Consider the following 72,089-nt stretch of genomic DNA (forward strand, 5'->3'; position numbering starts at 1 on the left):
ACATACATATCAAAGTAGTCTACTGTGCTGGTGGTGGTGGTGGGATATGTATATCCAGGCCGAGTAACTTGTGTCCACATCACACTAGTGGATGGCGTCCCACATACGGTACCTTGGGATGAACCCCCAGAGTGAGGTTGTACATTGGACCTGTCAGTGTTTGCTGACCGATGGGGCATGCTACTATGTTGTGTGGAATGTGGCAGGTATTGTTGCACAGGTGTTGGCTGAGCACTGATATCTGGCCATGTACCTGTGTATCCACCACGACACACACACATGCAACATATGGGAGTAGTAGTATATCACTACACATGAGTATCATGTATATTATGTGTGCCATATATTGCTGACATAGTCTGCTGATATCCTGTTTGTGTTCTCTTCCAGGGAGATGGCGCGTCAGCGTAATCCCGCCTACTCTGCAGCGGAAGATGAGGAGATCCACCAGAGCCTGGTGTGGGAGTATGACATCCTGTTTTCCTGCACCAGTCAGAATCAGCAGGAGAGGGCTGCACTGTGGCAAGACCTTGTCCGTAGGGTAAATGATATTGGCACGCATAATAGGACATATGAGCAGGTACGACATCACTGCAGTGATTTAATCCGAAGTGTCCATCAGCGTGCATCAGATATCCACAGGCAACAGGTTGCCACAGGAGGTGGGGTGGCCACTCATCCCCCCCCTCACCAGACTGGAGGGGCTACTCCTAAGTGTTGTAGCTCCAGCCCCAGAACAGCAACAGCAGTACACCTGCATCATGATGGAGGCTGGATCCACACAGCAGCACGACATGGAGCGTGCAGGTAATACGCCATATGTACACTTGACTGTTCTGTACACTGTTAGTTTATGCATGTGTAAGGTGTGTCCGTGGTATGTATCTGTCATCATAGTATGTAATTGTGCATGTGTGATACTGGCAATATCAGCAGCTGACGTGTGAAAGGCAACTGGTGTACTACTGCACTGTATCATATGCAATATCAATGGCACAGTTGTGCCCACTGACATTAATCTCATCATTTCTGCAGGTCCCTCCGGGTTACAGCAAGGCAGGCCATCCATGCTGGTGAGTGTGTTTAACATAACCTATAATAGTCCTGATAATGCTAGTAACAGTAGTGTAACTCAGTAGTGCTCTGTGTGTATACTGCGGGGTGTGCATGTGTGCATGTGTGCAGGTGTGCCTGTGCCCATGTGTGCATGTGTGCATGTGTGCAGGTGTGCCTGTGTCCACGTGTGCATGTGTGCATGTGTGCTTGTGTCCACGTGTGCATGTGTGCATGTGTGCATGTGTGCCTGTGTCCACGTGTGCATGTGTGCATGTGTGCATGTGTACACGTGACCACGTGTGCATGTGTGCATGTGTGCATGTGTCCATGTGTGCATGTGACCACGCAGTGTGCATGTGTCCATGTGCATGTGTCCATGTGTGCATGTGTGCATGTGTGCATGTGTCCACGTGTGCATGTGTCCACGTGTGCATGTCTGCATGTGTGCATGTGTGCATGTGTGCCTGTGTGCATGTGTGCATGTGTGCATGTGTGCAGAAGTGCATCACTGGTAACAATGTCTGGAGACTGTAAACTGTGTTTCCTGTCTTCCTCCCACAGGCTCTGGTGCTGCTCTGGTGACCTGCAGCAGGGAACCTGAATCTTGTGCCACGCGTACTGGTAATGATGATATTTGTGTAATGGTACAGGAAGGTGTGTCAGGGTCCGCCATTGGTCAGCCAATTGACAGTACACAGCTGTCAACCCCATCATTGTGCACAGTCATCCTGCCAGTACATCCTTTGTCATCATTGTCCCTAGGTGATGGACAGGATACAGTGGGCATAGACCAGGGTAATGTGGTACCTGTGGCACATGCATCCCCACACAGCAGCCATGGGCAGGGTCCTCTGATGGTACCACACAGACAGTTGCCCATGGGTTCTCGTGGGAGCATCCGTGGGCGTACTGCCTCTGGCCGATGTGCCCAAAGAGGTCTGTCAACCACAGCTATGTTTCGGACTGTCATGCAGGCACAGTTGCGTATGGAAAGGTACACCAGACAGGGTCTGAGGGAGCTGAGAGCATGTTGCACAGCCATGACAGACAGTATGCGTGACATTGCGGATGCTATCCGTAATTTCACCGATGTCATAGACAGACGTTGTGGGGACATATTACAGCAGTTCCACAACCAAATGTCCATGAGCCAGGGCAATGGTGGGCGTTTGCGGCGTCGACGTGGCCGTATGCCTGCAACAGCAGCAGCTGGCAGTTGGCGTGGACGACAACAGGCTCGCGCATGCCCCCATAGTGCCAGCAGCAGCCCCAGCAATGCTGGGTCTGTGCTGTCATCGGAACGCCCCAGGAGACCACATGCACGTGGCTCTGGACAGTCCCAACAGGGACCTGTGTCCAGTCAACACACTCCCGCTTCTGATGACAGTACCCAGTCTGGCTTAGTACTGGCTATGGTCCGTAGCACCCCTGCCAGGCATAGGCACCGTGTCCGTGCCCACAGACACTGATCTGTATGACCTGCCAGGTGCAGTCTGTGGCTGTCCACAAACCCCTGTATATGGCAGCCATGAGGTGGAACTGTGTGCGTGCATACATGCACACACTGCACCAACACTGCCCCACCCTGTACTGTTGCCCCTCACCAACACACATACACACACATGTCAGTTGGTGGTATCAGTGGCTGACTCAGGCATACCTAATTCACACCCTGTGCATATGATGACACTGTGCCACCTCCTGCAATCTCCAACATCATTGCGGGAACAGGTAAACACGTTGCTGATGCACAGGGTGACTACATAAAAGTGTATTAGTAGTATCATGCTGGTAACAGTACAGTGTGCTGCTATGACTGTGTGTATATCCTAGCATGCCTGCTGCAGTAACTGTATAAATGTCCTGAATTGTTATCTGCACCCATAGTACATACCAAAGTGTAACAGCTGCACATAATTGCATGCCGGTGGTAAGGTTGTCAACAGATAGCCGCATACATGGGTAGCACAGGGGGGAAGCTAATGCAAGTGGTGATATGCAATGGTGGACATGTACAGTAATGGTGTCAAGTTGCCCACAACGACTATGCAATGTGGATGTTTGTGCATGTAGATATGTGTGCAGTACCAATGTAATCCAAATCACAAATAACTATGACATAATATCAGTTCTACCATGGGCATCTGCGCTGTGTATTCCTGGGTACATGTTGATAGTGCCTACATATTTGCATTGTTACTTACTGTTATTGTTACCCCTTCTTTGTTGTACAATGCACTACTTCCAGCCCTGCTTACTGTAGCTTTGTTTGCATGCATGTTCACTTGGGGTTCCCTGGAACACTGCTTACACCTGCAATGCAGAGTTACAGTGCTTCTGTAGACTCCTAGTGACATCTGCATAGTGTACAATACGTATGTCAACTTTACACATGACAGAACGTCACTGTCTGTCCTGTACGCATGTACATTGCCTGTGACACATTGCACATGTCTTGACTGGCATTTACCCACATGTGCAGTCATATATGCCAGTGCTATGAAACAGTTGCGGTACACCCACACATACACACCTTCAGTATGTTGTTCCCCATTGGCCCTATGTGTTGGTACTCACCATGGCAATCACACTACTAGGGTAGCATGTGCAAAGGTAACCTGTGAATCACATCTATGGTCCAGTTGTGGTTTATGTGAGTCATGTGGCAATGTCACAGCTGCCACATGTATGCAGTCAGCCATCACCCTTGGCCAGGAACGTAGAACACATGTGTGGGATGCCACCACACAGCCAATCTGGGGACTGAGCTCTCTGAACCCAGTAATGCCATACCCTGTCAGGTGGCATGTCATATATACTACATCCTGGACAAACTTCAACCCCAATCCCTGCTGCTACTATTGATAAAACCCCTGAAGATGTTTCTGATAGTTTTGACCAATTCTTTACTGAGACATTTCAAGCCCTAGCTAGCCATCTACCTCCTAGCTCCCCTGGTCCTGAAAGTAGCACCTCTTGAAACCTACTTGCGTTCAGCTGCCAACCAGTCACCACTTCACTTCTCCGTACCTTGATTGAAAAAGTAAAACCCACTACACTTTCTGCTGATCAACTCCCTGCCGAGTACCTACAAAAATCAGCTGATGCTATTGCTTACCCCGTCTCAAAACTAATCAAACGAACCATGGTAGAATCTAAATTTCCCACCATCTGGAAAATATCCTATGTAATCCCACTTCACAAAGGAGGCAGCTCTACTGAATTCTCCAATTATAGGCCAATAGCTATACTCTCTCCACTTGCAAAGATTATGGAAACTTTATTCATAGACAATTCATGCACCACCTAATCCAAAATCGCCTTATGGCAGACACTCAGCATGGCTTCCGTCCTCATCACAGCACTACTTCAGGCCTCCTAGCCTTTACTAACACCATAAACCATACTTGCAACACTAATTATATATCCTCAGCCCTCTTTTGGATCTTTCCAAGGCATACGATATGGTTGATCACCAACTTGTAATCCACACCCTGCAAACATTCTGTCTAGATACTGGAGCCTTCCAATGGTTTCAATCCTACCTGCATGGTCGACAGCAGGCTGGCCTCTGGCAGAACAAACTCTCTAACCTTCTACCTAACACCCTCAGAGTACCACAAAGCTCTATACTAGGGCCCTTGCTGTTCTCCATCTTCATTAACGACCTTTATACTGTCATCCCAAAAGTCAGCTGTATCCAATATGCTGATGACTCTACTCTGATCTGCTCAGCCACATCTCCAGTAGAGTTATGGTCAGCTACCCAGACCACCTTTAATACAATAGAAAACTGGCTTTCTGAACATCATCTGATCCTAAATCCCAAATAAACTAAACTGCTGTTATTTCACCAACACGTAGGTCTACCGCTTTCACCTTTACCATAACATCAACTGATGGCACAATAATCTCCTCTGACCCATCTACTAAACTATTAGGTGTCATCATAGACAATAATCTCAAATGTGACCTACATGTTAACCAAATTATCAAAGCCATCAATAAAAAACTAGGGTCACTTTACAGAATAAAAGCCTTCCTAACCCCTCCAGCTAAAAGTGCCATAGCTCGCTCACACCTTCTTTCAACCCTTCTGTATGCATCCCCTCTACTCTCGAATATGAACAAGACTGTCCTTAACAAACACTCAATTTGCTACAACCACATTGCCAGGTTTGCCACTGGGCTGCCTTTTAGGACACATCATTGCATCAATCTAAATCAGCTTGGTTGGCTTGAACTACCCAGCCTAATACAGTATAACCAACTGATTATGGCCTATAATATCCTCTATAACCCGGACAATACTCCTGCACTTCAAATATTATCACCCCCTATAACAATCCTAGATCGCTTCGATCCTCTAACAAACTACTAATTCAGACTAGCAAATTTAATAACACAGCCAGTGATTCTCTCTTTGCAAACTCTGTAAGTAGATCCTGGAACTCACCTCCAGCTGATATTACCTTACTTTCCACCTTAGGTCAATTTAACACTAGACTCAAACAACATTTGTCACTTAACTGGCTATGTCAATGTATCAAGCCTGGCTAACTAGAATGTGTAAAATCTGTTAACCAGTTTATTGTGTAATTTAATTTAATCCTGACTTGTGCTCAGGACTAACTTTAACCTGTGGAACATGTTTAACTTGCTTACTTATGTAATCCCTGTAAATAATCTGTTTGTAATATGTAATGCTGGTATTATATAATGCTGTATCTGCTTACCCTTGTAGATTTTCTCCCCGGGCCTCCGCTGGAAATGGACATGCATCCAGTCGGACTATCCCGGTCAACAAATGTAGGATAGATAAATAAATAAATAAAATATATTACAATGACTACAATACAAGTCAGACATTGACACGCACTGACAGCATGCTGAACACACTGGGGCATATGTGGGGACTCAGAATAGCATCCTGCCTGAGCATCACACACCTCCGCAGCTGGCACACAGGCATATGTTCCGTCGGAACAGAGCACATGCCACACATGGCACACACATCGCCTGTGCCACACACTCACAGCCTGTAGGGCTACACAACACAACTGCTACAGACGTGTCAGGTACCTGTCTTGGGTGCTGCACTGGGGTCCCGCTCAACAGGCTGTATCTGGTGAAGGTCACAGTGATATGCCTCATTGGCACTATGGTCCACCACAGAACACATGCATACAGGTCAGTCAGAGGCATGGCCACATATGACTCACTCATTGACCATGCCAGTATGGCTGACCTGAGACATACCTCCCTGGACTACATGATAGGGAACATAGAATGGATCTCTCAGCATGTGGCACAGGCCAGTATGAGCCTGATCTTGGTTGCCAACATACCCTCACCAGGTATGTTACCACTATATGTGGGAAGGGTGTTGTATGTCTACATTATGCTCAGTCTCCAATGTCATTCATAGGGTATCTGCTGGCTGTCAACGTGTGCTTACATGCTAGGGAAGCCACAATGATGTGCAAGGGTCATCTTGCACGTGACACCCATGGCCCGATGTATAATGGCAAAGCTCCTTGGTACACACATACTGCCTTATGCTGCAGGACATGGTTTACATAGCCACCTCCGCGGGTATCACACAGGTTAGGACACTAACAGTGCTGCTACACAACAACAGCAGTGTACACCAGAAGATGCATGCAACGGACACTGCCCTCAGCACGGTGAACCGCAATGTCTGTGCAGTACCAGATTCCTGATTCATGGCTCACAGGTGTTACCCATCACTGACAGGTTATGCCCCATACCATGCATGTCGTCCCCTACACATGTAACACACATGGACAGGGGGGTGGTATCCCAAGGTACCACAGATACACACACCTCCAGGTTGTTGGCACAGCACAAAGCATCAGGGCCTAATCATGTGCAGCTAACAGTGTGTCGGACTGCCATCTGGTTCATAGCCTGGCACACACAACCCTCCCATACACAGGAAGACCACCTATCCTCCATAACAACACTGGCAATATGACAGTCTCAAGAACTGTGTTTATATGGCTGGACTGCATCCATCCAAACATTGTGCGTGAGCATTACTGTTGCTACAAAACACTAGTTGAAGGGTTCACAGCATGTGGTCACTGAATTGCAGTGGAATGACATGTTACCACTACCACAACAGGTGGGAACATGCAGCACCTGTACATCGATTACATGTACACTATATGGCCCAGACCAGATGTGTATACCCTGCTGTAGGTATTTTACCATATACAGCCACACTGTATAGACACATACTGCATGCGGACCCTGCACAGTAAGACACAGTCATATTGGTATACATTGCAAATACCATTTATCCACTCGAGGCATGTGTCAGACATGGTAACTACTGCAGGTCACAGGTATTTATGTGTATGTGTCACACACATACATCATGTGTGCAATGCCATTGCTGGTTTAGGCAATGGCATGCATTGTTATGTACAAAGACCCACACAAGGTCATGCTGTGTGACACAACCACACGTGGCAGTTGTGGGTTACCAAAACATACCTATCTGTACTCTGACAATGGTAATAGACACAGGAGCAGAGCGCACTATTGGCATTACTAGCCAACTAGCCCTGTTTGTCTGTGCTGATAGTGTGGTGACATCCCTGGGGGAGTATGCAGCACCTGGTGTATTGTAGTATTTACCAAAAGGATCTGTTCTCTCACACTTGCATTTACACACACCCTACTACCCCCACACACACACACACTTGCCATTTGCAGGATTCATTCCCCTACCTAACTAAGTCACGACACGTGAGAGAGACGCATTAGTAAAGCGCACTATTCAGATTACTAAATAGTTCCTCTTCTCTGGCTGTACTTATAGGGTGCTGACAACATCAGTATTTTGAAAGGGTAATGTGTATCAGGTAGTGTGATCTCCTGATTGCCAGAACTAACATGTTTTTCATACGGAAATGCACACACATAAACTCCCCACATCCAAACACACACACACTTGCCACTTGCAGGTTTCAAACCCCAACCTAAATATGTTATGGCACTTAAGAGTGACGCTGTAGCAGGTTGCGCTATTCTGAGTACTGGCAGATGTCTCTTCTCAAGCTGTATGTATAGGGTGCTGTCATCATCACTGTTTGGGAAGGGTAATGTGCATCATGTAGTGTGATCCCCTGATTTCAAAAAAGCACATGTTTTTCATATAGAATTGCACACACACAGAGTCCACACATCCAAACACACACACATGCCATTTACAGGTTTCAAACTCCTACCTAACTATATTATGACACTCGGGAGAGATGCATTAACAGAGTGCGCTATTCAAATTACTGGGAGGTTTTCCTTCTCCTGCTGTACTTATAGGGTGCTGACATCATCAGTGTTTAGAAAGGTAAATGTGCATCCTGTAGTGTGTTCTCCCAGTTGCCAAAAGGCACATTTCCCTCACACAAAATTGCACACACACTAACCCCCCTCATCCAAACACACACATGTACCATTTGCAGGATTCAAACCACTACCTAACTATGTTATGACACTCGAGACAGACACATTAGCGGAGCGCGCTATTTGCATTACTGGGATGTTTTCCTTTTCCTGCTGTACTTATAGGGTGCTGACATCATCAGTTTTTAGAAAGGGGAATGTGCATCCTGTAGTGTATTCTCCTAGTTGGCAAAAGGGATACTTCTTTCAAACAGTCTTGAACACACACTAACCCCCTCCACACACACTGAGCATGTACAGGATTCAAACCCCTAACTAACTATGTCATGACACTCGAGATGGACGCATTAGCGGAGCGCGCTATTCGCATTACTGGGAGGTTTCCCTTCTCCTGCTGTACTTATAGGGTGCTGACATCATCAGTGTTTAGAAAGGGAAATGTGCATCCTGTAGTGTGTTCTCCCAGTTGCCAAAAGGGACATTTCCCTCACACAAAATTGCACACACACAAACCCCCCTCATCCAAACACACACACTTGCCATTTGCAGGATTCAAACCACTACCTAACTATGTTATGACACTCGAGACGGACACATTAGCACAGGGTGCTATTCGCATTACTGGGTGGCTTTCCTTCTCCTGCTGTACTTATAGGGTGCTGACATCATCAGTGTTTAGAAAGGGGAATGTGCATCCTGTCGTGTGTTTTCCCAGTTGCCAAAAGGGACATTTTCCTCTCACAGCCTTTCACACACACAAACCCCACTCACCCACACACACACACTGAGCATTTTCAGGATTCGAACCCCAACCTAACTACATTATGACACTTGAGAGAGACGCATTAGTAGAGCGCACTATCCGAATTACTGGGCATCTGCTCTGCACCTGTAGTATTTATAGGGTGCTGACATCTTTATTTCTACAGAGGTATGTACATGTAGTACTACCTGTCAGGTGGGGGATAGCATATATATGCATTTGCAGCCACCTACGTCAGGGTCAGATATGCACATCGCACTGGCAGGTTATGTTCTATACCATGCTTTGTGACCACAGGACCTGTAACACACAACACAACCAGTCCAGAACACCACACCCACAACCAGACACACACTTAGCTTCCCTGGGAACAGTGCCAGGATATGCAGGTGTTCACATACACCATTCCAGTTGTTAACATCAGGTACAGGCATATTGTGTGTGAGAAGTACTCAGGCCTCTACCACTTTACCCTACAGCCACTACAATTTGTGGGTCCATGTGCTATGGCAGAACCACACACCAAAGCCAAATGGGGGAATACATATTGCACCTGTCCATCTGCAACGTGAGTACTCACTGTTCCACACCAGAGGTAGGCCACCATTGTTGATATCTGACCATACCCACCTTTCCCTGGACATCCATATCCCATCTCCACCCCCAGGCAAGGTTGTCACTGCACACAAACTGTATTTAGCACAAGCAGACTCTACACTTGTGTAGACTGGGGTGGTCGACTTCAGAGGACCCATGCTGGGGGACTATACTGGCCACTCAGCATAATCCTTGACAATTGCATTCTATGAGCATGTGAATGGTTTGCATTGGTCATGCTATCCCACATATACCCATGACTGCTCCACAACAAGACACCTGTCAGCTGTACACCAGCCATATATGTGCCATACAACAGACAGAGTGACATAATACATTGCAGAGCTGTAGCCCACAGAGGGAGGACATCTGTGAACAGTTCCGGCATGGCACTTCATTCACACATACTCATTACAACACAGTGTTGACAGTGGAATCGTCCAGAGAATGCAGATAGGGCTCCCCTCAGTCTGTTATTGATGGACAACTACTGTCAGAGATCCTCAGCAACCCTCTCACAGCACACACCGACAACATGGCTGTGGCTTAGCACATTCAATCCCTGGGACCTCCACGGTGCCCCTGCTTGACAGAGGCACAGCTCACTAGCCTCACATGTTGCCTTCTGTGACCTACTTTACAGTGGCACAGTAGCCTACAGTCCTGGGGATGCAGATGCCAAGCACACTCTGACTGAGCTGTCATTCCCTAGGGCAACAAGCCTAGTATTGACCTCTACACCCATATGTTCAATTGTCGGATGCACAATATTTGTTGTGCTGTTCTACTGTTTGCAGGTCTTTATTGCCATAGCATTCCCTGTTCCTATGACCAACTTGTGTATCTGTGGAAGATGTTTGCATATGACGGCAATCCACTATATCACTTATGCCTCTGTAGTCATTTACTGTGTGCACTGGGCAGATTGCTGTGTTGTGGTTGGTTCCTGGACTGACACGTACAAATACCAGATAAGTGTGGCCAACTGCTAAACGGAGATATGGCCTAAGTGTGTGAGCATGCCCAGTTCAGCCTTTCCATGGCATGTTGTCTGACATATGCCTCATTTATCAAAGTGTGCGAGCATGCCCAGTGTGAGCTTTCCATATGTTGCACTCTGAAGTCCACCACATATTTGGGTGTGTGTGAACTTCAACAATATCTCACATTTATGGTTGTGTGTTGGGTGTCATGTTGTGTACTAACTGGCCAACTGCTTCGTGTCTGCCACAACAGGGATTATACTGTGCCTGCAGGGATTGCATGGGATACTTTGCAGACAGTTCTCAACATACTTTCATAATGACCTAACACTGTAGTACCGAATAGTGTACTGGTTCAGTACTTTCACTGTGGTGGACAGTATCCTGGGCTTTAGTCCTATGACTGCTTGACATCTTCATAGTGAGCACAACAGACTGTGTAGGGGCCAGTTGTGCACATATGACCATGTTGCAATATGTTCAGATATGGACTACCTACACCAGGCTTGTCCAACATTGCTAGTGTATTCCACAACATGGGTGGACATTGGCAAACACTAGCAATGTTCCCTAGGCCATTTCTGATGCTAGTCACAGGGTGTGTTTGTCCTTGGACACACATTGTAACTGGAGTTTGCCATGACATATGTCATGGTTAGTATACTGCGCCTCCGTCTACCTCTGACATAACAGTGATACCCAGGGTTAGCCTACCATCTCCCATCCACTCATCAGGATTCCTCTTGAGGGGTGTCGATATGTGACTCTCTGGCTGACCTGTACCAGGAGTTTACTGAAGAGTGGGGGTGCCTTCTGTGTTATGGATCATTCTGTACAGCTTGTCCTATGTATGTCAGTGCTGGGGTTCAGGTCTATCATGTGCATAGCTCACTGCCATTCAGATTGTACAAGGTGCAACATGTTCATTCATTCCAGGTTGGACATGGCTTCATACATCAGGCGCAGCTTTCCTGTAGCTGGGAAGTATGGCGGTGTGTGGGGCTGCAGTTTGTTTACTCAGGCAACACATGACATCTGTTCATGCTCTTTGCTACTCCTGGTGGGGTACTGTTGTGGACTTTACAGTTGATGGAGGTGTCTGCTGCGGTATATCCCACAGGGGCTATTGTAGTCACTTGTGACGCTGATGGAGGATGACTGCAGAACCACAGTGAGTTCCCCTTATCTACATCTGCCAACCTTCATGTTTGGGTGGGTATATAGTATATGTTTCTGTGAACACTACAGCCACATGTTTGTCCAGTGCAGGATATCTATCACCTTTTGTACCCAGGTCTCACATTACATGTTAGGTACCTCATGGGTTAACACCTGTGTGGTAATTTGTGGGCACTTACTGTATATCCATGGTGGTTGTCTATACACAGTTCTGCAATTAGCTTGCTGACATGGCTATGGCTACAGTTGTCTGTTTGTAGGTGGCCCTTTTGTGGGTTGCTTGTGTCAGCTGGGGGTCGGATATGGTGGGCTGTTTGTACTCCTCTGCATACATGTTCAGTCACAGTCCTTCCATGTTGGCCTATACCTATGGGACATATATACAGAACGGGGGGGGGGGCCAAGACCAGGCCTTGTGGGATGCCACTCATATCTACTTTGTAGTCTGACATGGATGCGGCATGTCTGACCATGTCAGTTCTGTCCTTGGTCTGGTTTGCAACCCCTCTACTGACATAGGGGTATATATTTAAGCTGGTGAACATATCCATACTGCACTCGTACGGTATTGTCTAGAAGCATGCGCATGGTCCAGCTACACTGTGTGGACCATATTGCCCTCATCAATGACCTTAATGACTGCTTCAAATGGGTCAGACATGTTTAGGGGCAGGTTGTGCAGTTATGACAGCCACACTGTGTAGGGTCCAGTATCAGTAGGTCCACAATAGCCTTCTGTCTGCGGTATATACTGATCCTTTCCATAGCTGTGCAGAACAAGCTTGTCAGGATCCTGGGGTGGTAGTTTGGAGTATCCATTCAGGCAACACCTTTGTTGTGATGGACCACTGTTGTTGTACACTGCTCTTTGGGTACATATCCTGTGGTAAGGCTGACATTGGGCAGTAGTGTGATTTGGCATTCCATTATTCTTGGAGTCCATGTTGGCCTCAGCACAGGACACCATCACATACCTTTGCTGCTGTGTGTTCTGCTTTGCAGATGATGGCTGTTACCTCAGCATCTGCAATGTCAGGGGACCATCAGTCTGCTGGGATAGGTATTTTGCACTCTGGTGGGGGGGTGTTTGCACTGCACCTGACAGGTTGTATGTTAGCAATATGTGTGTGTGTTTGGTATGTTGCTTGTAATATCTGTGTGATTCGGAGCATATCTGTGGATGCCCAACTTGGTTCCTACCATCAGTTGGGTAAGCCTTGTGATTATCCTTAGTGTCCTGTATGTTTTGTATCTTCATAGGTTCATGGGTTCATACTAGACTATACACCCTAGGCCATTAGTAAGCCTAGCCAGAGTGTGTGTGTCTTTCGCCACCCCTTGCTATGTTCTATTATGGCCATTTATGAAGTTCTTCACTGTGCCTCTGTCTGGTCGTGACACAGTGAGGACCCCCAGTATACATGTACGGTCATCCATCCACTTGGCAATATTCTTGTTGAGGGGTGTCAGTGAGGGGCTCTGCCTACCATGGATTGGGATCCTGTTTCTGGGTGTGGGGAGCCTCTGGGTTATGTATCTGTCCCTCCAGCACATCTTATTTCATTATGTGTTGAGGCTGACATCTGTGACTCTCACAGCTCCAATGGCTTTGATTTCCTGTGGTGGAGCATGTCCATTACTCCTGTGTTGGACATGGCCTTGTACAACAGACATACAATGCCTCTGTGTAGGCAGTCTGTGACTGCAGTCAGCTGGGGTGTCTACAGCCAGGCAGCATATGACATATATTTCACACCCTTTATCCTGTTGGTGGGGTAACTATGAGGTCTTCCGAACCGCTGCAGGTGTCACATACGGTACATCCCATATGAGTCATTGTACTAGATTATGGGTCTGATAAGGGAACAGTACAGCGGCACAGTGACCTCTGTTGATGTTGATGTGAATCCTTTCATGATACGGTGTCCAATATCGACAATCTACATAGCCACATTGGCATTGTGAGTGTCACATGACAGATTAATGTCGACCTGTGTCCCTAGGTCCCTGATTACTCCTTGCATACATAATGGTTTGACACCTATGTGGTAATTTGTGTGTACCTAGTCTGGTATTTGGTGGGACATTCATACTGTCCAGTGTCTTCAGGATGTCTGGGTGGAGTTCTTGTGTGTGAGAGTGTAGTCTGTCGCATGCTACAGACTGTACAGCAGTTTTGACTACAGTTATGTGCACATGGGTGGTCTCCCCTGCTTTGTGCATTGTCAGTTACCTGGCCATATGGGTGTCTGTGCTGCATATGGATACTCCCCCTCCTTTGATGTTTTGGTGCAGGTGTTGGGGCCATAACACATGATATGTGGTATAACCTAGTAGTGCTGGTGTGCTATCACTAGGCTTGCAGCAGGCTTCTGTCACTGCACAGACATCAATGTTCTCCATAATGGGAAGTGCCTCAGGGGCATGCATATTGTAGTTTACACATCTGGCATTGGTCAGCATTACCCTTATGTTTCCTACCACTTATGTTTTCTAGGGTGGTGGGTAGTCTTTTTGGCCTTGCCTACATAGGGCACTATGGAGGCGGCAAAGGCCTTATCCAGTATCCAGACGCACACAGGTAACAGGTGCAAGCCATCCCTGGAACAGCAGCATGGCTTGTCATGCTTGACATCTCAAGCAGACAGACATTAGACCCTCTTGGACTGACAGCTGTAACTGTGTCAGCTGTTAAACATGAGCATTCTGTGTTTGTACTGTGGCATCATTCTTGGTGAGGGTTGGATGTTGCACACAGCCAGTGTCATACCTGCCTGGGGTACATACTCAGAGGGACCATCCATGTCTCTTTTCATGTTGACCAGGGAGGTACATCTCAGGTAATTCACACCAGCATGGACATTGAGTGCATCATATTTCTGCTTGCTTTGGGGTGACCTGCGTACTTGTGTTATGTGGCATTTTGTGGCAGCTTACAGGCAGCTTACTCTACCCTTTCCCTTGTTCAGTCTGGTGAGTGGGACAGCAGTGTGTCTGCCTATACAGACACCTATTACGACTGTATCAGGCATGTTGTTTCTCCTTCTGGCCTGTGACTGTTTGGCACACCAGCTTTGCGTACTATTCATTGCATGTGCTATGTTTGAAGGTTGTGGTTGCTTGTCATCTGCTTTGGAGGCTTCTGTTGGTGTGGTGTGTTTGTAATTAAGGCCTCTGGGAATATTTGTCTGTGTTTATGTGTTTGGTTTACAGTTGTGGTAGGTCTATGTGGGACTGGGTTTGTGGTGTATGTGGTTACCTTCTCCTCCTGACTAGTTTTGACAGTACGGAGTTGGTGGAGCTCAACCTCTGGTTTGGATACATGGATGCATCTACCACATATATTTGTATTTATTGGGGGGTGTTGTGGTTGTCTGTGTACTTGGGACTGGTGTCACATTGCCTCTGGATTCACAGATTCTACTTGTTGTGGCTGGACTTAGTGGATTGTATGTGTGGACATATGTTATTGCCATACTACTGGTCAGTGATTACTTCCCTTTTCATGTTTGCTCTATCATGTGGTAGCTTCCTCATTCTCTTGCATGGTTTGGTAATGGCTGGAGTCCAGCATGCCAGATGTCTGCGTGTATGGCATTGTGTGTTGTTGTTATTTGTGATTGCATACTCCAAGCATTCCTGGCTGTGTTCATGGAATGCCTGTATAACATGTTCTGTGGTGTGTCCCATATTCTGCACTTGCACAGGGCCTTTTGTGGATTCAACATCGGTTTTGAGGGCTGCAACCTATGCTTTACACATGTTTCTCACTGTGGTATTCTGGCCAGGGACTGGGGTTAGGATGTGTATATCCATTGTGATTACTCTATGGTCTGGTCTTACCAGTGAGGGGTACACTTCTCATCTTGCCATCCAGTACACATGTTGCTGATTATCACATCCAGTATGCTTACCCCTCTTGTGGGAGTGGTACATTGTTCCTGAGCATTTTGGTTTATGGATTCTGGGAAATTTTCTCCTACTGTGTTGGTGCTAGTATAATGCTCCCGGTGTATGTCTGGGTATTTTTAGTCAAGCAATATAATGTGGTTTGGGGGGCTTGATATATTCATGTATTCCGACATAGGCCAGGTGCAGTTCCTGGTATTAGGACAGTAGTCTGCAGCAGGCTATATACTGGGAGGCAGTTTTAGCCATTGGTATTTGACCATGGCTAATCCATGCTGCTTCTTGTTGTGGTACCAACATGGGGGTGTGGTTATCCTTGCCATTTCTTGCTAGTCACCCTCCTTTTGTAGCTTGTTCCATGTTTTGCGGCTGTACAGCACATATGAGGTGTGACCTGGTAGTGTTAGGGTGCTGATGTGAGCCTTGACCCAGTTCTCTATTACAGGACTGGTATCTACATTCTCCATACTGTGTGCATTTACACTGCACACATCTTGCTGTTTAGACATCTATCATTGGGTAGCATTACATCTAGGTTCCTATCCCTTGTAGAACCTGTATCCATGGGGCATGGCATGATAGGTGCATGCCACCCCTAGCAGGTGGTGCATCATGTCATGCTCCGCATGTCTTCCCAGCCTGAAACACATTGGCTCCCCTTTGACTAACTGCATTACTTCAGCCAGTTATTGCACTTGATCATCCCATCGTCATTTTGTGGCTTCATGCTTGGTGAGGGTGGATGTTAGGGTGCTCATGTGTGCATATAATACATGGTGTTACATTACTTAACACATGGCGTTCATGCCTCAGGTGGTGCTGCAGGGCTGCCTCTGTCAGATGCGCATATTACACTTCCCTGTACATGTTTGTGAGCAGGTAATGTCATTTTAGGCATCCATGTTATTATTTGAGTGAGTCAGAGGGGGTATCATTCCCAGGGTTCCTACTGAGCCAGTGTATGTGCTATGCGTTGCCTCTTTGCCAAGGCCAGGGCATACTGGGCACGCCTCCTTCTGCCTACTGGGGCAGGCTCAGGTTGTTCCTCCGAGTCACGCTCTAACTGTGATGGCCTTGGCAATGGTGGGGGGCTGTTTGGCCCGGCCCTATGCTGGTCCTGCTGCAGCTGTTTTCGCAAGATCATATTATGTAGCAAAGCACATACCATGACAATTTGGGTACATGTAGTTGGTGTGTACTGCAAGGCTCCACCAGATGTGTCCAGACATCAGAACCGTGACTTGAGCAGCCCAAACACACGCTCTATTACATTACGTGTTTGTGCGTGTGCCTCATTATGGCGTTCCTGTTCAGGTGTGTGTGCGTTTCTGATGGGTGTCATCAGCCACGGCTCCAGTGCATAACCTGCATCCCCCACTAGGTGTCCGTGTGGGATGTCCCCATTGGCAAATGTCTGGTACAGCTGCGTCAAATGCCAGATGTGGGAATCGTGGTAACTCCCAGGGCAGCCAGCACACACATTCATTATTATGCCCTGGGCATCACACACAACCTGGCAGTTGATGGAGGGGAAGCCCTTGCGGTTAATGTAGGCCCTACCCCACTCACCGGCTGGTGCTTTGATGTGTATGTGCGTGCAGTCTATTGCACCCACTACCTCAGGGTATTCCGCTATTTGCTTGAAGAGATGCATATTGCTGGCCAATACCTCACGGGCATTGGGGAAATATACATGATCACCGACATGTGCTGACATGGCATCCAGGAACTGGTGCAGTACCCTGGAGGCTGATGCCTGTGATATCCCCATCATATCGCCAGTTGGTCTCTGGAAGTTACCTGTTGCTAGTATTCTTAGGCCAACACATACCTTGGTTTCCACTGGGATGGGTTCCCCTCTGTTGGTTCTGTGTGTGAGGCGTGGCCTGCACAGCTCAACAATTTGCTGCAGGAGCTCTCTGTCCACTCTGTAGTGCTCTACTATCTCCAGCTCATGTAACCCGTGGTAGGTGACCCTGGGCCTGTACACTCTTCTCCGTCTCCTCACTGTGGGTTGTCTGGCACCATCTGCATTGTCACCACCCTCAGCAAGTCGCCTATGTCTCATTATGACAGCTATGGCAGCCCCTAACATTTCTGCTCTGAGTTAAGCTTTTTCAGTTTTCACTTCTATTAGCTTACTCCTGTCTTGCAGTGTCTCTTAAGAGAAACATCCTGCACTACTGTTTGCAGAGTTTTAAGTGCTGGGCTGGGCTACTATTCTGCCTGTGTAATTGCCTGCTTCTAATTGTTTTCACCTGCTAGCTTCAGCAGTTATCCCTGCTAGCTTCCTATTAATTCTGTTGCTTCCTTTTTCCTTTCTGTTTCCTCAGGGGGGAGCAACGTGCATACCATCAGAAACACGCTCACAGTGGCTTACATGCGCACACGTGCTTACACGGTTCAGAATCTACTTATTCAGGTTAAAACGTGCGCACACCCGCACAAACACTGTTACACATATGCCAACAGCCTCCAACATATTCAGCCTGCCCTACACGCGCGCACACCAGCGCAAACAGTGTTAAACATCTCCCAACATGTTCCCACATGCTCAGTCTGCCTTACACGCGTGCACACTGCCCTACTCACGTTTTATGGCGTGCACACGTGCGCATGCACGCCCAGCAAGAAACTTTGGTGTAAGTAACAGTGTACACCTTCCATTTCTTGACTTTCCATGACTTATCTAGTGGCACACCTCTTTCCATGATCTGTGTCTGTCATCTGTCATGTTACACTGATCTCCAATGAACTGCATTTCTTTCTACCATTCCCCCCTGTGATGTCACCTATCTCCTACTCTATTCCTCCCCTTATGTATCTCTTACACTACTCAGACTGTGCTCATTTGCTATGTGACTGTGAGATTCAGTATCCTAACCCTCATTTACATGAGATTGCCTACTAATGCTTAGTTAAATGTCTTAGACTCAGCTTCCTCCCTTAGCAACCACTACACGGTGGCCATGTTGTTTTTGGTCTGCTGGTCCCTGCAATGTCATTCCATGTATTGCATGAAACCCACATTTGTGGGTTTATAACCTTCTCTTTTATGATTTTATACAGCGCAGCCCGTTTGCGCGGGGCTGCGCTGGGTTTAAACATCGCCAAAAAAAAAATATATATTTTTAATATTTTAGCATCGGTTTTTATTGCCAATGGCCACATATTTGGCCATTGGCATGCTGCCTGAGTCATATGCACCCTTTTTTTGGAGCTGACATGGCTCCGTTGTGGAATTTGCAGAAACGTACTCAGTTGTCAACTGAGTACATTTCTGAAGCTAAAACGTCTCTTACACGGACTGGTTTATGCTTCGTGGATCGCTAATATACCTCATTTGCATACCTTTTGGATGCAAGTGAGGTATTTAGCATGTCCACGCCCAGTCCGTGTAAGAGACGTTTTAGCTGGTCTCTTACACGGAGTTTAGGGCTGTTCCTGGATCGCGAGGCTTGCATGGAGTGTTGCACGTCTCTTACACTCCGTGCAAGCCTTCGTGAATCCTGCCCATAATATTAGATCCAAAACAAATCATTTAATACATAAAAACAATTCCATTCCTATACTTTTGAATATTCACAAAATCCACGTGTCAGTACATTTTTATGCCTCACTAACTAAAATGTTGTATATAATACTAATCTTTTTTGCAACACAATAGTCAGCAAATAAATATGTCAAACATAGCTACCTAAGTCTATAACATAAATATAACTGTCTATGGCTATAGCATAAACATAGCTTTGAATCTTAAAGCACTATTGATGGAAATTACATTGAGTCCAGGAAAAACAGATGCCTGACACTTTAGTTGCCACCTCATTTCTTTAAATTCAAGAAAAGTGTCAGATGCCCCCCCCCCCCGGGCCCTAGATCAACCTTGTCGATAATACAAAATTTAAAGGTGTGTAATTCATTCTCCCTAACATGTCTCCATAAAGCATTTTTTTCATATTTTTTCTTAATACTATATAAATGCTGGTAGATTCTTTCCCTAAGGCTCTTAATGGTCTTCCCTATATAGAAGCCTGGGTATAACTGGCACTTAGCTTTATTTGTGATTAAAGGCTTTCGCTGCTGTGGACCCTTTTAGATATGCTGCTACTGGTACCATGTCCTTTTAGACAGGCCACTTCTGTCACCATGTCACTCATTTGTCTCTATTACAAATAATGAGGCTTTGGGTTTCATTCAGATGCTTTAATGTATACAAACACATCAGGATGGATAGTAGCATCTTTAAATATGAGCGAACTAATTAACAAACAGAGTCTACATACATACAGGTTCACATTTCAACAACTAACTACAAAATGGCAGTCAGGCTCACATGTGCTCAGTACTCATACTCTAGTGCAAGCCCTTGGATAGCTTCTTAAAGGTATATACACATGCATATTGATCTACAGTATTGCTGAGTATGACAAAGATACCAACAGATATCCATACTGTATTACAAGTTTCAGTTTCATTATAGCTCCAGTTGCAATGGAGTCTGTGCTTGATATGATTAAGCCACTTCATATGTACCTGTAGCAGGAACAGACTGACCTGATTCAGAGTTGTGAAGAAGCAAAGGTTGTCAATGACACTCTTCCAGCAATGAGATCAAATGCTGACAATTCATTCTTTTTCAGAGTTGTATGAAGAAGTCAAACAGCTGGCAGCCAGAGTCACTGGAGAAGAAAGTGTTCCAAGGATCTGTAGAAGGCAGACTCAAAGAAGCAATATTGGTGCTGCTGACACAAAGGAATACTATTGATAGAACATGTTCATTCCATTCCTGGATCATGTCATAGGCGAAATAAAAGACCAACTTATAGAATGCCACCAACATTTCATTCCACAGTATCTGGTGCCAAACATGCTCATGGTTTGGCAGATGATGAGAAAGTGATGGAATTGTACAATGCATACAAGACTGACATATCCATTCTGCCTAGTTTCAAAAATGATTTTCACCAATGGGGGGGGGGGTGGAGAGCAGTTGCACGATACAAGCTGACAAACACCATCATTTCAACCCTACAGCAGTTGAACTCAGCATTTTATCCCAATATAAACAATACATTAACAATTCTGGTCAGCATGCCAGTGAGTGTGTCTTCTAAAGAGTGGTCATTGATTACTCTATGCTGCATTAAGACCTGGCTATGGAACACTATGTCTGATGTACATTTAAGTGGGTTGGTCTTGATGCACATACATGATGACATTGCTGTTAATACCACACAGGTGCTGAAAGACTTTGATCCATGTAATGATCACCAGTTTAATATCTTTCCAAGGTGATATAGCAGACCATCAGGATGATGGCAGTGGGGTACTCATGGCTGGTTGTGCATTGTCATGTGCTGACAGTATGCTGTGGATGGGTGGCCTCCCCTTTTCACTGGATTGTGGCCTGCATGGTGTGAATGGTTTAGGCTGCAGTTGCCAAATGACATGAAAACTAGAGCAGCCAACAACTCAGCCCAGCTGGCTTCTCTTTAGTGAATCACTTGAAGACCAACAGTTTAAAAACACACAAACCAAGGCAGTAGCTGATAGAGCAAAAATTCTGTAAACCAGCACACCAAAGAAACCAGGTAAACTTGTAAAAATGTAGTTTAATAATCCACAAAGTCAGAGTGACTTTGGAATTATTAAACTACATTTTTGCAAATTTACCTGGTTTCTTTGGTGTGCTGGTTTACAGAATTTTTGCTCCATCAGCTGCTGCCTTGGTTTGTGTGGCTTCTCTTTAGACTGGACTGTGAGCTGTTTACTGTGAAAGGATTATGCTACTTTTTAAATGCACCTAAACCAGAGCAGTCAACAGCTCCCAGCACCAGTTAGTTCTTACTGTCCACTGTGTGCAATGTTTTGTGTGAATAGACCATCTGTGGGGCCAGCCATCTTGTGGTTGAAGGGTTTGTTGCAGTCAATGGCTCTTGGTGACTTATCCTTTGACTGGGTTGTGGGCTGCTTCTTGCATATGGTTTAGGCTGCTTTTTTAAGGTATCAAAACCACAGCAGTCATCAGCTCCCAGAAACAGTTACTGTCCATTGTGGTTGTGTGAGGTGTGATGGGACCTCCGTGGGACTGGTTACTGATTTCCTTTTTGTGGTTGATGTGTGGTGGTGTGTGGTATTTGGTGTGTATGGACCTCTGTGGGACTGGCCATCTTGTGGCAGAGGGGTTTGTTGAACTGAATGTCTCAGACTATCTTCTCCTTTTGATTTGGTTGTGGGATGCTTCCTGTAAATGGCTTAGGCTGCTATTAAATGCACTTAAACCATGCCAGACAACAGCCAAGCCCAGCTGGCTTCCATTTGGACTGGACTGTGGCTGCCTATTGTGAATGGCTTAGGCTACTTTTTTGTATCAAAACCAGAGCAATCATCAGCTCCCAGCAGCAGGTACTGTCCACTGTGGTTGTGTGAGGTGTGACTGGACCACTGTGGGACTGACTACTGGCTTCCCATTTTCTGGATAGTGTGTGCTGGTGTGACTAGACCTTTGTGGGCTTGGTTTGTGGTATATTTGAATGGACTTCTGTGTGACTGGCTTCCTTGCTGTGGTAGAGTGTCTTGTTGCAGTGAATGTATCAGGATGTCTCCCCTCATTGACTGGGTCGTGGGCTGCTTCCTTGAAAAAGGCTTAGGTTGCTATAAAATGCACTTAAACCAGAGCAGCCAATAGCCCATCCCAGTTGACTTCTGTTTGGACAGGATTGTGGGCTGCTTATTGCAAATGGTTTAGGCTGCTTTCTTAAGGTATCAAAACCAGAGCAGTTAACAGCTCCCAGCAGCAATTACTGTCCACTGTGGTTTAGTGAGGTGTGACTGAACCTCTGTGGGACTGGCTACTGGCATCCCATTTTCTGGATAATGTCTGGTGGTTGGTTGTGTTGTGGGGTGACTAGATCTTTGTGAGCTTGTTATTTGGATGATTGCTGGATGGTATGGAGATCTGACATTGTCTATCTCAAGGAGTTTGTCACCTATTTGAATGAAAATAAATGGGGTATTGAATTCACGATATTATGACAAAAATCAGATTACCTTTTTGGATGTCTTAGTCACAAAGAATGCAGATCATACACTAACAACAGAAATTTATCGGAAATACCCACAATACAACTCCTTGCTCCATGCCTCCAGCTTTCATCCACCTCATATTTGCAGAAACATTCCAAAGTCACAATTTCTCCACCTTAGGAGGATTTGCTCAGAGGAAAGGACATTTTCCACCTATGAGTCAGATTTATCTATAAGGTTTCAGAACCGTGGGTACCAAAAAGGTGACATTGCTCAGGGTAGACGATTTGCCACCAATACAAATCGGGAGAATCTGCTACAATATAGGGAGAACAAACAGAAATCTAATTCTCAAATTAGATTGGTCACCACATATGGGAGAAATACTGATGCTCTCATCAACTGTGTACAGAGACATTGGAACATATTGTTAGCAGATAACAAGCTTAGGGCCATACTGGATGACAGATGTCACGTTTATTACAGACGGGGTCGGAACATGGGATCCTTTTTTAATCATTACAAACACATCAACAGGAATGAGAATTCATCTAAACAAATAACCTTAGAAGGTGGCCCTCTAGTGGGATGCTTCCCATGTGGACATTGTACACACTAATAATATGTTCAAAACCAAGGAATTCACAAGCAGAAATACTGGTGAAGTTTTCCCGATTAAATTTTTCGCAAATTGTCAATCAGATTGGGTGATTTATTTGGCATCATGCAGCTGTTCAGCCTTTTATGTAGGACAAACCTCCCGGTGTGTAAAATTTAGGATTTCAGAACCCCTTAGCGACATTAGGACTGCTAAACCAACCAATGCGCTATATAAACATACAATAAAACATGCCCGGGCCAAGTTTGGATTTACTGTGATTGATATTATTCAACGAAATACACATAATAAATCAGGTTGGCATGGAATATTAAACAAAATGAAAAAGAAATGGAGTATAAAATTGGGTGCACTCTTTTCCCCTGGTCTAAATGAATATATGTGAAATATATGTGATGTCATTTTGTTCATGGACTCTGGGTGGCACCAGACCACTTGCTATATATAAGGTTGTGACATTTTGTAATAAATGCAGACACTGAGGAAGGCTTAAAGGCCAAAACCGGTTTGTTTTTCTCCATCCTCCATCAATAAACGGATTACTGTCCACTGTTTACTGTCTCTACCATGTTTTTGTAGTCTTCTGATGTTTCTGAGCCGTGCAATAGCCGTACGTGCAGAGGGCTGACTGATTTCTGCTTTCTTAAGGTATCAAAACCAGAGCAGTTAACAGCTCCCAGCAGCAATTACTGTCCACTGTGGTTTAGTGAGGTGTGACTGAACCTCTGTGGGACTGGCTACTGGCATCCCATTTTCTGGATAATGTCTGGTGGTTGGTTGTGTTGTGGGGTGACTAGATCTTTGTGAGCTTGGTGTGTAGTGGTGTGAATGGACCCCTGTGTGACTGACTACCTGACCTCTGTGTGACTGACTACCTTGATGTAAACAAGTCGGGTAGCAGCAAGACCAAAGCACACCAATAAAACACAAAAAATTTAATAGAATAAAGCGCTTTTCGTTTGCTCTGTTAGCAAACTTTTTCAGAATGTTTTTTCTTGGAAAGGGAAGAGAAGAAAAAAAGGAAAGTTAAATACACTAAATTTATAGATACACGTAACCAGGGCAGCATTCTAAGATGTGGGAAATAATCTGCATAGAGATAAAGCTTAAGTATGAACCTTTTCTTGTTGCAGCCATTTCAGGTTGGAGCCAGGAAGTGTTATAGAACAGGTGGCATTTACTGGAATTTACTTGTCTAATTGAGCAAGGATTGCTCCTCACTACATTTAGTCAAGCTTCTTAATGAAAACTACAGTAATGTTTTTCATATTACCTATCAGGTACAATTTACATGCAGTTATGAGGCATGCAGTCCTATTTGCTCCACAGCACTGTCTTTTTAAATGACTTGCTCAGAGGCGCAAAAACTTGGCAAATAGAGGCGGAGAGACTCAAACTGTAGATTACAACAGGTAGCTACATAACACCTCATTGTTTTAGTCCTCTACACTAGACAGCAGACATTTTCATACATAAAATTCTTTGAATTATATATATTACATAAATCAAATCATGTAGGGATGTACTGTTAGAAGAAGATTTGAACTCAGAACCTTTAGATTACAAAGCAGCACTTTAATCACTTTGCTTCAGAAACCAAATAAAAGCAGTCCCTCTAAGTATTCTTAATTGCTCACAAGAGTAGGCACAGATGAAGCAGCCAACCACATTTTAATTCCCTAGCAGCCTCCTCAGAGGTCATCTCCATCAACTAAGTCAAGGTTATGAGCAGAGTTTAAATTTCTCATGCAAGAGTAAGTGTGTGTGCATGAAATGGTGCCTTCTACTTGGAAGAACAACCCAAAATTGTTGCCTTTTCTGCAGTAGCACCATGGCTCAGAAATGCAGCCATAGTAGACATGACGATGAGGATAGATATCAGGTGGTAAGGTTTCTTTCTTCTTTAAAACAAAGTTGATTTGCATCTACCTTGTTGTGGAGAACATGAGTTTCTAAAACATTTTGTGGTGTATAGAGTGAAACAAAGGCTTGGACTGGTGTTAAGGATGCTTTACTTGTGTTGGGCCACCAAGAGTGACAGAAAGGAGCAAATGTGCTTGGCTTAGTGTTAGCAGCAAGGAAGGTGCTTCTTTTGTAGCAAGACTGGTGAGAGTCTTAATGGGATGTGTATGAGTGGGAATTTGAAAGCTTTGTGGAATACCTTACCTCATTAAAACACTTTATGATGAGTGTAGACCATGCCTATAGTGAAAGAGAGGAAGAGAAACAAGAGCAAAAAAAAGGTTTTTGGAGGCTCTATAGTGCAATGGAACATGCATTTGACTTTTATCAAATAGTAAAAAGCATTTGAAGGATGTTAGTTTGAATCTCACCAGAGGTGGCTTTTTAGAATCCTGAATAACCTTTCTACTCTTCTTTCAATAAATGACAGCAGCTGGCAGAGTGTCAGTGGTTCTGCTTCACAGCTCTACCTCAAGATAAGCCACAAGTCTGACCTCTGGGGTTGGCTGTGTTTGTGGGTTTTATTTAGGTAATCTGTATGCATCCAACTTGCCATATTTATCACCCCCTTTGGCTGTTTTGATTCATCCATATATGTATGAATATCTATACATGTCACTGTTTGCATACATTGCAATTTCCCTGGCCTTGGAGGAATGGATCATGGCTTAAAGGGGTCAGAGAAGGACAGCCAGTTTACTTATATGTCAGCAAGTTTATAAACTTAAAGAGATGAAAATGAATAATCTGGGGTAGTGTTTTCTTGTGTTAACATCACTCTTTAAAAGTTCTTGGTTGCCTTCCACATTTTCTTGCAGTTTGTGTTTATTCACTGAAATTTCTGCCTCCTTTACAAGAAATGTATTATCAAGATGTATTGCAGTAGGAAAGCTGAGCAACCAACCGTGTCATTTAACAACTTCTGCACCCTAAATGGGAGTGGTATTTCTTAGAAAGAGAAGAGAAGAAAGAAAGGGGTGTTGAATGCATTAAATTCATAGATACCAGTAACCAGGACATCATTTTAAGATGTGGAAATAATCCGGGCACTGAAAAAGCCTAAAGTGGAACCTTATATTGCTGCAGCCATTTAAGGTCGGAGTCAAGGTATATTACAGACCAAGTGGGTCTTACTGGAATCTGCTTGTCTAATTGATCAAAGATTGCTGGGCAGTACATATAGTCAAGTTTCATAATGAATGCTGCATTGAGCTTTTTCCTATTACCTATCAGGTACAATTTACGTGCAGTTATGAGGCACGCAGTTTAGGACACAGATGAGAAGTCTTGCATATTTGCTCGCAAGCACTGTCTTTTTAAGTGACTTGCTCAGTGGCAAACTCTTGGAATAGAGGCTGAGGGAATCAGAACTTATATTACAGGAAGCAGATGGATAACACCTCATTGCCTTAGTCCTCTACATTAGAAGGCAGAGAAAATGTTGACATATTTCAGAGGTTCGCAAGTTGATTTTCTTCTACCTTGCTATGGAGATCATGAGTTTCTAAAAATTGTTATGGTGGACAGAGTGAAATAAAGGCTCAGACTGTGTTAATGATGCTTCGGTTGTGTTGGACCACCAAGAGTGATGGAAAGGAGTGACCATGCTTGGCTAAGTGTTAGCAGCAAGCAAGCTACTTCTGCTGTAGCAAGACTGGTGAGAGTCTTAATGAGATGTGTATGAGTGGGCTTTGAAAGTTTTGTGGAATACCTTACCTCATTAAAAGTGTGTAAAGACACATCTTTGTGATGAGTGTAGACCATGCCTATAGTGAAAGAGAGATAGAGAAGTAAGACCAGGAGAAGACAGAGTTTCAGTTGCTGTGTGCTACAATGGATAGTGCACTGGAATTTTACTAAAATAGTAAAAGGCATTCAAAGGTGTTTTGTTTCTTCACTTCTGCAACCTAAATGGGAGAAGGATTTCTCTCAAGTAGAAGAGAAGAATGGAAGAAAGGGAGGTTGAATACATTAAATTCATAGATACCTGTAACCAGAACATTACGGTTACATGCAGTTATGGGTCATGCAATCCAGGACACAGTTGAGATGTCTAACCTATTTGCTCCAGAGCTCTTTCTTTTTAAGTGACTTTCAAGTGTGGCAAATGATTGAAAATAGAGGCAGGGAATTAAACCTGAGATTACAGGATGCAACTGGATAACATCTCATTGCCTTAATCTTTTGTATTTAAATTTCCTCTTACTAATGTTTTAGATGCAGCAAACCAGACAGAGACATGTTCATATATGACCGAGGGCATTATTTATGCCCTCAGGTGTCCTTGTAATTTATTTTATATTTATGAGAGTAAGAGAGCATATAAATGTAGATTGCAGGAGTTTATTAGAGATATAAAATATTAGAGAAATGAGAGTCATATAGCTATGTATTTTAAACAGTTTCAGCAAAACATGTTTTATTATTAAAATCTACCATTTTTGAGCAAGTGTTAGTTAGATTTGTTGAAAATAATGCACTTAAGATAAAATGTTAAATAAAGAAACTGTATGTATTTTAAAGTATGGCACACTGTCACTTAATTATTTGAATGTAGAATGTAATCGGAAGTATTTAATTTAGTTAATTATTTTATTGTTAATGACTTTTAATTAGTTGATTGAGTAATATTTTCTGTATTTAAGCTTGTGGTTTTTATGTGTTTGTTATATAACTCCTTTGAAGGCTTAGCCAAGGTACTAGAGTGTAATAAAGATTTTGTGGTTCTACAAACTCTTTGTCATATATATTTAAGCAATAATCGACAATGTTGGTGTGGTATATTTAAGATTTACCCATGGATGGCAGTTTTGGCTGCTGCTTCTAAGTTTTCTGGTTGAGAGGTAGTGATTTAAGATGTTGGAAATGTTAGGGCAGAAGGAGGGTTTGTAGAGGATGGAGTGAATAATATTAAGTTGAGAGAAGAAGTTGACTGGGGAACTCAAGCCAGTTCAGTGTTTTCAAGGCCAGGCAGTGATGGAACTTCGGTTGTGTGTTGGCAGCGAATATAGTTATTTTGTGATATGTATTTTCCATCTAATTCAGTAGTGTTGCCTGTAGGTTAGTGAGGATTTTGGAGCCATAGAAGAGACAGGGTAGGAGATAAGCAAGAGAGAATAACTGATTCTTTTTAGAACCTAGAGCTGCAGGGGTTTCAAAGAGAGGGTTGTCCAGTCAATAAGGCTTTTATATCTGAACCACATTTTCAGAGTATTCATTTATGGAAGTCTGTCAGAGGCGGGTAAGATAAGAAGGAGTACATGACTGGGATGCTTGTTGTCTCTAGATACAGGAATTGGCCCACCAAGTTAAAATACACCTACAGACAGTTATAGAGATATGGGTATTGAAGGTGCCTTTTATATGTTTTCAGATGATTGTTTACTGTTAAGTGAGTGAAGAGGTTTAGTATTGGATGGACTATTAAAAAGTTTAGGAAATTCTGAAAATTATCAGGCTTGAAATGTAATGAAGAAAAATCAGTAATAGTATGTCTGGGTTAGCATAAATGGAATCAGCTCAGGGCATGAATTAGGGAAATGATATTTCCAAATATTACAGGTTATTAGTTAATAAAACATGGGAAGATACCTGCATAAAAATGTATAAGTACCGAAAAAGAATATTAAAGAAAAGTTACTTAGTATGGTTGAGTCACTTCAATCTCGGGAAGGATAAAGTGGTAAACACCATAAGCATGCCTCATATTTCTATACTGTAAGAAATCCTTACAAGCAAACAGATCATCTGATTGTTATATGAGAATGCAGGTCTGCACAGACAACAGTGCCTTATGTAGAAAAGAAAGAAGGAGATTCATGACAAAAGCTCAGGTGGCAATGCATGAAGGTGATGAGGGATACTAGACATATCCAGATATAACACTGTCTTTCACTAAGCTAGAAAGTCCAGGTCATGCAACAACAGCAAGAAGTGGAGGAATGGATGTAATGGGGACCATATGAAATGTCAGTACCCACTAGAATAAGTCCCAAAACATGGAGACTGAATGTCGGGACCCACTAGAGTGAGTCCTGAAGTGCAGACTGAGTGGTTGAAAGATTGGACTTACTATTCTAAGTCCGTGCTGGCATTTCTTGGAATATTCCTTTTCTCCGAGGTATGGTGATCTCTGAGTTGGTATATATACATTTGGGGTGTGGGGCTATGGGGGGGGGCTTTTCCCTATGCAAAAATAATTTTTAAGGGGCAGAACAATTTTTGAGATTCACACTTCTCTGGGTTTTCTGTCTTTTTTCAGGTTTTGGCACTCAGCATTTTGAGTGTCACCATTAGGGAGCCAATGTAACAGGGTATAAACTGGATAACAATCAAATAACTTTCAAACAGATTGGGTAAGTAATGAGCTTAGGGGACTATAGATGGTAGACAGGTCCCATGAACATAATATAACATCATTCAAAAATTATAGTAAGGACAGAAGATGATATTAGAGTAGACTGGAACATTAAAAGAATGAAAATCTGGGACCAACTGTAAAAATGATGAAAAGAGCAGGATGAAAACTTTTAAGGAAGCACAAGAAGAACTTGGAATACCATGACATTTATGAAGCACAACAAAGAAGAATATATATATATATATATATATATATATATATATATATATATATATATATATATATATATATATATACTTTCTTGCACCAAAAAGTACAGCATATAAAGATGAAGGGACCTATGGGGAAGAAAAAAATGAATGCTACTCATAGGGTGATTTGAATAGATGCTCAGAAAAAAAGGTAATTTTGAATGAAAGATATTGGCTTGGACTTGAACAACTCTTTATGACATAGAGAAGTAGCCCAAAGTGGATGGCACAGTGGTACAGCGGTTAACATTGTCACCTCACAGAAAGAGGTTCTTTGATTTGATTCTCAGCTGGAGTGCCTTCTCTATGAAGTCTGCATGTCCTTCCTGTGTTTGTATGGGTTTCTTCCCCTATTCCAAAGACATGTGTATGGAGTGTTTCTCTCTGGGCCTCTGCTGAAAATGGGCTCTGTCCCAGCTGGACTTTCCAGTAAACTCCCAGTTGCACTTTCTGGTAAACAAATGTTAAATAAATAATACTGGGAATATTTGTTAGACTTGATGGAGGAAAGATATGGCACCTGCCATCCCATGTGTTGGAGGTTTTGGATAAATGGTAGAAATACGAAAGCAAAGGGAACATCTTGGATTGTTGGTGGGTCCTAGTGAGCATCACCAAAACTCTAATTGTAAGAGAGAATGGAAAACCCAGTGAGATGTACCTTACATATCAAGTAATGGTTGTTTTTAGATATGTGAGAACTCATTCAATATCACCAACACTGGGACTATTATAAAATGTACCATGAAAATGGTTTGTGCAACAGGCACAAGTCTACCTGACAAAGACACACAGAACCTTGAATATACTATTCAAATATGTAGTGTATTTGTTTATGAACAGTTATTTTATGTGTGTGTTGCATTACGCTGTTTTAGAATAATGTTTTTGTTGATACGAATTGTTAGATTACAAATAAACAAATAATTCAATTAAAAAAGTGAAGCAATAAGCTCATTGCTTGTGATGCATGTAAGGGATGAAGATCTTGTGTCTTTCTCTCTCTCTCTTTCACTCTTTATATATCTATATCTCTGTCTATCTATCTATCTATCTATCTATCTATCTATCTATCTATCTATCTATCTATCTATCTATCTACCTATCTCTCTATTTATATCTAGTGTGGGGGACTGCTCTGGTCCAGGATGGGCCACTAATAGAAGCCCAAAACACCTAGCTCAACAGTGCTTGCTAGGGGTGTGTGTGTGTGTGTGTGTGTGTGTGTGTGTGTGTGTGTGTGTGTGTGTGTGTGTGTGTGTGTTTGTGCACGTGTGTGGGCACACTCACGTATATGTGTCTGTGTGCGCATGTGTGTCACAATATGAAGGGGTAAATACTTACATCATTTCATATTTTTCCTCCCTACATGTAGTCTAGCCTGTGGATCAGTAAGCAGCATTAAATATTAAATGGTTCATTTCACTCAATCTCTTTACAGAAGGGTATTGCTTGCATGTTTGGCTGTACTTCATCATGTTGTGTAACAATAAACATCCTTCTTAAACCTTTCCCTTAATAAATAGTCACCCCATCATAATTCCCTATACTTTCTAACATTATAGTATTCTACAGTTAAATACATTACTCATGTAAGATGTCCCCTCAACTATATCTCTGAATAACAATCTTTTTATCTCAGTGTTCTTTCTTGAAAATGATCAGAATTTTTGGGAATACACATTCTCTACTTAGGTGAAAGAACTTCATTACACATTTCTAATAATGTAAAATAAACTGATAACAATAAAAGAAAATGTAAACTAAAAAAAACATGGTATCTAGCTTTCTATCAATGACCAGTACAGTAAATGCCATTTGTGTGGGACTACCTCATGAAAGAAAAGTGTTGTAACTTGTTTTGAGGTTTATTGATGACAGGTTTCCATGTTCAAGAGTGTGTGTGTGTGTGTGTGTGTGTGTGTGTGTGTGTGTGTGTGTGTGTGTGTGTGTGTGTGTGTGTACAATAAAATAGTTCTGTAAATAGACTGTAGCTTGCTAAAGTATGATTGACCAGTCACTGCTCAGAACAACAAAATAGCATTCACTGAATGCTGTTTTAACATTATTACTGTGAAAGTCATCATGTAGACAAGGAACACCCCAGAGAAAACACAGAGGATATAAGTTTAGTTTGATCATTCAGTTTCATTTAATAGTATTCACGGTATCTATTGCTGCTAGCCTAAACTATATTCAAAAAGTACTATCCTACACTGTAACCTGAGATATTTTGTGAGTTGCTTTCTACAAAAATGTCAGCTCTCATGCAAATTCCAGACCACATGCACTTGGACATTCAGTGCTTTATATAGAGATATTTGCCCCATTCCCAAACACTGACTGATAAAGTTCTTAAATGGAGCATATGTCAAAACAGTCAGTGTATTACAAATGCAAATAGACTGGAGAGAAGCAAGTATGGCTACATTAACTGCAGTAATGTTGGCAGTAAAAGTACCACAGATCTTCAGTGTTTCAAGCAGGCATCTACCAAAGAGCCAAATACTAAATAGTAAAATTCTTGCGTTCTGACTGAGAGTGCTACTGAAACAACTCAAACTATAAATTGATAAGTATATTTTTTGGCACTTCTTTCCAAAGTTCTACAGTATTCTAATTGCTTTTGCTTGATTTATTTAGATCATATTTGCTGGCTTCTGATCTGTGTTGAAAGTATTATTTTTCTGAGTGGAAAGTGCTATTTTTCCCCCACCCTTAATCCTGCTCTGTTAAATACTGGCCAAACAACTTGTGTGTTTTATCTGATTGTCTCAAGGTTTGCTAGTATAACTAAGATTCCCTGTTTGTTACCTCTGCATTCATTGCTTGAATCTAATTGAGTTCTGACTGAGAGTGCTACTGAAACAACTTAAACTATAAATTGATAAGTATATTTTTTGGCACTTCTTTCCAAAGTTCTACAGTATTCTAATTGCTTTTGCTTGATTTATTTAGATCATGTTTGCTAGCTTCTGATCTGTGTTGAAAGTGTTATTTTTCTGAGTGGAAAGTGCTATTTCCCCCACCCGTAATCCTGCTCTGTTAAATACTGGCCAAACAACTTGTGTGTTTTATCTGATTGTCTCAAGGCTTGCTAGTATAATTAAGATTCCCTGTTTGTTACCTCTGCATCCATTGCTTGAATCTAATTGAGTTCTAATGGAGAGTGCTACTGAAACAACTCAAACTATAAATTGATAAGTATATTTTTTGGCACTTCTTTCCAAAGTTCTACAGTATTCTAATTGCTTTTCTTGATTTATTTAGATCATATTTGCTGGCTTCTGATCTGTGCTGAAAGTGTTATTTTTCTGAGTGGAAAGTGCTATTTTACCCCCACCCTTAATCCTGCTCTGTTAAATACTGGCCAAATGACTTGTGTGTTTCATCTGATTGTCTCCAGGCTTGTTAGTATAATTAAGATTCTATTTGTTACGTCTTCATTCATTGCTTGAATCTAACTGAGTTCTGACTGAGAGTGCTACTGAAACAACTCAAACTAAGTATATTTTTTGGTACTTCTTTCCAAAGTTCTACAGTATTCTAATTGCTTTTGCTTGATTTATGTAGATCATGTTTGCTGGCTTCTGATCTGTGTTGAAAGTGTTATTTTTCTGAGTGGAAAGTGCTATTTATCCCCCACCCTTAATCCTGCTCTGTTAAATACTGGCCAAACAACTTGTGCGTTTTATCTGATTGTCTCAAGGCTTGCTAGTATAATTAAGATTCCTTGTTTGTTACTTCTGCATTCATTGCTTGAAACTAATTGAGTTCTGACTGAGCTGCTACTGAAACAACTCGAACTATAAATTGATAAGTATATTTTTTGGCATTTCTTTCCAACATTCTACAGTATTCTAATTGGTTTTGCTTGATTTATTTAGATCATATTTGCTGGCTTCTGATCTGTGTTGAAAGTGTTATTTTTCTGAGTGGAAAGTGCTATTTTTCCCCCACCCTTAATCCTGCTCTGTTAAATACTGGCCAAACAACTTGTGTGCTTTATCTGATTGTCTCAAGGCTTGCTAGTATAATTAAGATTCCCTGTTTGTTACCTCTGCATTCATTGCTTGAATCTAATTGAGTTCTGAGAGTGCTACTGAAACAACTCAAACTATAAATTGATAAGTATATTTTTTGGCACTTCTTTCCAAAGTTCTAAAGTATTCTAATTGCTTTTGCTTGATTTATTTAGATCATATTTGCTGGCTTCTGATCTATGTTGAAAGTGTTATTTTTCTGCGTGGAAAGTGCTATTTTTCCCCCACCCTTAATCCTGCTCTGTTAAATACTGGCCAACCAACTTGTGTGTTTTATCTGATTGTCTCAAGGCTTGCTAGTATAATTAAGATTCCCTGTTTGTTACCTCTGCATTCATTGCTTGAATCTAATTGAGTTCTGACTGAGAGTGCTACTGAAACAACTCAAACTAGAAATTGATAAGTATACTTTTTGGCACATCTTTCCAATGTTCTACAGTATACTAATTGCTTTTGCTTGATTTATTTAGATCATATTTGCTGGCTTCTGATCTGTGTTGAAAGTGTTATTTTTCTGAGTGGAAAGTGCTATTTTCCCCCCACCCTTAATCCTGCTCTGTTAAATACTGGCCAAACAACTTGTGTGTTTTATCTGATTTTCTCAAGGCTTGCTAGTATAACTAAGATTCTGTTTGTTACCTCTGCATTCATTGCTTGAATCTGATTGATTTCTGACTGAGAGTGCTACTGAAACAACTCAAACTATAAATTGATAAGTATATTTCTTGGCACTTCTTTCCAAAGTTCTACAGTATTCTAATTGCTTTTGCTTGATTTATTTAGATCATGTTTGCTGGCTTCTGATCTGTGTTGAAAGTGTTATTATTCTGAGTGGAAAGTGCTATTTTCCCCCTCCCTTAATCCTGCTCTGTTAAATACTGGCCAAACAACTTGTGTGTTTTATCTGATTGTCTCAAGGCTTGTTAGTATAATTAAGATTCCCTGTTTGTTACCTCTGTATTCATTGCTTGAATCTAATTGAGTTCTGACTGAAAGTGCTACTGAAACAACTCAAACTATAAATTGATGAGTATATTTTTTGGCACTTCTTTCCAAAGTTCTACAGTATTCTAATTGCTTTTGCTTGATTTATTTAGATCATGTTTGCTAGCTTCTGATCTGTGTTGAAAGAGTTATTTTTCTGTGTGTGAAGTGCTATCCTGCTCTGTTAAATACTGGCCAAACAACTTGTGTGTTTTATCTGATTGTCTCAAGACTTGCTAGTATAATTAAGATTCCCTGTTTGTTACCTCTGCATCCATTGCTTGAATCTAATTGAGTTCTAATGGAGAGTGCTACTGAAACAACTCAAACTATAAATTGATAAGTATATTTTTTGGCACTTCTTTCCAAAGTTCTACAGTATTCTAATTGCTTTTCTTGATTTATTTAGATCATATTTGCTGGCTTCTGATCTGTGTTGAAAGTGTTATTTTTCTGAGTGGAAAGTGCTATTTTACCCCCACCCTTAATCCTGTTCTGTTAAATACTGGCCAAACAACTTGTGTGTTTTATCTGATTGTCTCCAGACTTGTTAGTATAATTAAGATTCTGTTTGTTACGTCTTCATTCATTGCTTGAATCTAATTGAGGTCTGACTGAGAGTGCTACTGAAACAACTCAAACTATAAATTGATAAGTATATTTTTTGGTACTTCTTTCCAAAATTCTACAGTAGTCTAATTGCTTTTGCTTGATTTATTTAGATCATGTTTGCTGGCTTCTGATCTGTGTTGAAAGTGTTATTTTTCTGACTGGAAAGTGCTATTTATCCCCCACCCTTAATCCTGCTCTGTTAAATACTGGCCAAACAACTTGTGTGTTTTATCTAATTGTCTCCAGGCTTGCTAGTATAATTAAGATTCCGTTTGTTACTTCTGCATTCATTGCTTGAATCTAATTGAGTTCTGACTGAGGTGCTACTGAAACAACTCAAACTATAAATTGATAAGTATATTTTTTGGCATTTCTTTCCAACATTCTACAGTATTCTAATTGCTTTTGTTTGATTTATTTAGATCATATCTGCTGGCTTCTGATCTGTGTTGAAAGTGTTATTTTTCTGAGTGGAAAGTGCTATTTTTCCTCCTCCCTTAATCCTGCTCTGTTAAACACTGGCCAAACAACTTGTGTGTTTTATCTGATTGTCTCAAGGCTTGCTAGTATAATTGCGATTCCCTGTTTGTTACTTCTGCATTCATTGCTTGAATCTAATTGAGTTCTGACTGAGGTGCTACTGAAACAATTCAAACTATAAATTGATAAGTATATTTTTTGGCATTTCTTTCCAACGTTCTACAGTATTCTAATTGCTTTTGCTTGATTTATTTAGATCATATTTGCTGGCTTCTGGTCTGTGTTGAAAGTGTTATTTTTCTGAGTGGAAAGTGCTATTTTCCCCCAGCCTTAATCCTGCTCTGTTAAATACCGGCCAAACAACTTGTGTGTTTTATCTGATTGTCTCAAGGCTTGCTAGTATAATTAAAATTCCGTTTGTTACCTCTGCATTCATTGCTTGAATCTAATTGATTTCTGACTGAGAGTGCTACTGAAACAACTCAAACTATAAATTGATAAGTATATTTTTGGCACTTCTTTCCAAAGGTCTACAGTATTCTAATTGCTTTTGCTTAATTTATTTAGATCATATTTGCTGCCTTCTGATCTGTGTTGAAAGTGTTATTTTTCTGAGTGGAAAGTGCTATTTTCCCCCTCTCTTAATCCTGCTCTGTTAAATACTGGCCAAACAACTTGTGTGTTTTATCTGATTTTCTCAAGGCTTGCTAGTATAATTAAGATTCCCTGTTTGTTACCTCTGCATTCATTGCTTGAATCTAATTGAGTTCTGAATGAGAGTGCTACTGAAACAACTCAAACTATAAATTGATAAGTATATTTTTTGGCACTTCTTTCCAAAGTTCTACAGTATTCTAATTGCTTTTGCTTGATTTATTTAGATCATGTTTGCTGCCTTCTGATCTGTGTTGAAAGTGTTATTTTTCTGAGTTGATTTTTCCCCCACCCTGCCCTACCTATTGCTTTTTTCTTTTTATACTTGGTGGCTTTGCAATTGCCTGCCCCTACTGAATATTTGATCTGTGACATTCCTCCCAGTCTAGTGTCTTTAGTTCATTCTACCTAACACAGAGAGAAAAAACAACTTTTTTTTGCACTTTATTCATCTGCTTACTATATTTGTGTTTCTTCCTTCTTTATTACTTATTTTGCTCTTGCTGCCTGTTCTTAAAAGTACTTAATATCATTTATTCTGCTGCATTTGTTGCTGCTTGTTTGTAGCCGATTAAATTGTAACTGTTATTCTAAGCCTTTGGATTATGCACTTGGGCTTTAGACCAGTTGTTTCACATTAGGAAGGTTTGTGATCTCCACTGTTGTGGCAGGACAGGAAGCTTACATCCTTCTGAGTCGGGAGTTGCTGATTGAAGGCATAATGTCTGTTCTAAAGTGTATTAGTTCTGGTTTAAGCACTTGGGCTTTGGGACAGTTTTTTTACATTAAGAAGGTGTGATCTACACTCTTGTGGGAGGCTGGATTCTGCCCTTCTGAGCTGGGAATTTCTGGTCACAGGCTTATTGTGCCTGCTTATTTGAACTGTTTCTTTCTGAAATTGGTGTGCCTTGTTGCTGCAGCATAGACCAGATTTAGGCCTGCTGAATCTAGCTTTGTTTGTATAACATGAGCACTGACCCAGGCCATCTTTTTTTGGAGAAGGTTCCCTTGCCCCCTAGCAGCAGGAGTGTGCAGTTAGAACTTGTCTGATTGAAGACTGCTATAGCAGGGCTCAGTTTTGAGCTTTTTTCTGGTTAATTGGGTAACTTGTTTAAAATCAGTTGTTCGTTTTCTATTGTTTTATATATATATATATATATATATATATATATATATATATATATATAATCGCAGTCTATTCATCTACTTTTACTATATTTGTGTTTTTCCTACTTTATTTCTAGTGGCATTGACTACAACTCTAATCTGAGATATATAACAATAAGTATCCTTTTCTGTGCATTTAAAGAGTTTTTTTTTGATTGTATCTGCTTTATTTTCTGAAAAAAATATATACTTGTTTCCCCCCTTTCTAAGCTAGTATAGTCCAGTTTTCAGGTTAGGTGCTGAATTCATGGCTGTGTTACAAATCTCTGTGTTTGCCCATACCTTACTTGGATAGAAGGAAGTTTCTCTGTTCACCTGTGAGAGAGGGGAGCTTTGAGCAGCCTATCTGTCCCTGGAGGAGTGGTTTCAGCCCAGAAATTAGTAGTTTACTGGCCATTTTGGGCTAATTTCTATTTCATTTCCCTGCTATAAATACCACATTTGCCAGGTTTTGCACACCAGGCAGCGCCGGTTAGCTAGGGTATAACTATTTCCGGCTCCACAAAGTCTCCTCTTCAATTTTTCCCTTGGAACTAGGCAAACTTTCAACTTAAGCAGTCAAGCCATTCATTTCTCAGCCCAGCACTTGCTCAAAACTCAGGGCAAGCACTTATAAACCCTATCACTAGACCCTCCTATACTGTACAGAAGGACAAGGCTCTCTATTCAACCTTACCAGCCATTCAGTAAAACAGTTCACTCTACCTATCCAGGCATGTCCAAAGGACAGTTTCAGGTTTACTCTCCAGTCAAACTGGTGAATCAGGGCATTTTGAGGCAATGTTACAACTGCCTCATGTACACAGACAACCCTCTCCTCCAACCACCACACACTAATACATGCAAGAGATGCAATTATATAGCAATTATACAGACAAACTGGAGGCTAAGCTCTCTCAACCCAAGGCTGGATCAGACAGTCAAGAGGAGAAGGAAAATACTTGCATCACACCACCAGTCTCACATAGACCCATTAATCCAGCACCAGCACATACTTCACAAAACCAGTGTGCCATGCAATCACAGCCCTTAAGGCAAAATAACATACCCACCATACTAGTAATAGGTGACTCTATAGTCAGGCACACTGACGTCTCACTCAGTAGGCTGAATAAGGAGAAGGTTACTGTTAGCTGCCTGTCGGATGCCAGGATCCGCCACATAACACAAGCACTCAGGTCACTCCAGAACAAGTACAAATATGACTCTGTCATTGTCCATGTTGGTGTGAATGACCTGAGCCATACCTCCCTGGACTACATGAAAAGAAACATGGAAGAGCTCTCTGATCTTGTAGCCCAGGCTGGTATGACCCTGACCCTGAGTAGCATCCTGCCCTCACCAAGAATGATACCACAGTATAAAGAAATAATTATCAATTTCAACAATTGGCTAAGTTTCTGGTGTCATTCATAGGGGATCCAGTGTCTGTCCGCCTGGGATGACATGCTCGACAAGCCACGCTGCTTCGCTAGAGACGGCTTGCACCTGTCACCCTTAGGGTTTTGAATACTGGCCAAGGCTCTTGCCACCCCCCATAGTGCCTTTTTTAGGCAAGGCTCAAAAGACAAACCCACCACCATAAATAGCTCAAGTAACAAAAAACTGAGGGTAATGCTACTCAATGCCAGAAGTCTAAACCTCAAAATGCACACACTCGAGGCACTCCTCAGTATGGAAAAAATCGATATATGTGCAGTAACAGAAACCTGGTTTAAGGCTCTAGAGAGCACACCAGCACTACCAGGCTACAACTCATACCATACATTTCAGCCACAGAACCCGGACCGAAATACAAAAGGCGGGGGCGTATCCATGTTCATCAAGGATACCCACACCTCCAGGTTAGTGGCACAGCACGATGCTTCAGAGATCATCCACATGCAACTAACAATGGGCAAAACTGCAATTCAAATTGTAGCTTGCTACAGATCACCCACCATGTCCCAGAACCCCCATTCCACATTTATGGAAACACTGGGAAATATAAAGGTCCTACCAAACACCCTAATATTGGGTGATTTCAATTACCCAAACATTAATTGGGAGAACTGCTCAAGTACTAACTCCCTTGTCCAACATTTCCTATAATTTATAAAACTCAAATGCCCAGGATCAACTGGTAAACACTCCCACCAGAGGTGGCAACATATTGGACCTGGTTATCACCAACATGGGTGACTGGTGCTCCACACCGGAGGTCAACCCCTCACTGGTTAGATCTGACCAAAAACAAATCACTTTGGATATCCACATTCCACCCCCACCCCCGGACAAGGAAACCACCATGAAAAACTTTTCAAAAGCAAACTTCACGTTACTTAAGACCGAGGTGGAAAGCTTCAAAGCCCCCATGCTAAAGGATAACATTGTGCAAGCTGCAAAATCCTTTACTAATGCATTCTATGGGCACCTACAAGAATGCATGGATTGTGCTATCCCAAGCAAAACCAAGACTCACTCCTCTAAGAAAAGGAAACCAGTCTGGTGGACTCCTGCCATGAACAAGCTATACAATAGAAGGAGGAAACTAATACAGAAAAGAGTAAAATCCCTAGAAGGGAAGACATCCTTGATCAGTATCAGCAAGAAACTATGATCCCTCATAAAATCATCCAAGGCGAGTTTCGAAAGAAAAATTGCCAAGGACTCCAAAGATAACCACAAGGCATTCTTTAGCTATGTCAAGACTCTAAGTTGCAATTCTCAGATCTGCTCAGAGTTAGTGCAGAATGGTACAAAATACACTGAACCGACTGATATTGCCAACATCCTGGCAGACAGGTTCAGTGCAAACTTCACCCCCTCTCACCCCCAAAAGGGCCTATAACTATACCAGAAGAATGTAGAGCTCCTGAAATCACAAACACTCAGGTTAAAACAGCCCTCTCCAAAGCCAAAAACACAGCATCAATGGGACCAGACGGTGTCCCAGGCTGTGTCCTACATGAGCTCAAAGATGAACTAACCCCTCACCTAAACACACTGTTCAAACTCAGCCTCTCCAAAGGTTACGTACCCATAGAGTGGCGCACAGCAACAGTTATTCCACTCCACAAAGGTGGAGCCACAACAGATCCCTGGAACTATTGCCCTATAAGCCTGACTAGCTTGGTCTGCAAGGCTATGGAGTGCATCATCATGGAACTCATTAACAGAGACATTGGGAACCTCCAAACACTGGACCCTGCCCAGTTCAGCTTTTTTAAGGGCAGATCATGCCTCCTAAACCTAGTGGACTTCTTTGAGATAGTTACCAAGGCTATAGATGAGGGAAAGGTGGTATGCAGCCTACCTAGACCTCGCAAAGGCCTTTGACACCATTCCCCATTCTGGTATTATAGACAAGCTCACCAGCCTGAACATAAACCCCTACGTCACAAGATGGGTTGCCAACTGGCTCACAGACAGAACCCACATGGTAAGAGTTGCAGGAGCTAGGTCTGACTCTAAATGGGTTACAAGTAGCATTCCCCAGGGTTCAGGCCTAGGACCCCTCCTGTTTGGCATATACTTCTCAGAGGTACAGGCAAGTACAGGAGGACTATGGCTGACCAAGTTCACAGACAACTGCAAACTAGGAGGTATAATTGACTCTCCATCTGACACAGACATCCTCCAAAAGGGTCTCACTGAGACAGACACCTTGTGTCAAAATCATGGCCTCAAGCTAAATGCCAAAAAGTGCATAGTCATCCCCTTTGGAAAAAACAAAGTACCCACAAACTACCACATAGGTTGTAGTCCCCTAAATATGGAAGACATAATAAGGGATCTGGGGACCCAAGTAGACAGTAAACTCTCCTTTGATAATCACATTGTCAAAGTGGTTAGAAAATCCTTCTACATGGCACACCTTATCACAAAAGGGTTCGCATCCAGATCAAAAGAGGTCATTGTGCCCCTCTACTCATCACTCATCAGACCCATCATAGAGTACAACACCCCATTTGGGATGTATCTTACAAGACACCTGCAACAGCTGGAAAGACCACAGAAGTACCTCACCAAGAGGATCACTGGCCTCAAACAGAGGCCCTATGCAGCTCGACTGAAGAAACTCCAGCTGTACTCGGTTACATACTGCCTACTCAGAGGTGATCTCTGCCTGACATACAAAGCCATGTCCAACCCAGAATTGATGGACATGCTCCACCTAAACAAAAGCTTATCCCCTCAAGCCACACGCTCTAGGGATATAAACCTCACCAAAACAATAAATAGGATGTGCTGGAGGGATAGATTCCTGTCACAGAGACTTCCCATGCTTTGGAACAAGATTCCAATCTACATTAGGCAGAACTCCTCACTAACACTCTTCAAATGAAACCTTGACGAGTGGATGGGAAACAGAATGTTTACCCCGGGGATCACTTCAGTGGCTCTGCTGGACAGAGAAACAGGGAACTAATCTAAGAGGGCGGCGAAAGCCAACACATTCTGGCTAGGCTTATAAATGCCTTCAGGCAGATAGCCTAGTACCTACCTATGAACCTATTAATGTTGTGTACCAAGAAAACAGACAGTCTATGTTATGGAACCATCATATTTTAAATTGAAGTCATTTTGATGATAATAAGCAAAATTCTTAACTAGTTCTGCATGAAATGATAAAATACCCTGGATATTGAATGTGGTGATAAAAGTTGAAGGATAGTAATTCCAATTATTGCAACATTGACACTTCAAGTGCAGTTAGAAGGAAGGTATAATAATTTTGTGACTGGAGTCTCTTAGAGTATTTTACTCTTTTGAGATGCAACGTTTTAGGAGTAAGTAGATAGTAGCATGGAAGTAGAGGTGAACAACATCTATGCCAGGGGTGCAAAGGGGACAAATCTTTCTTGCAAACATAAGTAAATAAATAAATAAATAAATAAATGAAATAAAGCTGTAAGAGTGATTTTTAGAATTATTTATCTATTTGCTTGTATATGTATGTATGTGTGCATGCATTTATATATGTACTTATGTTTCTTTGTTGGAATTACAGTTTAATTTTCAGCACTCATAGCATCAAGTCTTACACAGCCTTTAACCATCAGCCACTGAGGTTCTGAAGTTGTTACCATAAAGGGTATGCTGAAATAGTCTGGATCTGTCAGACAGAAACAGATTGTAAAACAGAGTAAGTTAGACAGCAGCGAGGACAGTTCTTTTGATTGCAGATTGTGTAGCCAGTGTTTTTGCACAATGAGTAATTGTCAGTTTACATCAAAGAAAATGTCCCCGTACAGTAAATGTTACTGATATATCCCCTAAAATGGAAATATTGACTTTCCTTGTCTACTTGGTGACTTTCACAGTAAAAATGTTGTTAAAACAGCATTCAGTAAATGCTATTTTGTGGTTATAAGCAGGGAGTGGTTAATCATAATTTAGCAAGCTACTCCCCAGGATTCAATAAATTCCACATAGGCTTCGCACAGAATCTACACATTGTTTACATGTTAGCATGATGGAGCTCAGTGCGCGTCATCACTCAATGCATATTAATGAGGTATGGCATGCCTCAACTAGGTTTCATGGCTCGCAACACTGTTGATGGCTCCAAAACACTGTGTAAGCAAATGCAGATAACAATTCCGTGTGAAGGAGAGCATCTAAAGAGTGCAGATTTGCACAAAATGCCACAGTGAGCACCAAAGCTTTATAAATAGCTCTCATTTTATTAATGGAACACATCTGCACAGAGGCCCAACTTAATGAGAGGGCAAATAACCAGTAATAGGGACACATTTGCATAATGTCGCATAGGAATGTTTTAGAATGTAACAACATCAACCTCTTAGATCAAGAAGTATGGGCAAAGTTATGAAAATGGGGGGACAAAGGACCAGAAATATGGACAGATGTATAATATTGCACTTCCAAACTAAGGAAGTGGATAGAATATATAAGTTATACATTAGCATGGACTTTCTGAAGAGCATGAAGTTTGAAACTCAAATGTCAGTCATCGGGTTTCTGACTGCACTCTACAATGACATGTCAATGATTTGTCAGAAGAAAAAATTTTATGAGGAAATGATCTCAAATATGACACAACAGCTCCACATTCTGCACAGATCAGGATGGCTGAGAGGTATGCAGTCAAATGTATGTATTATTAAGTCACATCAGTCCAGAGATCATCCCAGTGGTATGGCAGAAAGCCACATATTTGATAAGGAAAACATCTGCACATCCTTGGAATATCTGAACAGTTGAGTGGTATGAATGTGAGGTATATCATCCAAACACAGTACAGGATGGTGTACTTACAGTGAAGAATATTATGATATCCCATTCCTGGCATACAGTACTGAAGCTGTGTTAATGATCTATAACAGGACATGGGACTGCCATATATAATGATCACTCAGGGGAAGTGTGTATTGAATAAGAACACACTGCTGAATTGTAGGAATGAACACAGGCAAAAGTGCAGGTGAAACTCCCACATGCACAGCAGAGAAGGGCATGTCAGTGGAAGATGATGTAGCAGCAACACCAAGCACATATCTATATGGTACAGTATGGACTGTACAGTGAAAATGTGTGATCCGTGACTGTCACACAAGGTAACATAACAATAGAGAGGATATGTGTGTGTGTGAGATATGCATCCTTACATGAATAATGCAGAGGACATCTGTCAGGCATCTGACATACAATTGGGGTGGGTGCATATTGGGTAGCTGCTAAAACTGTTAAACTTGAATATGAGTGCACTGCTAACAAAGATCTCCAGCAAGGTGGTCACAAGTAAAGGATTATGGCAAACATTGCAAGAACCAACCACAATCATAGACAATATCCTAATAAAGCCACCACTAATCCCATGCATGTGACATGACATATATGATGTGAAGTGATAACACATGAGTCTGCACACACACACACTTAAAAACTATTATGATACATCCACAATCTATGAGGATAACCACGCACACTGTCCTGGTACTGTAATACCTACAGAAGGTGTTAGGAAGGACACTGCTATACCTGTATGTGACAGTATGGGGAGTACAGGCTAGTTGCCTTGTGTGCATAGCATATATCTATGGCACAATCCACACTTTGATGAATGAAATGCCATTAGTGTTGTTAAACAACTATGTATGCAGTGTGTGCATAAGCTGAACAGGTAGCACACATGCATCTGGTGTAGCAACTCTCTAAGTCCAAGAACATTGCATCAATGGGCCCAGACAATATCCTAAGAGGCTTTCTAAATAACATGAAACATGACTGATCAGGCCCTGTGGAATTGCTATTTAACTGTATCCTCCAAACATGCTTTATGCCTCATGAATGGAGAACAGCAACAGTCATCCCATCATAAAAAGGTGGGCCATCTACAGACCCTGGAAACTACAGAGCCATAAGTCTCACTAGTCTTATATGTAAAACCATGGAAAGAATTATTATGGGAATGATCAATAGTGATATCGTAAACCTCCATACACTGGACCCAACCCAGTTAGGTTTCGTTAAGGGCAGGTCATGCCTACTCAACCTGGTGGACTTCTTTGAGAAGGTCACCAAAGCAATGGATGAGGGCAAAATGGTTCACACTGCCTACGTTGACATGGCAAAGGCATTTCACACAATACCCCACTTGGGCATTGTTGACAAACTCATGAGGTTAGGTACAAACCCATATGTCACCAGGTGAATAGCTAACTGACTCACAGACAGGACCCAGAAAGTTAGAACTGGGGAGTCCACCTCCTCAAAGAGGCCAGTCACAAGTAGAGTCCCTCAGGGACTGGTCCTAGGACTGCTCCTTTTTGGCATTTACTTCTCTGAAGTCAAGACCAATGTTATTGGTCTCCAGCTGACTAAATCTGCATATGACTGCAAAGTAGTAACTGTCATTGAATCATCCAGTGACACAAATGTTCTCCAGGAAGGGCTGATACAGACAAGCAACTGATGTCAGTGTCATGGATTAAAACTAAATGCCAAAAAATGTATAATAGTATCTTTCAAGACGTCATCCACCCCTGTTAACTATTATATTTACAAAACATCCTTTAGAGTTGACCCAGTAGTCAGGCACTTAAGAACACATATAGACAGTAATCTAGCCTTTGACCATCACATGTCTATAGTACTGAGAAAATTGTTCTATGTTGTGCAACTTATAAACAAAGGTATGGCATCTAAAACCAAAGAAGTCATTGTTCTACTATATTTTGCATTCATCAGACCTATCAAGTACAATTTCCCCCATTAGTATGTACCTAATCAGTGATATCCAACAACTGGAACTTCTACAGTGGTTCCTCACTAAAAGAATACAGAGTGTATGTAAAAGGTCCTATGCAGACTGCCTCAATGCTCTATCCCTCTTTTTTGTCTTCCACAAGCTTTTGAGGGGGCATCTATGCCTGACATACAGGACATTGTCCTTCATATCCATGAAACAAACAGCACCAGAATTACCCATTCTAAACACTTAAACCATGCTTGTAATATAAATAGTGACTGCTGGAGAGACAGGTACGTATCCCAGAGACTTCCCCATCTCTGGAACAGGCTCCCCATCCATGTAAAGCAGAGTTCTTTCCTAACCCAATTCAAGTGCAGCTTGGACAATTGGATGGGGAACAGGAAATTCATCCCTTGTTTGGCACGTATGTCTCTAATGGACACAGGAAATCTGTAAATGGCTCATCTCCCAGGCCCCTGCTTGTAAATGTTTCCTCTTACAAGCCCCTTCTTACACTTATCAATCATACCTCTCAACTGTACAGATTTCCACAGAATGTCCAGATTTTGGCATCATATTTTGGTTAATTTTTCATAAAAATGTGTTTTTCTGGCCAAGTAGTGATAAATCATTAATGAGTGAAGTTAGAAAATGACACATTTGAGTTTCAGACTTCATATTCTTCATAAAATGCATGCCAGTTGAAAACCTATCATTCTATCAGCCTTCTAAGTTTGTAACAGCGGTATTTAAAAATGGTCTCTATTTTTGGTCCTTTGACCTACTTGCTCTAAGAGGGTGAGAGGTATGCTTATCAAGGCTATCAGAACTTGTCAGAGATTTAGGACGTATGGCTAGGCTTACAAAAACCCTTGTGGTTGTTAGCCCAGTAAACACTTATAAACCTATTGGCATTCCACAACATCAGACAGTCGTGTATATTCCCAAGAAAGAATACCTAGGTATGGCCAATAAGCTGTGTGATAGCTTATTGTGACAAAGGTGGCACATGTCAGTTACATATCACTGGAAGATATGTAGGGTGGTACATGAATAAGGGTGCATTGTACACAGTTATCAGTGTGATGAAGGCTGGGAACCATGAAGTTATTATGGCCTCTGATGTGCATGTCCTTCACATACCCAGTAGTTCTGTTAAATTCAAGGGAAGGGTCAGCACTGTGACCACATGCTGATGGATGTACCACTTACCTCTACCCCAGGACACAGGTCACATTCACATGCCTATTCATCTGATTATAGTGTGTGCTGTCCACATTATACTTGGGTGGTGTGTCTGTTTCCTGATTCAACAAATCCCTTCATGTGCCTTGTCAAGCAGGTGTTCTCATGGCTATGGCAGCAGTCTCTGGTATGTGTCGATACTGTCTGTATTATACTAATATCACACTTGGAGTCAATGATTACCCACAAGCTGTAGTCCTTCAGGCAGCTGCTTGGGCATAGCATCTCTATGCCATTTGTAATGTTCAGCACTTAACTAATGGACAGGAAAGGGCCTAGCAGACACCCCTGATGCACCACTGATCATGAGATATATGTGACATTGTACATTTCAACATAGTGCAATGCCATGTATGTCATACACTGGTCTATCCATTTGGTGATATAGCTGTTCATGGCCACATATGACAGTGTTGATTGAATACCTCAATGTGGATTTTTGTCACATGTTTTGACCTGTTCAAGTTCCACAAAACGACACTGTTGTCATCATGCATGCCCTCAATGACCTCATTGAAGACATATATCAGATGCAATGGACCTGATTTAGCAGTAACAACTTATGTAGGTCTGTTGCACAAACCTGGAATATTACTAATGTACATGTAGAAGAGGTCCATGATGACATATTGGTCTACCTCACAGTCAATGAGAGTCAGGATGTCCCAATGCTTTCCCCCCAACTCAGGTGGATGCATGGGGGATAAACACACTTGTATGGAAACATAGGCCATGTGGAGGGTGTGTTCAACTGTGTATTCAATCCTATCAGGAAGGTGTATGCGCTGGGTCACACAACAGGTAATCGGTGGTGTTGTTACAGGAAATGGATTCTGTGTGATATGCCTGGATGTAGGTAAGATGGTCCAGACTGCCTACTGTGATCTGGCCTAGAGTTTTGATACAATCACACATACAGTTACCATTGAGGAAACCATCAGTTGATGGGTAAACAATTGGATCACTAACAGAACACATCATGAGAAAGTTGGTGAATCAACCTGTACCAGTAGATCTGTCACCATTGGCAAACACCAAGGATCAGTTATTGGTCCTTCACTGTTTGAATTGTATTTCTCAACATTTCAAGATAAAGTATATGGCTTTTGGCTTACCAAGTTTGCTGATTCTTGCATATTGTGTGCAATCATTGAGTCCACCAATAGTAATAACATAGTTCAGGAGGAGCTAACACACACAACTGGATGGTTACAAAGGCACATGATGTACAAATAAATGCAGAAATGTGTATTTGTAATTTTGTCTGTCTGAGAAGTGGAGTTCCATGTTAATCATAACATTGACAACAGTCCTGCTATGCAGAAACCCGGTGATGCAAGCACATTTAACTAGCAAATCTGAAGTTTGACCACCAACTGTCCACACTTTTATTTAAAGGCTATGTTGTGCACATCATAAGTCATACCATCATATTGAGATCTTAGGATTGTATGACAACAATGCAGTCAAGCCACATTTCAGCACTAATACAGTATAATGTACATTTTTACATGTAACTCACCAGACACATGTAGCAGCTGGAGAGATCACAAGACTTTCTGAGCAAAGTAACACAGGGCCTACACACCATGCCATGATGTATTGGCATGGATAAACATCCATGCCGCAGTAAACTTTATTGTATAGGATGAGGTGACTTTTTCATGGCCCCCAGGACAGTCTCTGACCCTGTCCTGCTGGGAGTACTGCATATCCAAAAATGTGATATAGCTGATGACATCATCAGTGTCTTTTGAGGGGAAAATGACAGTATCCCACATGCTGGTGTAAAATGCTTTCTGTAATGTCAAGCAATAGCTGATATACACAAATACAACCACCCTCAGTTGCCTGGTGTGAAAACAGAACTATTACCTAAGTACACAGAACATAGTACTTTACGCAAGTGCTGCAGCTCAAGTCCTACTTGGAGTGTGTCTGAACTTTATAGCTGATGATATCATCAGCTGTTTACACCACATGCTGGTGTAAAATGCTCTCTGTAATGTCAAGCAACAGATCTCACACACACCCATCCCCATTTAACTGGCGTGAGATCAGAACCCCTATTTATCTAAGAACACAGAATACAGAATAGTACATTATGCAAGCATCACAGCTCACATCTGACTTGCAGTGTGTCACACAACACTTTACAGCTGATGACATCATCAGTGCCTGTTGAGAAGAGGATAACAGTGTCCCATCTGCTGGTGGAAAATGCTCTATACAGCTCAGACACACACACACACACACACACACACACACACACACACACACACACACACACACACACACACACACACACATGCGACTGCAGTGAGACTAGAACCTCTACTTATCTAAGTACATGGACTACCGAGCATAGTAGTTAATGCAATTGCCATGGCTTAAGTCTGACTTATACAGGAGTGCAGCTGAACTTATAGTAGATCACATCAACAGGCCATGTGGGAGACAAGAGGTTGGGAGGACTTTATGAAATGGATGTGTAGGCATGAACAAGTATCATAATGCTGGCAATCTATGTAACTGAAAAAGTAATTATAGGATACACATGGCTGCTCTGCTGTCTAGACACACACACACACACACACACACAGACTACAGAACACAATAGTTAATGCAAGTGTCACAGCTCAAGTCTGATTTATACAGGAGTGCAGGTGAATTTATAGCAGATGACATCAGCAGGCCATGTGGGAGACAAGAGGTTGGGAGGCCTGTATGGAATGGAAGTATAGGCATGAGCAGGTATTAAAATACTGGCAATCCCATATAATTGGATAACTAACTATAGGATACACACATCTATTCTGCTGTCTAGACACAGACACACACACACACACACACACACACACACACACACACACACACACACACACACACACACACACACCCACACACACACACACACACACACACACACACACACACACACACACACACACACACACACACACACACACAGAGTCAGCTGGAGTGAGAACAAAACCCCTGCCTATGTAACTACACAGATTACAGAACACAGTATGTTACACAAGTGCCATGGCACAAGTTGGATTTATACAAGAGTCCAGGTGAACTTATAGTAGATGACATCAGCAGGCCATGTGGGGTACCACAAGTTGTGAGGCCTGCATAGGCACATAGCTTCATAGGTTCATATAAGGCTACTAGCCTAATGACACTAGGGTGTTTAGAAGTTTAGCTGTGTAAAAACACAAGTACCCTTACTGAACATAGTTGGATGGTTGTTTTTAGCAGAGCATATTTGTAAGAAGCACCAACTGTCCCTGTCCATAAGGGTCATAGGTCCCAGGCAACAGGTGACTTTACAATCACCCAACTAGTTGTCAAGTTTGCACTTGAACAGGGTCATTGAGGACCACTGCTTCACATGCAGCGGGAGCCTATTACAGGTGAGTGTAAATCGTTGTGAGATATATCTGTTTCCCCAGCCTGTTGTGTTTATGTGACAAACTAGGTTGGATCCCAGGGGCAAATTATACTTGGCTCATTTAAATTGCAGAAGTCCATCATTTCAAGAAGGGCAGAGTCTAAGACTGATCTGCAGGACAGCCATAGATCATTTGTCAGCAGCCTGCAGGATACCAAGTACAGTGAGAGGTATGTCAGTCTTTTCATGTATGTCATGTTTGGAGGCCTGGGAGTCTCCCAGCCACAATCCTGTGGTCTCTCCAAGTGCTGCAGGTATGTAGTGAGCTACAGAGAGATGTGAGCATTGTATTCCATTATTGATGTGATAAGGGTAGGGTACAGTAGAGGTATGATTATCTTGGTCTTGGATGTGATGTTCAAATGTATGACATGTGCAATGTAGATTGTATGTGTCACCACTATGGCCACATAGTGATGAAAGTGTAGATTACTATCAACATGTGTTCCCAAGTCCCAGAACACTGTGTTTGAGCTAAGAGAGGTGCTATGTATATCATAATTACCGGGGGTACTTCACTGACAAAGGTGACATAGAGTCATTTTATGCTTAAAGTTCAGTCCATGAGTTTGTCACCAATCATTAGCCTGTGTCAGCCCCTACTGTAATATGTGTCCATCACTGAGGGACTCTATATGAGTGCATCCAGTTAGCAGTCATCTGCAAACTTGGTAAACTACATGCCATCTACTGTTGCCTGTACATCAGGGAAGTATTTCCCAAACAATTGAGGGCCCAGCACAGATCCTTTTGGTATTCCACTGGTGAGTGTGCTAGTGGTGGAGATTCAGTCCACAACTCTGAGAGTGTGTGTTCTGTCATTGAGCCAGTTGGCCATCCATCTAGTACTGTATGCCCTAATTCCCAGATGGGAGATCTTCACTATGAAACATGAATGGGGGATAATGTCAAAGGCCTTGGATAACTCAACACTGGCGGTATGTCCTTTGCCAACCTCATCCAGGTCTTTAGCATCAGTATCCAAGAAGTCCACAAGGGTCAGTAACCAATGTGTACCCTTGGCAAAACCAAAATGGGTAAGGTCAAATGTGTTGAAGTTCTCCTCTGTACCCATGGATATGGTCCATGCTGATTCCTGCAGTAACCTTGCAGATAAGACATTTTAGGCATATGGATCAGTAGTTGTAGTTCTGCATGTTACTAGATTGATGTGCATTGCATAGCACACATTTGATATTACATTTTGTTGTGTTGTTGATATATGTGTGGAAAAAGTACTGAGACCCCAGGGCTGTAGTGCTTCGTGGGGTGCCAACACATGCATGTATTCTAAATATATGACATACAATTAGATAGTGCCCTCAGTTTGCAATGTTTCTACATGTAATTTCATGTCATACAAAGGAAATGGACAGTAAACAGCAGAAATACAGCATAATATATGCATTTCCATAGTGTGGTGAGCAGCAGGTTTGCGTGATGGATAGCAAAGTGCACATGCATGTGTGATCACATATTTGTGCATAGCTAAGCAATGGGTAAATGCGAGTCACATTGCTAACGTCTGACAGTTAGTACTGAGTCTTTGGAATACATCTGCTACTTAACTAATTCTGTGGTAACAGGTGTTAGTGTACTTAATTGAGTGATACATTCTCTTTTGTGGCCAGATGGTACTGGGTTTGAATACAGATGTATCTAACATTTTTAAATACTTTTGCATTACTGTTGGTGCAGGTTGGTGAGTGATGTGCACCATCACATGATTATGCATTAAAGAAAAGAAATGGGAAAGATAGGACAGTGATGAAATGGGAAGCAAGCGGGGGAAGAATAAATGGAAAGCAATATAAGAATGTGCAGAAGAGAGGTAGGAAAGAACCATAGCTATCCATTACTTAAACAGTATAAAATGATAATATGTGCAGAATATTATCTGAATTTGGACTGTCACCTTCAGAGAGAGGGGTGACCACAACACAGTCATGTTGTATATCCAAATGGACTTAATCAAGTGTGTCAAGATGACATGTGTGAAAAATTGAGAGCTATGTATGGGATGAGTTTTGTTTTTATGAGACAGGTGCACATTTTGTTTGAGAGAGAGAAATATTGGGGAAAGGACATAAGTATGTGTGGGTCTGGTAAGTTGGGTATTTGATGAAACACTTGCAGACAGACAAGACAAACAAGACAAGAGACAGGGACAGTGATGGACACAAGAGGTCTATGGACATCATGGATAGAGTAAGGGTGAGACAACAAGGACCCATTGTCATCAAGCTGGGTGACAGTGATAATCAAGTCCTCCTCCACTGGACTGTCATCAATATCACCTCACTCTGCCACTGGCTGGATCACTCTATGTCTGCTTCTCCTCCTCCTAGTCCTATGTTAAATGAGGGAGAGCAGCCCCTCTATCTGGTGTGTGTGCACCAACAGTGTGGCACACAATCCTTTGCACCATCCCTGGCAGATCAGTATGGGTGATAAACTCAACACCTCTGCCACTACTCCCGGAGGGAACTTCTGTACTATCCTGCAGTGCAGAACTTCCTGAGGAAGCAGGTAGTGTATGGGCAGCAGGTGTGTTGCTGCCGTGTTGGATCCCAGACATGCTGGCCAATGGTGCTGGGGTTGGTGGATTGAGGAAGGGAAGGTGGATCCTGTGGGCCAGGCCTACCCCACCCTGTTGTGGGGCATGTCATGATGTGGTACATATGGATGACATGGACACATTTTGACAACACATGGTAATATAAAATAAAAAAAATGATTGAGATAAGGGTTGAGGTGAGAGAAAAATGAGATAAGATAACCTTCATATGTAACATACAATTCATTAATACAATTATTTGACTGTCTTGTCTTAACTTGTACTATTAAGACTACCACCCCCCAATGGGTAACTATTACTTTTAAGACTATCAGCTCCTACCAGATGCACACTTTACTACAGATTGCAACAAGTACACCTTTACATATACATATATCACACATATGTGTGTTCAAATTATACAGATTGCAGTTTACAGTAAGGCATGTGTGCCACTGGTATAGAGCTTTTACTTTAAACCTTTAAGTTACACATACATTTAAGAATTAACAGTATTGTATAGTTGGGAAGTGTGGTATTTGAACCTACCACCTCTGACTAAAGTCTAATATTGTACTCTTGGTTTGTGCTACAAACAAATGTATGCATACTTACTTTTAAAATTTTGATATGCATGCCCAATTTTATACAACTGTATAAAATATGAAACAAGCTATCTTTAACTTTTAATGAACTCTTTTGCTGCATACATATCACATGCCTCCCTCATCCATGCCAATCTAGTTCCATGGGTCCTAATATTGCACTGCCTTTCTGTAGCAGCTGTGGAAAAAAAGAACAAAACAGGATACTATTATGAATACCAGTCTTGTCTATATTTTAGCTTTTAAGGCTTACAAGTACTATCTGCAGTTGATAATTACACATTTGTGGGATGTCCTGCATCCTATATTCCTCTGTCCAAGCATTGAAGGTATCCATCTTCCTCATCTGGAGGTCACTGTAGTGAAGCCTACACTGGTCACCAGTGCGGGGGATACCAGTGGCACTGGTTACAGCCTGAGCCAGTCTTTTTCAAGCCCCTGACTTCCACTGGGTCCCAGAATATTCCACATGCAGTTGACTGGCACTGTGGTGTTTCACTAGGAGACTCCTGGACACCCCATCTCTGAGCCCTAAATCTCAGATCCTCTCCATTTATGCCTACCATGTCCATCATGGATTTAAGAGCAATGGTTTCCCACCAAGTTCCAGTTATCCCATTTACTGTGAGTGTGCACACTGTTTGAAAATGTTGAGCATTGCTTGCCATCATGCAAACACAGCGCTTGGTGGTGTGCACTGCTATGCAATGTGTTTGCGTGATGGCAGGTGGTGCACAACATTGGCAAGCAATGCAATTTCAAGGTTATTTGATGTACAGGCAATTGGGTAAGTGTGTTAGTCAAATGTGAAGGCAATGCCAGTCCAGACAGCAGAAATATATTTATAGGAACATAGTACACAGTATACCCACAGTCATACATTTGATAAATGGGCAATACATAGATAAATACATTAGTAAATAACTGACACAATATTAGTGTCTCAGCCCTCATACATATAAAACTTAATATCAGCTACAGTATTTCAAGCATTATAAGTGAGAGTGACTATAATGGGAAGTGGAACAACATTAAAAGGGCATGGAATACGTTGTATTTGAACCAAAGACCATGTATATGGTAGTCTTATACTTATACCTGTTGGCACAAGAAGATTGAGAAAATGTTTATCTATGTTACAGTTCATTGGTATACACTGCAATGTCACAACAGTAAAAGAAAGGTTGCACACCCTGTACTAGAACCCATAACAATCTGGACTCCAGCCCTACATTTAGCTGCTACCACAGGATTAGTTACATTACATTTTCTATCTTAGTATTTATTGTTAGGTCCTCACTATTAACCGCAGTGCAACATCACTTAGCGGGTTTGTGCAATGCCCAATAGTATTAATTGAATGGATCCCATTTCTATTTTTGGCTGTATGGGTCCTGTCTACTTCCTGGGTGGTCCAGTTTGTACACTGTCAGGCTTCATGCAAATGAGATAAGTACAGCTAAACTTGCCATTAATATTTCTCCATTTTCTGTGTTTGCGCTGAGTGGCGCAGCATGTAAAAGTGGAAAAGAAAGTAAAAAAAAAACATAAAAAAATAGTGAGGAAAAAAGGATTTGAACCCAATACCTTCTGGGCCCAAAAAGGGAAGTATCAATGCATTAACATGTGCTGACACAGAGTCAGTTAAGTAGTAGGTGTATTTCACAGACTCAGTACTAACTGTCAGACTTTAGCAATGTGGCTTGCATTTGCACACTGCTAAGCAGTGCGCAAACAGGTGTATCTCACATGCATATATACTTTGCTAATTGTTGCAGAATGGGAAACTATATATTTTTAAGTATTACTGCTGTTTATTGCCCATTTCTTGTGTATGACAAGACATTACTGTACATGCGGAAACATTCAAAAATGAAGAACCTATCCCACACTCTGTCACATATTTACAATACAGCCATGTGTTGCCCCCCCCCCTCCACACCCAAGCACTGCAACCCTGGCATCTCAGTACTTTTTCCACACATATATCACCTACACTACAAAAGTAATAGCAAATGTTATGTCATATGCAATGTACGTCAAAGTGTTAGCATGCAGAACTACAACTATTGACCCATAAGCCTAACAAGCCTTATCTACAAGGCTAGGGAAGGCATCAGCATGGACCTTATCCAGAGGGAGATAGGTGACCTTCAACACACTTAAGTCGACCCATGTTGTGTTTATCAAGGATAGATCTTACCTATTGAACCTCACTGATGTCTTTGATATTGACCCTGAAGACCTGGATGACAGATAGCATGACATACTGCCTATGTTCAATTATCCAAGGCCTTTGACAATATCCCTCATTCATGTCTCATAGTGAAAATGTCCCATCTGGGAATTAAGCCATAAAGTACTAGCTGGATAGCCAAAAACTTACCAGGAGAACACACACACTCTCAAAGTTGGGGACTGCACCCCACATAGCCACTTAAAAATGGAAGACCCCAAGTATCTGTACTAGGCCCTGAACTCTGTGGTAAGTAGTTCCCTGAAGTGCAGGCAACAGTAGGTGGCCTGTGGTTTACCATGTTTACAGATAACTGTTAATTGGATACATTCATATAAATTCTCTCAATGATGGTAACATATTACAGAAGGAGCTGACAGAGACAAATGCTTGGTGCCAAACTCACAGACTGAACCTTGCAGCAAACAATGCCTCATTGTCCCCCTTTGGCAGTGAACTACCCCTACTAATTATGATATACATAACACCTATCTTGGCTCAAAGACAGTGTTGTGAGACTTGTGAACACATATTCATAGCAATCTACACTTTCATCACTATGTGTCCATAGTGTTGAGACACACATTCTGCATTATGCACATCATACATATGGACATCACATCCAAGACCAGTGTAGTCATACTTTTGTTGTACTCTACCTTTGTCACACCAATAATGGAGTACAATACTCACATCTCTCTGTAGCTGACTATACATCTGCAACAATTTGAGATAACACAGGGTTGTAGCTGGGAGACTCCAAGGTCTACAAACATGACATACATGGAAAGACTGACATACCAGTCACTGTAATCGGTGTCGTGCAGACTGCTGAGAGGTGACCAATGTCTGCCCTGCAGAGCAGTCTCAGACCCTGCCCTTCTGGAAATAATGAACATCTGCAATTCAAATGGGATACATATACTTTGCTCCAGAGTTCTCAGCATAACATGTAATATAAACAGAGCATGCTAGGGAGACAGATATATCCCACAACAATTCACACTCCTCTGTAATAGGCTCCAACTGCATAGGAAGTGGTGCTCCTCAAAGACCCTGTTTAAGCGCAACCTTCACTACTGGTTCAGTGATTGTAAAGTCACTACTGGGGTGGCACCTATGCCCTCATAGACATGCCCAGTTGTTGCTGCTCATGGTCTGCTGACAATGACCATCTAAATATGCTTAATAAGGGTACTTGTGTTTTTACACACCTAGGTTCGATTGCCTCATGTATACTGGCAACCATGTACTCTTAAAACTTACAAATCCAATATGTAAGAAATGCAACTATACAATGAATCAGGAATACATGCTCTCTTTCCGGTAACAACAAACTAGATATCAAACAGGTTGTCAGCACACACACTTCACCTCCTCAACAAACCAAGTGCACAACACATAACCCTACATATACAGAGGTTGTCATTAGAAGCTTACCAAAAGAGCAGAGTGTCACAAATGCAAGCTTTCTGCAAACATTATAGTACCAACAGAACTCACTACACATAAAAACAAACATATCAGTGGGTCACCCATTAAGTTCTTAAGGCAAAACACCTAAAAACTAATGCCTTGGTCATAGATGAATTGATAGTGAGACACACAGATGTCCCCCTCACCAGATTGTACAAGGAGAAAGTCATGGTCAGCTGCCTGTCAGATGCCAGCATTTGCAAAGTCACGCACGATCTCACGTCTCTCAACAGAGCACAGTTACACCGCTGTCATACTCCATGCTGGAGTAAATGACTCCAGACATACCTGAATGGACTATATGAAGAGAGATATGACTGATCTCTCAGATTATGTTTTCCAGTCAGGTATGCCTATAGCCCTAAGCAGCATTTTTCCTTCACCCAGGATGATGGCTCAATGCAAACAAAAAAAATTATGGACTTCAACAATTGGCTTTGCTACTGGTGTTAGTCCAGTGGGATTCAGTATTTGTCATCCTGGGATGATACGGTCGAAAGACCATGCTGCTTTGCCAGGGATGGTCTTCATATGCCACCTCTTGCCTTTCGATTACTGCCAAAGGTACTTGACTTCCCCATAGTGACTTTCTTTAGCCAATGCCATAAGAACAAAATTCCTGATGTATACATATCCTCAAAAGACAAACTCAGTGTTATGCTTCTAAATGCTAGGAATCTAAATAAGAAACTACAGTCAACGGAGGCACTACTTGCTTGAGAACATGTCAATGTTTGTGCAGTCACAGAAACATAGTTTATAGTTGTACAGAGTACTCCAGCCATGAAAGGCTATAATGCCTTCCACACATTCAGGCTGCAAAATGAACATGAAAGTACCAAAGGAGGAGGTGTATCCATCTTCATAAAAGACTAATACACCTCAAGAATGCTTAAGCAGTACTACTCCCTAAGGTTACTCTAAGTACAGCTAACTGTAGGAAAGACCCACCAACACATCACTGTTAGGTACACGTCCACCTACATGAACTATGAAGACCACACAGTGGATTTCTGGACCTACTTGACTCACTCATAATACAACCAATCATCCTAGACATGGATGGCTTTAACTATCCTTCTATCAATTGGGATACATACTGTATATGACCTCAAACACGCTCACCCTAAGGTTCCTGCACTTTGTAAACACAAATGCTGTGGAACAGTTAGTCCACACCCCCACAAGAGACTTTAATGTCCTTGACCTTGTACTCACCAACATGGGAAATCGCTGCACCGCACATGTGTGAGACCCGCCCTGGTAAGTTCTGACCATAAATCAGTCATGTTCAATGTAACAATCATGGCTGACTCTGCCTCAGGATCTAAAAGGTTGAAATGTTTCTCTAAAGAAAACTATAGCCTCCTAAGCAAAGGAATAAATAGTTTCAAAACTCCTGCCATCACTTACAGTAAAGACAGCTATATGGAGGTTTACATAAACACCCTGTATAAACACCTTTACAACTGTATAGACTTAGCCATACCAGAACAGATCAAAACATGCTCATGAAAAAACAAGCTGCACTGGTAGACATCTAGCATAAATAGATTATACAACAAAAGAAAGAAACTGATATCCAGGAATTAGAGGGAACAGTCTCAGCAGAAGAACACCCTCCATTGCTTGAACAAGCAAATTAGATATCTTGTAAAGTCTTCTAAAGCTAATTACAAAACTAAATTAGCATCCATAGCTAAAGATAATCACAAGACATTCTTTAGCTATGTCTGTAATGTAAAAGGGAAGGCCCAGCTTTGTACTGAATTCATAGTGGATGTTACCACTCATACTGAACCTGAAGACATCACCAACCTGTTGGCACACAGATTTGCCAAAAATTTCACTCCACTGTCTCCACCAATTATACTCCAAACTGTACCTGTCACCAGTTCTCTACCTATTGTCTCCAAAGAACAGGTCATATCCACACCGACCAAGGCCAACAACACAGCATCTATGGGACCAGATAACATATCAGGCTGCTTACTAAATGGTATAAAGAAAGAGTTAGTGGAATCACTGGGTACTCTCATCAACCACAGTCTAAGTAGTGGCTTTGTCCCAGCAGAGTGGAAAACAGCAACTTTAATCCTCTTGCACACAGGGATTCCCTTAACCGATCCAAGAAACTAAAGACACATAAGCCTGACCAGCCTTGTCTGTAAGGCCATGGAGAGACTCATCTTGAACCTTCTCAACAAGGACATTGGTGACCTTCAAACTTTGGAGCTGACTCAGTATGTCTTTGTTAAGGGCAGATCATGCCTGTTAAACCTAATGGAATTTTTCAAGAGTGTCACCAAAGCCCTGGATGAAGACAAATCAGTACATACTGCCTATATCAACTTGGCTAAGGGCTTTCACAAAACCCCCCACTCAGGCATCATTAAGAAAATTCCCCAGCTGGGGATTAACCCATACATCCTTAGATGAGTAGGCAATGGTCTCGTCAATAGAACTCATACAGTCATAGTTGTGGATTCCACCTCTACCAGCAGACCTATTACCAGTGGTGTTCCACAAGTGTGTGTGCTGGGCCTCCTACTGTTTGGAATGTATTTATCAGAAATGTAAGTAATAACAGATGGCCTGCGGCTCACCAAGTTCACTGATGACTGCAAACTGTGTGCAATCATTGAATCCCCAAATTATATCAACATACTACAAAATTGTCGAGATTGCTTCCCAAACAAACCCAAAAGCAAGGTAGGCACAAATTCAAGAAAAAAATACATCCAAAGCTGAAGATAGCTGGAATAGAGACAACTAGTCCACGTACATGTAAAAATCCAATATTTTAATACAGTTAGGTGAGCGCTTTCTCAATGATCAACATTGCTTCATCAGACAACTTAAAATCAATCAACCACCATTTAAATAGGCATGACAGAATTTAAAATAACCAATCAGATAAGAAACAAGTTTTCATTAACCTTCCTAGCTTCACATTTAAAGTCATCCCTACCTACACATTTATATGCATATATATATATATATATATATATATATATATATATATATATATATATACATGACCACAAAAATCCATACAGCATAGCTTATATGCTATATGAGTTTTTGTAGTAATGCATTTATATGCATATAAATGTGTAGGTAGGGATGAATTTAAATGTGAATCTAGGAAAGTTAATGAAGATTTGTTTCTTATCTGATTGGTTGTTTTAAACTCTGTCATGCCTATTTAAATGGTGGTTGATTGATTTTAAGTTGTCTGATGAAGCAATGTTGATCATTGCGAAAGCGCATATTGGATTTTTACACATACGTGGACTAGTTGTCTCTATTCCGGCTAACTTTAGGCTTTGGGTGTATTTTTTCTTGATACTACAAAATGGAGTGACATACATAAATGATTGTAGAATAAGCCACGCACTTAAAGTTATCCCCCAAAAAATGCACTATTATCCCATTCAGTAAAGACGTAGTCCATGCAAATTACAGTATTAATAATACCCCCGCTAATTTCCAAACCAATGGTGAGAGATTAGGGAATGCAAGTTAATAGTGACCTCAGCTTTGATCATCATGTCACCACAGCAATATGGTAGGCCTTTTACGTTGCACATCTCATAAGTAAGGGTATAGCATATGAGACTAAGGATGTTATCAATCTACTACACTCATCTCACATCAGACCAATAACAGAGTACAGTGCTCCCTTTTGCATGTACCTCACCAGACACCTGAAACAACTGGAGAGACCTAAGAGATTTTTGACCAAGAAAGTCGAGGGAATTCAACACATGACCTACATAGGCAGACTGAAAGCACTGCCACTGCACTCTGTATTGTATAGACTGCTGAGAGACAACTTTGTTCCTGGCCTACAGAGCGCTCTCAAAGCTTGCCTTAATGGAACTACTGCACCTCTGTCATAGCTGGCCTTAGGCATAGGCCAACTAGGCAGCTGCCTAGGGCGCCAGTGTAGCAGGGGTGCTTTTCCAGTATTTATTTGGTGTAAGTAGACCAGGATGGGGACACTGGGTGAAGTAGGAGGGTGAGCCATGGAGCCCTTTTACCTAGTGCACCAGTTGACCTAAGGCTGCTTCTGACCTCTGTAAATCAAATGGAACAAGACTCACTCACTGTAGGGACCTTAACCTAGCCTGAAACATCAACAGGATATGCTGGAGAGAGAGAGAGAGATATGTCTCCCAGAAATTGCCATCCCGTGAAGCAAACTCCTAGTTTACATGAAACTGAGCTCCTCAATTACCCTATTTAAGCTTAATTTGGACATTTGGATGGGAAATTGTAAATTTACTCTGGGAGTTTCACCTATGTCACTCTTAGACAGGGACAACCAATTCTGATTATGGATTCACAAATATTGGCTACATATCTTCGTCTGTAAAGGAACACTGGTACAACTTGACTAGACTTGAAAAGGCCCTAGATCCATTAGCCTAGTAACCTCCTATGAACCTAGGGGGCTACTCTACAAGTAGCCTCTTATGAATCTATGAAATATGAGCGTATGCAGGGCTGCCAACATGTTGTCTCATACATGGCCTGCTGATGTCATGTACTATACGTTCAGCTGCGGTCTTGCAAAAGTCAGACTTGTGCCATGGTGCTTGCATTACATAGTGTGTTCTGTAGTCTGTATACTTAGATAGGGGTTCTAGTCTCACCACAGTTAAGTGTGTGTGTGTGTGTGTGTGTGTGTGTGTGTGTGTGTGTGTGTGTGTGTGTGTGTGTGTGTGTAGGCTATGTTGTTTTATCGAAGTTTCAAAACTTTGAAACCCATACGGCTGAGATCATATGATCGAAGTTTTGAAACTTTGAAAAAACAACAAAACCACCCAACAACAAAAAAAAAAACTTTACCTTTACATTTTTGCAGGGGGGCCTCACACCTCCTGCTACTTAAATATACCAACTCCGAGATTGCACTACAGTGAGGAAAACAGTAAATATCCCATTCCACACTGTATGGTGATCTCAAGTCACAGTGTTCGAAGTTTCAAAACTTCGATTTTTTTCCATGAATGTGGGATACTGTCAAATACTTTTTTGTAGTCTATCCATGCTATACTAAGATTCTTCCCCTTTTTACAGTTCTCCATTATAACTTTATTTAACATCATATGATCCTTTGTCCCATATGATTTTCTTTCATTACCCTTTTGTTCTATTGCCATGATTTAGTTTTCTTTTAAATGACTATAAACTCTGTCAACATCAATTACGGTGTATAATTTGTGAGACTAAAGAACAGGTTAAAATGGATTTCTGTGGATTTTTCTGAAAATGTGAAATAAATTTTCTGCATTTCAGTGTGTAGAGTGCACTCAGCTTGAACTCAGTTACCTAATTTGGCAAAACTATATAGCTTGGCTTTCATTGTTAATAAGAATCGGAAGTAAAATATTTTATCTCTTATAAACTATGCAGCTTTGTGTAAAATTGTTATCTGCAAGCAGGTCAAGATGAACTCTTGTATGCAGCTGTGTCTTGTCAACATGATATGCACGATAGGTCAAGGATGAAAAGACTTATTCTTCAGGAACAGAATGTTTAAAATATGGAAAACAAACTGTCAGCAGACCAGCTTCAAAGAAAATACTTATTATTCTGGCAAATTCTCTAAACTGCTGATGCAGGCAGAAAAGACACTATAAAGATTGGGACTTTTTCTTTTGCATCAGAGACTTTGATTATTCTATTTTTGCAGACCTGATGCTGTTAGCTGAATTACGTTTTTGATGTATAGAACGTTCATTGTTAAGCTAGATGTAAACCTTGTGTACAGTAAATGAATGTCATAACAGCAGAACTGTCTCAGTGTTTTCATTGAGTAAAGGTACAGACTACCGTGAAAAGTGTAGTATAACTTTAACAGTGGTGACACCAGTCCAGTCCAAACAACCGGGGGGGGGGTGACCTGAAGAGGTGCCTCTCACAGTGTGACATTCCAGCACAGACCTTCTTAGAATCGATTCTTCTCCTCCTAAACTTTGTCCATTGCCTGTAGGACAAACACTGCAGCGCAGTACAGGGCAGTATGGTAATTTTTCTTCAGACAGCTGGTGACCCATGAGGTATGAAAATTATACTGCCAAAATTTTCAACTCACCAACATCTAGTGAAAGACAGCAGAAAATGTTCCCACAACTGATCTTCGTGTTAAGACTGGCCACCTTGTCCTGAACATTTGTTGTAAATATTTTCTTCTGTTTTTTCTTTAACAATGAATGCAATTCATGAAAATGCCAAGAAGTGCACTTAGTCTTTTACTTTTGATGTGTCTAAACCATATATAAAGCCGCAGTGCTACAGCGGTAGCATTGTTGCCTCACAGCAAGAGGTTCACCTGTTCGATTCTCGGCTGGAGTGCCTTCTGTGTGGAGTCTGTATGTCCTCCCCATGGTCAAGTGGCCTCCGAAAGATATGTGTGAATGGGTGTGCCTTCACTGAAGGTTGGGCATTGGGCTGGCAACTCGGCACCATAAAAATTGACTGCCAATCATTAGCGGACCGGAGTTCTGCTGTGGCGACCCCTAACCAGGAAAAGCCAAAAAGACAAACAACTTTAACAGTGGCAAGACCAGTCCAGTCCAAACAACCGAGGGGGGGTGACTTGAAGAGGTGCCTCTCACAGTGTGACATTCCAGCGCAGACCTTCTTAGAATTGATTCTTCTCTTCCTAAACTTTGTCCATTGACTGTAGGACAAACACTACAGGGCAGTATGGTAATTTTTATTCAGACAGTTGGTGACCTACGAGGTATGAAAATTATGCTGCCAAAATTTTCATCTCACCAGCATCTAGTGAAAGACAGCAGAATATTTTCCCACAACTGGTCTTCATGTCAAGACTGGCCACCTTGTCCTGAACATTTGTCGTAAATATTTTCTTCTGTTTTTCCTTTAACAGTGAATGCAGTTCATGAAAATGCCAAGAAGTGCCCTCAGTCTTTTACTTTTGATGTGTCTAAACCATATATAAATGTGTAGTATTATTTAAATACATGGTATGATCAGCATGTTAGCACCTGTAAACCTTTATTAGGTAAAAATGACAATCCAGCATTATGTAATATGTCATCGGAAGGCAAGTTATTGGTCTATAGTTTTTAGAATAGCTTACAGATTCATTCTTAAGTAGGATTATTTTTTTTTCCTATTGTTAGCCAGGCTGGTGTCTGCTTGGGGTGTGCATGTAAATAGTTCTTACTCATGGCTAAATCTTTATGTAAAGATATTAATACTTTAAACCAGAAATTAGGTACTGCATCTGAGCCTGGGGTTTTCCTATTAGGAGTTTTTCTTAACTTTGTTTCAATCTCTCTGGCCGTTACTTTATCCCATTGATATCCTGTACATTTGAACTTCTTATTCTTTCTTTTACTTTTTCTATCCATTTAGCATCTTTGTTATGTTCCACAGGGTTTTTAGATATTTCTCCAAAATGTATCTATTTCTTCTTTTTTGGTGGTGTTTTAATTCCTTTTGACTTGTTTCCCAGTTCTCTATAAACCTTTTTTGGGCCATCAATACATTGCTTATTTTGTACTTTTCTGTTATATTTATCTGCATATCTTCTAAGTTTTTCTGTCTGTACTGATATTTTAGTTTATTATTTGGATAGTGCACGATAGATCATGATCTGTTCTGATACTGTACATTGCTTTTATCTCATCTTTCTTTCTCAGTATTTTTGTTGATTTGTTTCTCTTCTATACTCTTCTAACAGTGACACTTCTTGTCATAATTTTTATGCTTAGTACTACCAATACAGAATTCAAAGTTTTGCTATCTATATACCAAGCTTGCTCAAATCAAACTAAGGTACGAAAAATCTCCTTGATTGTATATATGCCACTGTATAGAAATTTTCTGTCATTCGTGGATTATGTGTTGTCATATAAAGACACAGAGCTCTGATTGTATATATGCCTCTGTACATAAATTTTTTTGTCATTTATTGTATCTGTACTGTTATGTTATGGAGCTTTTCTCCCCGGGCCTCCACTGTAAATGGACCTTGTTCCAGTCGGACTTTCCTGTTAAACAAATGTAAAATAAATAAATAAATGAATAAATAGTTTTCTCTAATCAATACTTCCATGATGGCATTTGATTTCTTCCCTTCCTTTCCCTTTCTACCCTGTGTTTTTGTAGTAAGAGTTTATCTGTTAATAATTTAGCTGTGCAGTAATATATCCTATTTACTTCTATTATATCACATGAATCTCTAGGGACATTCCTAATTACTGTTTTCATTTGTTTTATTAAACTTCTAACTTTTTGCATTTTACTGACTTTCTATAGTCTATTTCTTTCATTGATCTTAATATGTCCGCCCATTTCTATTAAATCAAGAAACTCTTCTCTTAGATCATTTTCTTCTAAACTGAGGTCATATTCTTTGTTCTCCATTTCCTGTGAGCATCCTATAAATAGTTCCACAGCATGTTCCTGGGTCACATTCTCTTTGGTTTCATCCTGTATCATCCATTGTTCTTTCATATGGGAACTCACTGTATCACCCCACAACATTGGTGTGTCAGAGTTGCCACAGTTTCCTGTTCCTCCCCTTGTTGTGCAACTCCATTTGAATGTTTGTAATGGTTTCCTATAGAAGGCTCCAAAGTATTTTCAGCTGGCAACAGATCAGATATTTCCCACTCCACCGGTTTCACCTTAATTTGGGGATCCATTACTCTATCCTGATGTGATGTTTTCTGAGTTAGATTTTCTACACTGAATCCTTCACTTCGCAGGTAGTCCATAACCTCAGTTTCTATTTCTTTAACTTCTCCATTACTAATCCTCTTTTCTACTTTTCCTCTTTGTTTTCTTATTTTTTGTATTGTAAAATTTTCCATATCTGGATGCCTTTGCCTATATTCCTTTTCAAATATCTTTGGTGCTGCCCTTTTTGTATTGATTAGTTTTGCTTTCTCCTTTACATAAATATTACATCATATTACATCTCTTTTTTTCCCCTGTCCATATTTCATGTTCAGATGTCTCCTGATCCCCCTGTTTCTCCTTACACTGGGGACTTGTTGTTTCATCATGCTGTGATGTTCATAGGTTATAGGTTCATAGGTGTGTACTAGGCTAATGGCCCTGGAGCCTTTACAAACCTAGCCCATAGGATCACCCTGACATCATGCCACCCGACCTTAGTTCCCAGTGCCTCTATCGAGTAGAGCCACTGGAGTGATCCCTGGGGTGAATTTTCTATTTCCCATCCACTTATCAAGGTTTTTCTTGAAGAGGACCAGTGAGGTGTTCTGTTTGACATGTATGGGAAGTCTATTCCATAGCAAGGGCAGTCTCTGGGTTATGAACCTGTCCCTCCAGCACATTCTGTTGATTGTGGTAATGAGGTTGAGGTCACTGGAGTGTGTGGTGTGGAGGGATTGGGATTTCTTTAGATGTAGCATTTCTAACAGAGCTGGATCAGACATGGCTTTGTATGTCAAACAGAGATCGCCTCTAAGCAGGTGATATGAGACAGAGAATAGCTGGAGTTTTTTGAGTCTGTCCATATAGGACACGTGTTTAAGGCCTAGGATCCTCTTTGTGAAGTACTTACTGTAAACTGTGTTAGACTTTATACACTAAATCCTTCACTTCGCAAGTATTCTATAACTTTAAGTTCTATATTTTTAACTTCTAGTTTACTAATCTTCTGTTCTACATTCCCTCTTTGTCATCTTATTTTTTTATTGTGAAATCTTCCATATCTGGATGCCTTTGCTTGTATTGCTTTTTTTATATCTTTGGGGCTGCCTTTTTTGTGTTGATTAATTTGGCTTTCTCCTTTGCATAAATATTGCACCATATCAGATCTCTCTTTTTCTCATGTCATATTTCTTTTTTTATATCTGTCAAAAGTGTCTAGATTTTGTGCTTTATATTTTTGTGCTTCTTCAGTTACTGCTTTTTCCAAATGAACCAAGTTTTTTGGTCTATACCACAGCTCTGTCTCTTGTGAACCAGGCAGAAATTAGTACAGGTCAATAGAATAGGTCAGTTAATGTTAATCATCTGTGAACTGAGTGGGTGGAGCTAGGAACTAAATATTCTATTTAAGGGTTAAAATAAAACATTTCAGAGCTTTACTGGAAAGGCTCACCCAGACTCTGCTACACTTTGCTGTGAGTAAAAGGTTAGTTTGCTTTTTATTTGTTGTATTACTTTATTGCCTTTTTTCTATTTTGAATACTGTGATTTGTTTTATTTATCTTGTGTTTTACTTGTATTCTGCTTTTAACTGCATATTAAAATTTGAAGAGACCACAGCTCTGTCTCTTGTGAGTCAGGCAGAAATATTTTCCCCACCCTCCCAACTGGTTACTGTAGTGTTCTTAAACACCACTGTCTTTCTAGTTGTCTTCCCCCTATGTTAATTTGACCATATATCTCATTTCCTCTCTTTTTTTACTGGCTTGTGTGAGTAAGCACAAAATTATCATTTTGTGAAATCACTCCCCATTCAACTATTTACATTTATTAGCCATCATACTGTATTCCATAGTGCCAGCATATAAAAGTGACTACCCCATTTCAATCTATCTTGCTGTTTTAAAAATAGTAACTCTCCACTAAAACTTAGACAAGTAAAACGTACGTTACCTACTTTCACATCTAACTCCTCTAGTGCACACTGCAGTGTTTAGGATAAACCATTTTTTTTTCGTCTTACCTTTAAGCATCCCTGTGACTAGCACTTACTTTAAAACCTGTTGGAGACTTTCCAACCATTTCATAAGAACCCGAATTTGAAAATTGGTAATCAACTGATAGATCTTAAAAAATTCCCACTTATAAGTGATTTAACCATACTTGATTTATATCCCTTCCTCGGTATCTCAATACACGACATGTTAAGAGAGATGAATCTCCCTAACTCGTATTTAATTATAATGAGACAGTTAAAGGATCTGTCAATAAGTTATTTTAGTAATTTTAAAATTAAAGAAGAAGATTTAACCATTTGCCAAAACTTATAGCAAACTCTTATGCAGGACTGTAAATATATAACGGCTTCATATAATTTGATAAAAGACGTGAAATATAATAACCAAATACTTTTATCCAAATACTGGAAGGAGAAATTGTTAACGATTGAAGATAGTAAAATATTGAAAGCAATTAATTTAACCCTAAAATCAGTATCTCTTCAAAAGTTATTATTTACTCAGTTGATGATATTTAATAATGCATATTACACTCGTCTCACTCTATATAAATTCAACTCTAAAAACTCACCTAAATGCCCATATTGTATAGATCAAATGGCTGACCTTTTACACATGTTCTGGAGTTGTAAATGTATTTTCAAACTTTGGAATTCTTTAAAAATTCAATTACAAAAAATGGGTTATCAACAGTCTACACTTTCTTGGGAGTTTATGATTCTTCATATTCCTCCGAATAATTTGGATAGATCCCAAAGGATCATACTCATAAATATTTTCCTGTTAATGAAGCTGTATATAGCTACAAATTGGCTGAATCCATTCCAGACTTCATGGGAAAACTTTAAGAGTGTAGCGATAAAACATATCTTAGCACATAAATTACTAATTAAAGATCATAGGAAAAGTATAAATAACACAAAAATATGGGAGCAAATCTTTAACATTGTGTTAGCTTAAGGTTCCAATCCACTTTTCCCCGGGAAGTACATACTAAATATGAAGCTTAGTATAGATAAGCCTCATATTGATACTAGATTTTTATTTTCTCTTCCTTTAATACCCATCTAGAAGTTTATATTAATGTATAATGATTTTATGTAACTGTTGGAAGCATTCATGTATATAATGTACATATGTTGTGGTATTGTATTAACATTTGGAAAAGAATAAAGACTTATTATTGAAAAAAAAAACCTGTTGGAAAGCACTAGGAAGTCTTAAACTGATACAAGCACTCAACTCTCCTTGTTAATAGGAAGAAATTAATCGTAGGCACTAAACAGCCTATAATTGCAAAGTATCTTGCTAAGGTAAGAGAAAACAGCTCTTGTACTTTACAAAAAAGAAGCCACAAACCAGGCATGTCCAAGGGTCAGCTTCTGGTGATTTCTAATGTCTACCTGGTGAATCTGGACATACTGCGGCAATGTAGCAATTGCCTCATGTACACAGACAACCCTCTTCTCCTACCACCCAACACTACAACCTGCGAGAGATGTACTTACATGGCCAAACTGGAAGCAAAGGTCTCTCCACCCAAGATTGTGCAAGACAGTCAAGAGGAGAAGGTTAACACCTGCACTACACCTCAAGCAACACATAGCCCATTTAAACCCACAGCACCAACACCCACACATAGCAACACTAAACCCACATATGTGGAGGCCCTTTACAGTAACCTGCCCAAGCAACAAGGACCTCCGAAGCTAAAATGCAAACATCAATCACAACCAAAGTGTCACATAGCTCACAACACCAGTGTGCCACCCAGCAACAGCCCCTAAGGCAAGACAATGCACCCAACACTTTAGTCATAGGTGACTCTATAGTCAGGCACACTGATGTCCCACTCACCAGGCTGAACAAGGAGAAAATTACAGTCAGCTGCCTGTCGGGTGCCAGGATCTGCCACATAACGCATGCACTCAAGTCACTCCACAAGAACAAATATGACTCTATCATTGTCCATGTTGGAGTGAATGACTTGAGATGTACCTCCCTGGACTACATGAAAAGAGACATGGAAGAGCTCTCGGATCATGTGACCCAGGCAGGTATGACCCTAGCCCTGAGTAGCATCCTGTCTTCGCCCAGAATGATACCACAGTATAAGGACAAAATGATTGACTTCAACAATTGGCTAAGCTTCTGGTGTCATTCAAAGGGGATCCAGTATCTGTCTGCCTGGGACAACATGACTGACAGACCAACGATGCTTTGCCAGAGATGGTCTTCACCTGTTGCCCCTGGGATTCAGGTTACTGGCTAAGGTTCTTGCCACCCCATAGTGCCTTTTTTAGGCAAAGTTCAAAGGACAAAACTACCACTATAACAGCTACAAGCATGCAAAATATGAATCTACTCAATGCTAGAAGTCTAAACCTCAAAATGCAAACTCTTGAGGCACTCCTAAAAATGGAGAACATCGATATTTGTGCAGTAACTGAGATATGGTTCAAGCCTTCAAAGAGCACCCCTGTAATACTAGACCACAACTCTTACCACACCTTTTGGCCACCAAACCAGGACCGAAACACTAAAGGTGGAGGAGTGTCCATATTCACCAAGGATATTCACAACACCAGGCTAGTTGCCCAACACAATGTGTCTGAAATTCTCCAGTTGCAACTAACACTAGGTAAGACTGTAATCAAAATTGTAGCTTGTTACAGATCCCCCACCATGCCCCAAGATTCTCACTACACCTTTCTAAACATACTGGAAAATATTAAGATACAACTAAACACCCTAATACTGGGTGATTTCAACTAACCTGCCATTAACTGGGAAAACTACTCATGTACCAACATCTTTGCCCAATGGTTCTTGGAATTCATAAATTCCAATGCCCTGGATCAACTAATCCTTAGTCCCACCAGGGGCTCTAATATCCTAGACCTGGTCATTACCAACATGGGAAATTGATGCTCCACACTTATGGTCACCCCCTCGTTGGTCAGGTCTGACCATAAGCTAATAACCCTTGACATCCACATCCCAACCACACCCCCAGTAAGGAAACCTCCGTAAAAAAACTTCCAAAGCCAACTTCATGCTACTCTAGTCAGAAGTGATAAACTTCATGACACCCATTGAACTGAAAGTTCGACTGCTAAATCCTACACTAAGGCACTGTATGAGCACATCCACTCGTGCATGAATCTTACCATCCCCAATAGAACCAAGATGCTCTCCTCCAAAAAAAGGAAGCCAATCTGGTGGTCCCTTGCCATAAACAAACTTTGCAACAAAAGGAAGAAACTGTTGCAGAAATTCCCAGGATGCAAAAAACTCCCTTACCAGCCTCAGTAAGAAGCTGAGATCCCTCATAAAATCCTGCAAAGCTAGTCACAAAAATAAAATTGCCAAAGATTCCAAAGACAACCACAAGGCATTCTATAGCTATGTCAAGAATCTAAATGGCAATGCTCAGATCTGCTTGGAGTTACAACAAAATGGCATTAAATATACTGATCCCAAGGATATTGCCAATATCCTGGCAGATAGATTTATGCAAACTTCACCACCTGTCACCCC

This window comes from Protopterus annectens, chromosome 2.part2 (assembly GCF_019279795.1).
Source record: "Protopterus annectens isolate FY-2018-M chromosome 2.part2, PAN1.0, whole genome shotgun sequence".
Lineage (NCBI taxonomy): Eukaryota > Metazoa > Chordata > Ceratodontiformes > Protopteridae > Protopterus > Protopterus annectens.